General features: G+C 43.2%; 4 protein-coding genes across 7 annotated transcripts; 1 reads left to right on the plus strand and 3 right to left on the minus strand.

Annotated features, from left to right (window-relative positions):
• Window positions 1-9,426: 9,426 nt before the first annotated feature.
• On the minus strand, window positions 9,427-20,678 carry LOC139375869 (uncharacterized). 3 transcript variants are annotated; one of them, XM_071117813.1, is made up of 11 exons: window positions 20,515-20,634; window positions 19,203-20,136; window positions 18,808-19,030; window positions 18,624-18,729; window positions 17,653-17,800; window positions 16,126-16,173; window positions 15,810-15,887; window positions 15,352-15,489; window positions 12,943-13,026; window positions 12,695-12,745; window positions 9,427-12,558 (listed from the first exon to the last, which is right to left on the minus strand). In XM_071117813.1, exons 2-11 carry the CDS (start codon window positions 20,034-20,036, stop codon window positions 12,448-12,450), a joined length of 1,821 nt encoding a protein of 606 aa, XP_070973914.1. In that variant the 5' UTR covers window positions 20,037-20,136; window positions 20,515-20,634; the 3' UTR covers window positions 9,427-12,447. The 3 variants fall into 3 exon arrangements, with proteins under 3 accessions (XP_070973914.1, XP_070973912.1, XP_070973913.1); XM_071117811.1 differs by having other exon boundaries at window positions 19,203-20,678; XM_071117812.1 differs by having other exon boundaries at window positions 17,653-17,796; window positions 18,620-18,729; window positions 19,203-20,610.
• A 7,094-nt stretch (window positions 20,679-27,772) lies between these two features.
• On the plus strand, window positions 27,773-32,829 carry LOC139375870 (alpha-2-HS-glycoprotein 2). The gene is made up of 7 exons (XM_071117814.1): window positions 27,773-28,327; window positions 29,025-29,135; window positions 29,228-29,309; window positions 29,634-29,791; window positions 30,333-30,440; window positions 30,636-30,713; window positions 32,105-32,829. Exons 1-7 carry the CDS (start codon window positions 28,118-28,120, stop codon window positions 32,480-32,482), a joined length of 1,125 nt encoding a protein of 374 aa, XP_070973915.1. The 5' UTR covers window positions 27,773-28,117; the 3' UTR covers window positions 32,483-32,829.
• A 9,652-nt stretch (window positions 32,830-42,481) lies between these two features.
• Window positions 42,482-43,928, minus strand: LOC139377252 (adhesive plaque matrix protein-like). Its single transcript, XM_071120259.1, has 2 exons — window positions 42,654-43,928; window positions 42,482-42,564 (listed from the first exon to the last, which is right to left on the minus strand). The coding sequence occupies exons 1-2, from the start codon at window positions 43,869-43,871 to the stop codon at window positions 42,535-42,537; spliced, it is 1,248 nt and encodes a 415-aa protein (XP_070976360.1). The 5' UTR covers window positions 43,872-43,928; the 3' UTR covers window positions 42,482-42,534.
• A 6,642-nt stretch (window positions 43,929-50,570) lies between these two features.
• On the minus strand, window positions 50,571-60,522 carry LOC139375871 (profilin 2a). Of its 2 annotated transcripts, none has more exons than XM_071117815.1 (3): window positions 60,175-60,522; window positions 57,843-58,035; window positions 50,571-53,996 (listed from the first exon to the last, which is right to left on the minus strand). In XM_071117815.1, exons 1-3 carry the CDS (start codon window positions 60,301-60,303, stop codon window positions 53,899-53,901), a joined length of 420 nt encoding a protein of 139 aa, XP_070973916.1. In that variant the 5' UTR covers window positions 60,304-60,522; the 3' UTR covers window positions 50,571-53,898. The 2 variants fall into 2 exon arrangements, with proteins under 2 accessions (XP_070973916.1, XP_070973917.1); XM_071117816.1 differs by having other exon boundaries at window positions 52,088-54,320; window positions 60,175-60,509.
• Between the last annotated feature and the right edge of the window lie 6,566 nt (window positions 60,523-67,088).

Below are 67,088 nucleotides of genomic sequence, written 5' to 3' on the forward strand. Positions count from 1 at the left end.
AGATTTTAGATTCTTCAAAGTAGCCACCCTTTGCCTCGATGATACCTTTGCACCCTCTTGGCATTCTCTCAACCAGCTTCACTTGGAATGCTTTTCCAACAGTCTTGAAGGAGTTCCCACATATGCTGAACACTTGTTGGCTGTTTTTCCTTCACTCTGCGGTCCAACTCATCCCAAACCATTTCAATTGGGATGAGGTCGGGTGATTGTGGAGGCCAGGTCATCTTATGCAGCACTACATCACTCTCCTTTTCAGTCAAATAGCCCTTACACAGCCTGGAGGTGTGTTTTGGGTCATTGTCCTGTTGAAAAACAAATTATAGTTCCACTAAGTCAAACCAGATGGGATGGCGTATCGCTGCAGAATGCTGTGGTAACCATGCTGGTTAAGTGTGCCTTAAATTCTAAATAAATCACAAACAATGTCACCAGCAAAGCACCCCCACATCATCACACCTCTTCCTCCATGCTTCACGGTGGGAACCACACATATGGAGATCATCCGCTCACCTACTCGGAGTCTCACAAGACACAGCGGTTTGAACACAAAAAATAATATTTGGACTCATCAGGCCAAAGGACAGATTTCTACCGGTCTATTATCCATTGCTCGTGTTTCTTGGCCCAAGCAAGTCTCTTCCTCTTGTTGGTGTCCTTTCGTAGTGGTTTCTTTGCAGCAATTTGACCATGAAGGCTTGATTCACAGTCTCCTCAGAACAGTTGATGTTGAGATGTGTCTGTTACTTGAACTCTGTGAAGCATTTATTTGAGCTGCAATTTCTGAGGCTGGTAAGTAATGAACTTCCTGTGGCGGTCCTCATGAGAACCAGTTTCATAATAACACTTCATGGCTTTAGGGACTGCACTTGAAGAAACTTTAAAAGTTCTTGAAATTGTTCCGGATTGGCTGACCTTCATGTCTTAAAGTAATGATGGACTGTGGTTTCTCTGTTTATTTCAAATGTTCTTGCCATAATATGGACTTGGGTCTTTTACCGAATAGGGCTATCTTCTTTATACCACCCCAACCTTGTCACAACACAACTGATTGGCTCAAATGCATTAAGAAGGTAAACAATTCCACTAATTTAATTTTAACAAGGCACACATGTTAATTGAAATGCATTCCAGGGGACTACCTCAATCCAATTGAGATGGTTTGGGATGAGTTGGACCGCAGAGGGAAGGAAAAGCAGCCAACAAGTGCTCAGCATATGTGGAAACTCCTTCAAACACATTCCTCATGAAGCTGGTTGAGAAAATGCCAAGAGTCTGCAAAGCTGTCATCAAGGCAAAGGGTGGCTACTTTGAAGAATTTCAAATATAAAATATATTTAGATTTTTTTAACACTTTTCGGGTTACTACATGATTCCATATGTGTTATTTCATAGTTATGATGTCTTTACTATTATTCTACAATGTAGATAATAGTACAAATAAAGAAAAACCTTGGAATGAGTACATGTGTCCAAACTTTTGACTGGCATTGTATATATATATTTACAGAAAAATATATGGGCGATTGGAAATGATGCTGACAATTACATTGACTGAAGCTACAGTATATCTGCAATATTAAAGCTGATCTACCCCGTACATTTTTTGTTGTTGTTCTGCTCTGAAAGGAATGACCTGCAAATCGGACTTTCATACAAAACTCCCATCATGGTGGAAGGCTGTGCATTACAACCAGCTGGAATCAAACCCAAGATTCTGCCGTTGTAAGACCATGCTCTACCAACTGAGCCACACAGGATCACATACAGTATTGTGATACTGTTACATAACTATACTTCTCCTAAGGAACGCATCTGTCAGGAGTTAAAATGGGGCGGCATGGTAGCCTAGTGGTTAGAGCGTTGGACTAGTAACCGAAAAGTTGCAAGTTCATATCCCCGAGCTGACAAGGTACAAATCTGTTGTTCTGCCCCTGAACAGGCAGTTAACCCACTGTTCCTAGGCCATCATTGAAAATAAGAATTTGTTCTTAACTGAATTGCCTGGTAAAATCAAAATAGACATTTGATTTCTTCTAAAATAACTAAATGGAAAGTTGACCATTTTCATTTGTAAATTGACTCGTGTCAACAAGGAAATGTGCACATGAGTGGTCTGAGGCAGTCCACATTTCTGATAAGGGCTGCTGTTAGGTTTCTGGTTCCGGTGGCATTCTTTTAAACTAGTGGCCTTTTCGTGACTTTCTTATGCAAACAACTATGAATTAACAGACTTATTTACTAAAACTCAATGCTAAACATCAAATTAAGGTGTGGGACAAGAAATACCTACCAGGTCCATTACTCTCCTGCAGCTAGAATTTGTGCGTCCACAATTCAACTGTGTGAACATGACGGCTCTCAACACCAGACAACAGAAAGAGTTGGCTGCTACTATACAAGATATTAAATGAATCACTGGCAGAGTGGATACCTATTATTTATTTTACCTTTATTTAACTAGGCAAGTCAGTTAATTAAGAACAAATTCTTATTTAGAATGACGGCCTACCTCGGCCAAACCCTCCCCTAACCCGGACAACGCTGAGCCAATTGTGCACCGCCCTATGGGACTCCCGATCACAGCCGGTTGTGATACAGCCTGGGATCAAACCAGGGTCTGTAGTGACGCCTCTAGCACTTAGATGCAGTGCCTTAGACCGCTGCGTCACTGGAGAGCCTGTTTTAAACCAAAGTGGAATGTCTGGAGAAGACAGCCAATATGTCAGATGTGCGACTCCATGATCTGGAAACAGCGTAAACTAAGTTGGAAGAGATAATGAACTGAATCACTCCAAAATCAGTCCCGCTAATTGAATGTGAAGATCACAGGACTTGAAACTGGTGTGGAAGCGGAGAACCCAACCTCCTCCATGAGTAATATTTTCTATGAATTGTTCAGGCAGGAGAAGATTGGTCCCATGCCACTGATTAACCTTACGCACCACACTGGTCAACTCCGAAATGCCTTTCGCTGTATGATTGTACGGATCCACAGCTTTGAAGTCAAGCTGCGAATCGTTCGCTTTGCAGCGTAATCCAGGGGTCTGACCTATGCAGGGAAGAAGATCAGCATCTACCCAGACCTGAGTGATGAACTGCTAAAACAGAGGGAGAGAACCCAGGTGAACGAGTTGAGAATGAGGTGAGAACCCAGCTACGCAAGCTAAACCTAAGATGTGACTTCATCCACCCGGCAAAATGAATCTTGACCTTTCAGAACACAACACACAAGTTTTCCACTGCCAAGAAAGTTCAAAACTTCAAAACATTATTCAGGTATGCTATCCATGCACAATCATGCAGCCTAGACTATGGCTAGGATGCTGCCCTCAGCATAAGACAATGATGAGGACACCCCTCATGTTCGGGTACAAGGAGCAATAGTACTATTATTCCTGAGTATTGAACATGTTATAATTATATTGCCTATGGTTCAGGACATTTACACAGTGATTACACCATGCCAATGAATGAACAATGGACAATATTTGAATCCTACAGCTCCCTTTTTTTTTTACTGTTTAGACATATTGTCCTTTTGATTTCATTTTTTAATTACCCAGCCTTACTTGTCAAGCTTACTAACTTAATTGCAAAGGTCTGAATCGTTTACTTATGTTGTTTTAATGTATTATTTATTATTTATTTTTATTAAAGATATGCTACCTAAGAGATTTCATACGTAAGACTGTGTCGTGACTTGACTTTAACATTAATCTGAAAACTGCTATTTATCTAATTACCTAACTATGTTTAATTGTTACCTGATTAAATTAATAATGTAACAATTAACTTAATAGGATCTGGGGCACCACAAGAGCAGTTCTTTAAAGAGTCACCATCTCCCGAATTAAACGCTAAAAGGTATTTACCTATCACATCTATAAACAGTCAACGTTTTAATCATAACCTCGTACCGAAGACGTGGATGTCGATTAAGGCAGCCCACTGCACCTCTCTGATTCAGAGGGGTTGGGTTAAATGTGGAAGACACATTTCAGTTGAAGGCATTCAGTTGTACAACGGACTAGGTAGCCCCCTTTCCCATTCCTATCATATCATCACTCTGAACAGTAGTAACCTCCTTGCATCTGCAAAAACCCCAGCCTTACTTATGATTCAGTACTACACAAATTGGTTAAATTATTTATTTACTAGCTAATTAAATGGAACACAGGATAAACATACACACTTTGCATCGGTTATTGACTGGAAACGCAATTGCCATGCTGACTGCAGGAATGTCCAACACAGCTGTTGCCAGAGAATTGAATGTTCATTTCTCTACCATAAGCTGCCTCCAACGTGGTTTTAGAGAATTTGGCAGTACGTCCAACCGGCCTCAGACCGCAGACCACAGACCACATGTAACCACGCCAGCCCAGGACCTCTACATCCGGCTTCTTCATCTGTGGGATCGTCTGAGACCAGCCACCCGGACAACTGATGAAACTGAGGAGTATTTCTGTCTATAATAAAGCCCTTTTGTGGGGAAAAACTCATTCTGATTGGCTGGGCCTGGCTCCCAAGTGGGTGTGCCCTCCAAAGCCCCTGCCCAGTCATGGGAAATCCATAGATTAGGGCCTAATGAATTTTTGTGGACTGATTTCCTTATATGAACTGTAAATCAGTAAAATCATTGAAATTGTTGCATGTTTCTTTTATATTTTTGATGAATATAAATCTATTGAGAAGATAGACAGCAGAATGACTTAGGGCTATGACCTTTGACCCTCTGCAACTTTCTCACACATCATTATTCAAGATTCATTCAAAATATTCCATAATCATTGTGGTATTAACATAAATTTAAAAGTGTTTAGAAACATATTATATTCTTATTTACAATAAAATTGACTCCAAAACAACACAATTCATTATTTACCATTCATTTCTATTGGGCACAATATCATCTGAAGCACAACAAAAACTAACCGCAAATGCATCCAACATGTTTGTAGAGTCATAAGCGTAATGTAGTCATTGCGTGCTAGGAATATGGGACCAAATACTAAACTTTTGACTAATGTCAAGAGTCTGCAAAGCTGTCATCAAGGCAAAGGGTGGCTACTTTGAAGAATCTCAAATATAAAATACAGTGCCTTGCGAAAGTATTCGGCCCCCTTGAACTTTGCGACCTTTTGCCACATTTCAGGCTTCAAACATAAAGATATAAAACTGTATTTTTTTGTGAAGAATCAACAACAAGTGGGACACAATCATGAAGTGGAACGACATTTATTGGATATTTCAAACTTTTTTAACAAATCAAAAACTGAAAAATTGGGCGTGCAAAATTACGAGTGGTCTAAGGCAGTCTAAGGCAGTTGTAAAATTTGTTTGTACAGAAGAACACATTTCTAATAAGAAAAAATGTACAAAATCGAAAATATTTGTATATTTAATCTTGTGCTCTGGAGAAGCACCCGTCTGTGCATACTCACGGTTAGTGAATGAGACCCAATATCTGTCTGTCTTGTAATATTGCATGAATGAATATGAAAATGTATATTCATGTTATAACAAATATTATTAAACGCAGTGAATTAATAATTAATTAGTATTCAATTATTAATTGTATTTACTTAATGAAATAATATTTAATTAAATCCCCCTTCTGCACAGGTGTGAGGTAGACTTTGATGAGTGCGCATCGGGCCCCTGCGATAACGGAGGCTACTGCCACAACCTCCCCAATGGCTTCCACTGTGATTGTGAGAGCAACTTCTCAGGTGACCAATGCACAGTCGACTGTAGTGACTTCTACTTGTACCTGGCCCTGCTGCTGTGGCAATACATGTTCCAGCTCATTTCCTACATCCTCCTGCACCACGATGATGGCCAGGAGATCGATCAGGAACACCCGCAGATGGAAAACAACTAGGGGCCAACATGGACGACTAGGGCCCATTGGGAGCCAACATGGACGATTAGGGCCCATTGGGAGCAAACATGGATGACTAGGGCCCATTTGGAGCCAACATGGACAATTAGGGCCCATTGGGAGCAAACATGGATGACTAGGGCCCATTTGGAGCCAACATGGACGATTACGGCCCATTGGGAGCAAACATGGATGACTAGGGCCCATTTGGAGCCAACATGGACGATTACGGCCCATTGGGAGCAAACATGGATGACTAGGGCCCATTTGGAGCGAACAAAGGGTCAATGAAATTCTCTGAGAAAAAGCTGGCCCCATCTCCTAAAGTTCTAGGACGTCTAGGGTCAGTTTACCCTCCCAAAATCCTTACCTTAACCATTAGAGTGTAAATGGAAAAACTGACCTACACATAACAGTGTACATACGGGCATCCCACCGCTGTCTAAGCTAATGTGGACGACTAAGAGTGAAGGGACACAGTACATATTTCAGAACTATGTATTTTGACATTGTTAGTGTTAAACAAGTCAGCCAAGGAAGGTGTTGTAATAGAAGCGTTAACTTGAACCTGTTCTAAACAGAATGACCTGCAGCTCTTCCTGTTACAATAGCGTATAGTGCTTTTCAGACAGCCAGCAGAATATCGCAGAGTACACCACTTGTCCCTCTAGTCAAAGCGGCAAGTGCCTTTACACACGTGGACGAAAGTCCACAGTCTATGCGACAGCTGCTGGTGAACATGGCAATGAAATAAACAAACATTATCAATGTGCAAAGAAAATATTGTTATAACTCCATAAGCATGCATAAAACATGCAACAGAAATTAATAATACAAATATTTGTATATTTAAAAAAATATATTGTTAAACATAACCCTGTAAACTGATAGTATCCTGCTGTTGGCTACGTTTTCTACTGTGATTGGTCAACAACGACGGAATCTCTTGAAAAATAAGAGCAGAATCCTGTTTTCGCTGCCTCGGCTAAGCAGCTTCTGTGGGCACGAGCACCTCTGTACACCTGGTGAGGAACCATCACCAAGGTGAGGAACCATCAAATATTAAGTTGTAAAATACTGAACAATTGTGCGCCGCCCTATGGGACTCCCAATCACGGCCAGTTGTGATACAGTCTGGAATCTAACCAGGGTCTGTAGTGATGCCTCTAGCACTGAGATGCAGTGCCTTAGACCGCTGCTCCACTTGAGAGCCCAACGGCTTGATGCTCTGCATTGACCAGGAATGTCAAATGTCAAAATGGAAGAATTTTTGTTTTTTAAAGATTAGTAGAAATTAAATAACTAAATTATAGTTGTTGCATAGGTATTCAGTCCCCTGAACATGTTAGAAACCCATTTGACAGTGATTACATCTGCAAGTCTTCTTGGATAAGTCTCTAAGAGCTTAATACACTCGGATTGTGCAATATTATCCCATTATTCTTTTTATAATTCTTCAAACTCTGTCAAGATGTTAGCGATCATGGCTAGACAATCAGTTTCAATTCTTGCCATAGAGTTTCAAGAAGATTTAAGACAAAATTTTAACTTGGCCACTGAGGAAAATTCATTGTTTTCTTGGTAAGCAACTCCAGTGTAGATTTGGCCTTGTGTTGTAGGTCATTGTCCTGCTGAAAGGCAAATTTCTCTCCCAGTGTCTGGTGTAAAGCAGATTGGAGCAGATTTTCCTCTAAGATTTTGCCTGTGCTTATCTCCATCGCGTTTCTTTTTATCCTGAAATCACCCCAGTATTTGTCGAGCATACCCAATGTCGAGCATACCCAATGTCGAGCATACCCATAACATGATTTAGCCACCACCATGCTTGCAAATAAGGAGGCAGGTACTCAGTTATGTGTTGGATTTGCCCCAAACATAAGTCGTTGTTTGCAATTAGGCCAAAAAGGGAATTCCTTCGCTGGGTTTTTTGTTGTTGCAGTTTTATGTTAGTGCCTTGTTGCATACAAGATGCATGTTGTGAAATATTTTTACTTTTCCCTCTGTCATTATTGTGGAGTCACTACAACACTGTTGATCCGTCCTCAGTTTTCTCCCATCACAGCCATTGAACTCTGTAACTGTTTTTAAAATCCCCAATGGCCTCATGGTGACATACAGTTGAAGTCAAATGTTTACATACTTAGGTTAGGATATCTACTTTGTGCATGACACAAGTCATTTTTCCAACAATTGTTTACAGAGAGATTACTTCCCTTATAATTCAATGTATCACAATTCCAGTGGGTCAGAAGTTTAAATACACTAAGTTGACTGTGCCTTTAAGCAGCTTGGAAAATTCCAGAAAATTATGTCATGGCTTTAGAAGCTTCTGATAGGCTAATTGACATCATTTGAGTCAATTGGAGGTGTACCTGTGGATGTATTTCAAGGCCTACCTTCAAACTCAGTGCCTCTGCTTGACATCATGGGAAAATCAAAAGAAATCAGCCAAGACCAGCCAAGAAAAAAATTGTAGACCTTCGCAAGTCTGGTTCATCCTTGGGAGCAATTTCCAAACGCCTGAAGTTACCACGTTCATCTGTACAAACAATAGTAAGCAAGCATAAACACCATGGGACCGTCCAGCCGTCATACTGCTCAGGAAGGAGACGCATTCTGCAGGAGGGACTGGTGCAGTTCACAAAATAGATGGTATCATGAGGTAGGAAAATTATGTGGATATATTGAAGCAACATCTCAAGACATCAGTTAAAGTTAAAGCTTGGTTGCAAATGGGTCTTCCAAATGGACAATGACCCCAAGCATACTTCCAAAGTTGTGGCAAAATGGCTTAAGGACAACAAAGTCAAGGTATTGGAGTGGCCATCACACAGCCCTGACCTCAATCCTATAGAACATTTGTGGGCAGAACTGAAAAAGCGTGTGCGAACAAGGAGGCCTACAAACCTGACTTAGTTACACCAGCTCTGTCAGGAGGAATTGGTCATAATTCACCCAACTTATTGTGGGAAGTTTGTGGAAGGCAACCTGAAACGTTTGACACAAGTTAAACAATTTAAAGGCAATGCTGCCAAATATTAATTGAGTGTATGTAAACTTCTGACCCACTGGGAATGTGATGAAAGAAGTAAAAGCTGAAATAAAAAATTCTCTCTACTATTATTCTGACATTTCATTCTTATAAAAAATGGTGATTCTAACTGACCTAAAACAGGGAATTTTGACTGTCAGTAATTGTGAAAAACTGAGTTTAAATGCATTTGACAAAGGTTTATGTAAACTTCCGACGTCAACTGTACCTAAGTAGTTTCCTTCCTGTCTTACAGCTCAGATCAGCAGGACGACTACTATCTTTTATGTGTCTGGGTGGTTTAATACATAATCCACAAAATGATTCTTAACTTGACTATGCTTAAATATATATTCAATGTCTGATGTGTTATTGTTACCCATCACTGCCCTTCTTTATGAGGCTTTAGAAAAAGCTCCCTGGTCTTTGTAGCTGAATCTGTGCTTGAAATTCAACACTTGAATGAAGGGACCTTAAAGATGTATGTAAACTCAGCAAAAAAAGCAACGTCCAGCGAACTTAATTAACATGTGTAAATATTTGTTGAACATAAGATTCAACAACTGAGACATAAACAAGTTCCAACTGAACAAGTTCCACAGACATGTGAATAACAGAAATTGAATAATGTGTCCCTGAACAAAGGAGGGGGGTCAAAATCAAAAGTAACGGTCAGCATCTTCTGTGGCCACCAGCTGCATTAAGTACTGCAGTGCATCTCCTCCTCATGGACTGCACCAGATTTGCCAGTTCTAGCTGTGAGATGTTACCCCACTCTTCCACCAAGGCACCTGCAAGTTCCCGGACATTTCTGGGGGTAATGGCCCTAGCCATCACCCACCGATCCAGCAGGTCCCAGACGTGCTCAATGGGATTGAGATCCGGGCTCTTTGCTGGTCATGGCAGAACACTGACATTCCTGTGTTGCAGGAAATCACGCACAGAACGAGCAGTATGGCTGGTGGCATTGTCATGCTGGAGGGTCATGTCAGAATGAGCCTGCAGGAAGGGTACCACATGAGGGAGGAGGATGTCTTCCCTGTAACACATAATGTTGAGATTGCCTGCAATGACCACAAGCCCAGTCCGATGATGCTGTGACACACCGCCCCAGACCATGACCAACCCTCCACTTCCAAATCGATCCCCCTCCAGAGTACAGGCCTTGGTGTAACGCTCATTCCTTTGACGATAAACGCGAATCCCTGGTGAGACAAAACCGTGACTCGTCAGTGAAGAGCACTTTTTGCCAGTCCTGTCTGGTCCAGCGACGGTGGGTTTGTGCCCATAGGCGACGTTGTTGCCGGTGATGTCTGGTGAGGACCTGCCTTACAACAGGCCTACAAGCCCTCAGTCCAGCTTCTCTCAGCCTATTGCGGACAGTCTGATCACTGATGGAGGGATTTTTGCATTCCTGGTGTAACTCGGGCAGTTGTTGTTACCATCCTGTACCTGTCCCGCAGGTGTGATGTTCGGATGTACCGATCCTGTGCAGGTGTTACACGTGGTCTGCCACTGCGAGGATGATCAGCTGTCTGTCCTGTCTCTCTGTAGCGCTGTCTTAGGTATTGGTACCTACATTGCAATTTATTGCCCTGGCCACATCTGCAGTCCTCATGTCTCCTTGCAGCATGCCTAAGGCACGTTCACGCAGATGAGCAGGGACCCTGGACATCTTTCTTTTGGTGTTTTTCAGAGTCAGTAGAAAGGCCTTTAGTGTCCTAAGTTTTCATAACTGTGACCTTAATTGCCTACCATCTGTAAGCTGTTAGTGTCTTAACGACCGTTCCACAGGTGCATGGGAAACAGTGTTTCAACCCTTTACAATAAGGATCTGAGAAGTTATTAGGATTTTTTAATTATCTTTGAAAGACAGTTTCCTGAAAAAGGGACGTTCCTTTTTTTGTTGTTGCCGAGTTCATGTAGGTAGGTAGGTATGAATGTATGGGGGACACAAGGGTTAGTCATTCAAAAATCATGTCAACCCCTATAATTTCACACAGTGAGTCCATGTAACTTACAGTTCTGTGAAAAAGTATTTGCCCCGTTCCTGATTTATTTTTTTTGCACATTTGTCACACTTAAATGTTTCAGATCAGAAATGTTTTGAATCTCAAAATATAAAATATATTTTGATTTGTTTAACACTTTTTTGGTAACATGTTTCTATATGTGTTATTTCATAGTTTTGATGTCTTCACTATTATTCTACAATGTAGAACGTAGTAAAAATAAAGAACAATCCTGTATTGACTACATGTGTCCAAACGTATGTATATATAGCCATAATTCATAATCTCAACATGCATATCAAATCTGTTATGTGAAAATATGTACAATACATTAGGTGAAATAATGCACAGAGTGGCTCTAAATCAAATGGATTTTATGTTACTTTAACATTACTAAGTACATATACTTTACAATAACTTTGTTCAATATTTTTAGGGGGCAGGTAGCCTAGTGGTTAGAGCCAGTAACCGAAAGGTTGCTAGATCCAATCCCCGAACTGACAAGGTAAAAATCTGTCGTTCTGCCCCTGAACAAGGCAGTTGTTCCCCGGTAGGCCGTCAATTGTAAATAAGAATTTGTTCTTAACGGACTTGCCTGGTTAAATAAAAATAAATTCCAGATTGTCTTTGAAAGTAAGGAGACAAACACAAAAAACATGACGTATCCTTCTGGGCCTGTATTCTCAAAGCAGTCCTACCTTAACACGCTTTATGAATATGGGCCCTGATTTACCTTTTAACGGCTCAAAACCGGATCCAAGTTAACCTCCTGCTGACCTGTTACAGAACTGAGCCTCCGGGAGATAGAGGCATGACATAATAGGAAAACTTAAGTCTTAAAAGTAAATTGCAAATCTAAGGGACAACAGTTTACATTTAAATGAATGCAATTTATCCGATGCAACAAACTGAAATTTGACCCATACAGAAACGTCTAAAACACAAAACTATAACAAAAGTGTGAACAAAAACTACATTGACTATATTTCGTATGTTCAATACATTCAAAGGTAAGTTGCTATTCGGTCTGCCGCCTTCAACAAGTCTAAACGTTGTAAGCTCATGTAGAATAATGCAATAACCATTGAAAAACAGTGGACACGTGTATATAGAGTTGCCTCAGACTTTGTTGAGTCAAGTTCATACCAGTTCTTTATAAAATAAAAATCTAGGAGACCAACTAGTCTGCTGTCATTACAGACTGATCACAACATATTTTGTTACACCCTGATACGCCATTGGCTAAAATAAATGCCAGCTAGTCAGTCTGCTACCATGCGGCTTGAAACGACAGGTCGTCAGAATATGGGGTGGAGATGCTTCTCCACTAATTAAATATATCAGCTAACACAATGACAGGGTCCAGACAAACCCCCCCCCTTTCTATGGCTCAAGGATTCTTGGCAATATCTACTTCTTTTTTTTTTTACCATTGCAAAACATTTTTCTACAGTGTGCCCTAATTAGTATGACGCATGTGAGGTGAGTGAGGATGGTGAAAAGGTGAAAGGTCAATTTTGTCAGTCCTGGAGCTTGCATTCACAGAGCTCTCTGTAGATTCTCTTTCGCACAGTCGGCATGTCCCCTTGGGAGAATTGCAGCGGTTTCCCCAAGGCAAGGCACCTGCAGTACTGAGACAAAGGTACACGAATGGGTGAGTGAGACAGGAAGTAACACTTCATTAAGATTACACTGACACAGAGGTACATGACGATAAAAGCAGACACTTCAAATAATCAAGGATTTAAAAAATATATATGCTGGTACCTCTAACACAAAAACTCCACAGTCGTTTTCATTTGTCTGTTGTGGTATTCTCTGCGAAAAATCAATTTGGAGTTAGACATCCAAAACAGTGATTATCATGGGCTACATTTCAAATGGCATTTTTGGCAGGATTTCTGAAGGCAATCCCTTAAAGACCAGTCTTTTTGTTCTATTGTGTTAAAAAAAAATGATCAGGCAAACATTAAAACTCAATTTCAAAGATCCACACACAGCTCAATGTATCATACCTCGTTGATATACATCTTCCAGCCATTTTGAAATGCAGTTTGCTTTCTCTCCTTCGCTTCAGTATGTATGTACCCTAAAACATTCTATAGAATGGAAAGAGGGGAGAAAAAATAAATGTTGAATTCGTCTACATTAAATCAGGTGAAATAGCATTTTACTGATTGGAAATTGTATTTGTTTATGTAAAGTCAGTGTGAAATCTTACGTAGCAAGTAGCTATGATTAAACATGAATATATTAGGGATTTGACAAAATGTTTTTTTTTATTATTTGTTTTCCATTCAATTATAATAAAATTAATACAATTCCACGTGAATCAATTTTTTTGTGTTAAGATTCGATTCCGCCAGGAATCAACTGCTAAGATTGGTATTTCTGGAACTTGGAACGGAGGAGACCGATTAGTTGCTGTCCTGCCAAGAACACAAACACAGAGGGGAGGGGCACAGTATAGGCAGATTGGCCACCAGGCAGACAGAGGAAGAACCGTGTACTAGACCTATCTCTCTCGCAATTTGTCTTGCAACTTCAGTAAAGCAGGGCCCATCATCAATAAATAGGCTGGCATATTCCACACGCAACAGACCGAAGACTGAACACACACTGGCATCACTGGCAAAGAGAAAGAGCAGGCGAGACAGCACAAGTGAGAGAGGGGGCGGGGCAGGCAGGCCGTGCGAGAGAGGAGGGGGCAGGCAGGCCAGTGCGAGAGAGGAAGGGGCAGGCAGGCCAACGCGAGGGAGAGAGAGGAGGGGGCAGGCAGGCCAGCGCGAGGGAGAGAGAGGAGGGGGCAGGCAGGCAGGCCAACGCGAGGGAGAGAGAGGAAGGGGCAGGCCAACGCGAGGGAGAGAGAGGAAGGGGCAGGCAGGCCAATGCGAGGGAGAGAGAGGAAGGGGCAGGCAGGCCAACGCGAGGGAGAGAGAGGAAGGGGCAGGCAGGCCAACGCGAGGGAGAGAGAGGAAGGGGCAGACAGGCCAACGCGAGGGAGAGAGAGGAAGGGGCAGACAGGCCAGTGCGAGGGAGAGAGAGGAAGGGGCAGACAGGCCAACGCGAGGGAGAGAGAGGAAGGGGCAGGCAGGCCAACGCGAGGGAGAGAGAGGAAGGGGCAGGCAGGCCAACGCGAGGGAGAGAGAGGAAGGGGCAGGCAGGCCAACGCGAGGGAGAGAGAGGAAGGGGCAGGCAGGCCAACGCGAGGGAGAGAGAGGAAGGGGCAGGCAGGCCAACGCGAGGGAGAGAGAGGAAGGGGCAGGCAGGCCAACGCGAGGGAGAGAGAGGAAGGGGCAGGCAGGCCAACGCGAGGGAGAGAGAGGAAGGGGCAGGCAGGCCAACGCGAGGGAGAGAGAGGAAGGGGCAGGCAGGCCAACGCGAGGGAGAGAGAGGAAGGGGCAGGCAGGCCAAAGCGAGGGCGAGAGAGGAAGGGGCAGGCAGGCCAACGCGAGGGAGAGAGAGGAAGGAGCAGGCAGGCCAACGCGAGGGAGAGAGAGGAAGGGGCAGAGGCAGGCCAACGCGAGGGAGAGAGAGGAAGGGGCAGAGGCAGGCCAACGCGAGGGAGAGAGAGGAAGGGGCAGAGGCAGGCCAACGCGAGGGAGAGAGAGGAAGGGGCAGGCAGGCCAACGCGAGGGAGAGAGAGGAAGGGGCAGGCAGGCCAACGCGAGGGAGAGAGAGGAAGGGGCAGGCAGGCCAACGCGAGGGAGAGAGAGGAAGGGGCAGGCAGGCCAACGCGAGGGAGAGAGAGGAAGGGGCAGGCAGGCCAACGCGAGGGAGAGAGAGGAAGGGGCAGAGGCAGGCCAACGCGAGGGAGAGAGAGGAAGGGGCAGACGGAGGCCAGTGCGCATATGTCTGTATCTCGTAATGTCTTGTCTCCCAAATTCACCAAAGTGGCCTAAAGTTTGCCTCTTCCTCTCTGGTTGTTATTTAAATTACACAACTTTCCCCAGGTCTTTATAGCCATAGAGTCCAGCTAGGCTACACACAGAAAATAATGTGTTTTGTGAAAAATGCAGTGATTTAAATTTTGTGGGTGAAAAAAATTAAACATGTTTTTCAGTTAAGGCTCTTACTTAGAGTTTAAGGATCCCAATTTTGTTTAAACATTCACACCACTGGAATGTATATTCTGTTATTGAATATGGACACATTCACTACTGGTTAAGTCATTCCACAATGTGCAGGGCAAGGGTATGGATGAAATGAAAGCATTCCATTCAGTCAAGTGAGATATTTAGCCACAGTAGCATATTATAGCAAAAATAAAATAAAAACATTTTCATGTTCATCCTACTAAAATATGCTCGAGTCTTCCTGCCACCAATGTGTTCAGACACACACAAGTCTGATTGAGATTTGATCTCAATGAAAATAACCTGTATAAACAAAAGTTAAATCAGTAAAAGTTATGTCAACGTTACCTCAGCAGCCTCCTTGAACACGATGCCCTGGGAGTCGTAGAGGTGGATCCTCTTGCTGGCGGTGTCGGCCATCACCAGGCACCAGTGGATCTCAAGGTGGATGGGTACCAGCAGCAGCGCCTTGGAGAAGAGATCCACCTGCAGGACACAGAAGAACAGAAGCCAGGGGCGTGTTCAGTAGGGTAGGAAACGGTTCGCACGGAGTGAAACAGCGGTTGTGCTCATTAGAATACAGAACGTAAAAATAAAATAAAAAGTCATGGAAAGCTAAAATGAACGACCCTGGTCCGTGTCGGGATCAATTCCATTTCCACCAATTAAAAGTTGATGTACATCACAATTAATCTCCTGAATTGAAACAGAACAGACCCCATCCCCAATGATCATCAGAAGCTTTAGAGTGACATCCATTCTGAAAGATCAAAACAAAGTTAGACAATCTGAAATTCAGCCTTTACCTTCCTGGTCCACCTCTTCACCCCTTCATATCCTTTGGTCATGAGCTGTCGGTGGAAGAAGCTGTTAAAGAAATGGACCTAGACAAGTAAAAAAAGAAGAAGCTCATTCAGGAACCAAGACCACATGAATCAAATAGAGGGACGACAATCAAAGTTGCTCCCATTTGTTATATAAGCCCAATTGCATCAGGACTCAGGCTAAAGTAGAATTTCTACCCCTCTGTGATCAGACTCATTATTATAATGTAACACATTATAATACATTATGAATATTTCTTGATAGAATGGAGGAAATATAACGGGAAATAAATCCTACCTTGTGTTGTGCAGACTCCATGATTAATTCTCCATACATATTCATGACCTTCAAGAGTAAACCACAAAAGAATTTCAAAACAGGGTCACATCACATTGAGCAAGTTAACTTTGGACCGATGAGGCACCAGACTACGCAGGGCCAAGAGGCTTTTCTGATCCTGACCACGTGAACTCCCGTTTTTCTTCATTGGGTCACGTGGTCAGAAGAAACTCCCAGCCCGTCATGAAAGTTTTCAGTCATGGACATACAGTGAGCTCCAAAAGTATTGGATCAGTGACACAGTTGTTGTTGTTTTGGCTCTGTACTCCAGCACTTTGAATTTTTAATTATACAATGACTACGAGGTTGAAGTGCAGACTGTGAACTTTAATTTGAGGGAATTATCAACTGTTTAGAAATTACAGCACTTTTAGTATAGTGCCCCTATTTTAGGGGAACGAAAGTATTGGGACAAATTCCTTTGTGTTTATTATAGTCAAAAGTTTAGTATTTGGTCCCATATTCCCAGCAATCAATGATTACAAGAAGCTTGTGACAAACATTTGTTGGATGCATTTGCTGTGTGTTTTTCCAGTTGTGTTTCAGATTATTTTGTGCCCATTAGAAATGAATGGTAAATGACAGTGTCATTTGAGTCACTTTTATTGTAAATAACAGAATATGCTTCTAAACAGTTCTACATTAATGTGGATGCTACCATGCTACCACTCCAAGCGGGCTGTCATGTGCCTTTTACTGAGGAGTGGCTTCAGTCTGGCCACGCTACCATAAAAGCCTGATTGGTGGAGTGCTACAGAGATGGTTGTCCTTCTGCAAGGTTCTCCCAACTCCACAGAGGAACTCTGGAACTCTGTCAGAGTGACCATCGGGTTTTTGGTCACCTACGTGACCAAGGCCCTTATTACTCCGATTGCTCAGTTTGGCCGGGCGGCCAGCTCGAGGAAGAGTCTTGATGGTTCCAAACTTTTCATTTCAGAATGATGGAGGCCACTGTGTTACTGGGGATCTTCAATGCTGCAGACATTTTTCGGTACCCCTCCCCAGATCTGTGCCGTGGCACAATCCTGTCTCTGAGCTCTACAGACAATTCCTTCGACCTCATGGCTTGTTTTTTGCTCTGACATGCACTGTCAACTGTGGGATCTTATATAGACATTTGTGTGCCTTTCCAAATCTTGTCCAATCAATTGAATTTACCACAGGTAGACTGCAATCAAGTTGTAGAAACATCTCAAGGATGATCAATAGAAACAATACGCACCTGAGCTCAATTTTCAAGTCTCATAGCAAAGGGTCTGAATAAAGTATTTCTGGTTTTTTTCTAAAATGTCAAATAACCTCTTTTCAGTTTGTCAAGATGGGGTATTGTGTGTAGATTCCTGAGGATTGTTATTTTATTGAATCCAGTTATGAATAAGGCTGTAACGTATCATTTTTTTTTTTGAAAAGTCAAGGGGTCTGAATACTTTCCAAAGGCACTGTATATCATGGTGAAATTGGTGGATTTGGGTAAAAGGCATCAACCTGGTCATTGAGCCAGTTCTGATCGTCCAGCGTAGACAAGTCTTCCAGTGTCAGAGTGTGCTTGTTGTAGACCACCCGGAAAGCGGGCATCCTTCTATGCGCTAGGACAGCCTGGTACTTCATTACTACTACAGAGATGAAATACTTCCTATGAAAGAGGGCAGAACAGAACACTGTTTTGTTATTTAGTAGAGAGCCTCATAATTCCTAGGGCCCTGAGTTTTTCCTTGACCATGTGACCTCAACAGGATAGGCTATACCTTGGGTCTAAAGTTGTCCAGGGCCAGAGATAGAAGATACAGCTAGGGCATAGAGCAGGGTTGCCCAACCCTCTTCCAGGAGTTCCACTGTCCTGTAAGTTTTCAGTCCAACCCTAACCTAAAATACTTGATTCAGCTTGGTGTGCAGCTAATAAACAGCTAATAAATAGAATCAGGTGTGGTAAATTACAGTTGGGCTGAAAACCTACAGGATGGTGAATCTCTAGGAAGAGGGTTGGACTGAAAACCTAGAGGACGGTAGATCTCTAGGAAGAGGGTTGGACTGAAAACCTACACGACAGTAGATCACTAGGAAGAGGGTTGGACTGAAAACCTACAGGACAGTAGCTTTCCAGGAAGAGGGTTGGACTGAAAACCTACACGACAGTAGATCTCTAGGAAGAGGGTTGGACTGAAAACCTACAGGAGAGTAGCTTTCCAGGAAGAGGGTTGGACTGAAAACCTACACGACAGTAGATCTCTAGGAAGAGGGTTGGACTGAAAACCTACAGGAGATTAGCTTTCCAGGAAGAGGGTTGGACTGAAAACCTACAGGACAGTAGCTTTCCAGGAAGAGGGTTGGGCAGCCGTGGCCTAGTATACCCAAGTCAGGCCACATGATCAGGAAAAACAGGGCATACTACACATATTGCATTGTGAAGTGAGGGAACCAAAACCATGTATTCTCTGTTGTATTTGTTATGTACTTGCCCCTTAGTAAGGTCAGTGTTCAGCTTCTTGTTAAGGTGCCTCAGTACATCGTTATTGCTCAATGGGATGAAACTTCCGTACTTCACATAGAAGCAGTCAAGGAACTCTACGGAGATAGAAAGAACATTAGACACTCAAGGCAGCACTTAAGGAAACATTTTAAGTTTAAGGAAAACAAATTTACCATGGATGAGCGTCGTTGTTGCTTCCCAGCTGACGTCCGTGGACGCCCGATGGCTCTGAGGTGGATACGGCACTGCTCGCTTTGTCACCAACGTGTCCTGTTTAGTGGCGGTGGCCGCATCCCTAGCTCTGACTGTGCTCTGGTCCTCCACCTTGACAGGGTTGCTACACAGCACTGATGTGCCCACAGACGGACACGCCTTCTGTTCCAAACTCCCCTTTTCCTAAATAAGTCAACTGTATTTAGCTATTTTGGATTTTATTGCTGTCAGTATGGGTCTCATGTATTGATTTATAAATGTGTTTGGATAGGCCTGAGCATATAAATGGATGACATGTACATGCTCATGGACTTTGTATTGACTGCTATGTTGGTGTAATGCAATTTGAACTTGCCTGGCTGTCCTCTGCACTGTCCAGGCCTTGACCATCACATGCAATGGCCGTAGTGACCACTTCTTTTCCCTTGCGTACCTTCTGCCATTTCTGACTTTCCTCCAATTCCCCAGTGTATGTATAAGACATCTGTGTGTTGAAAATAGACAGGCGCCTCCTGGTTTCCGCCAGTCTTTTAGCTCTGATCATGGAGAACCAGAGGAGACAGCTGGCTCTCCGCCACTTCCTGTGCCGCCACTTCCTCCACACCTGCCACCAGAACTGGATGTTACACCGGCGCCGCGACTGCCTCTTGAGTCGCATGGAGAGAGGAGAGACTCCTTTTCTGTTGTTCTTTATGCCTCTTTTCCGGCGTCGTCTATGGTTTGTGGATCTAATGGGGGCTGCGGTTGTGGTTAGGGATGGGTCGTGGACCTGTGCTACAGGGCTGCAGCAGAGGTAAGAGGCGTGTGTGACTGGCAAGGGCTGTCTATTGATGTGCACTGTGGAGGGAGGGCAAGGGGAGTGCATGGAGGGGGACTGACTCAGGGGCAGGTCAGAGCAGGTATGAGACACAGAGATCTGCTTTAGATCTGATCTCAGATTTGCTTGAGCGTTGTCTGTGGGAGCAATGCACTCTGAGTCAGGTTCAAGCCCATGGTTGCTAATAGCTACACGAGGGAGGAATGGAGCAGAGACAATGGAAGGCTCCAATTGAAGTTTGTGCTTTTCCCTGCTCTTGAGTGAGTGAGGGACTAATAGCTCTAGCCTTGTGTTTGATTGGACGGCTGAGAGCTTCCAGCGTTTGTGTGAATGACTCGAATAGGTCATGGTCTCCAGGGTATGGCTCCCCATTTGAGTGCCGTCAGTTGGGTCCGAGGAAGGAAAACAAGACACCTGCCCATTGCCTTCTATTTTGCCATTCTTTACCTTCTCAGCCGACCGGCTAGACGTACTATAGACACCACACGGTGAGAGAAACATGCCCTTAAGATGGTTAATTTAACTAATATATAACTCTGCTAGCTAGTTCATAGTAGCGTTACCTACTCTCTGGCAATGTACATACTGGCACGGAATTACAAATGTTTTGATTATTGGCTACTGTGAATCCTAACTACCGGTATGCTAGTTAGCTAATTTAAACCACGTTTGAAGCTAGCCCTCGTGTGTCGTGTCAGAGCAACAACACACGGAAAGGATTTGGGACCAAAGCGTGCAGCAAAAAAAAATCTCTAACCAAAATGTAGCACACACTATCAGACGTCAGCATGTTTGGTATGGTCTTCCCTGACTCAAATTAATTCAGAAATATGTAGCAACATGTATTTACCCAAATGAGCCGATACCTGGACCACATAATTTTCGTGTCTACTCTCTTTTCCTGGACGACCAGAAGCCTGTAGCAAAATACATCACGACTGATTGTGTCGATTTCATGCAAGCGGTCGCACGTTGAATACGTCACGGCACTGGCTTCCGTGGTCACTAGTTACCACAGCCACAAAGTAAAAATTTATTATATCGTACAAATTCATGAAAACAAACATTTGCTTTTTGGGCTTCATTCAAGGGTAGAGATAGGCATAAGGTTAGCAGAGTGGTAAAGTTTCAAGAAGATACATTTTAGAGATAGGCGGGATTAAACCATAATTATGACTTTGTAGCTGTGATAACTAGATACGACCGGTACCAATCGGAATTTATCAAGGAAAAAAGTGATCAGAATAATATGTTCAATAATAATAAATACATTAATTGATTCAATTTCAATAAATGAGGCTCAATCAAATACAGCCAGTGGGTTTTTGAAAAAAGTTAATACAATTATGAGAGATGCCAAGTTATGCTATTTTGCAAATTTTACATCCATACATGTCAATGTATGTGTTATTTTCGTGTGTGGTTGTCTCTCTCTCAATAAAATATTTTCAATTTAAGGGGATTTATTGGCATGGGAAACATATGTTTACATTGCCAAAGCAGGTAAAATAGATCATTTAAAAAAAAGTTAAATAAACATTAAAAAAGGAACAGTAAACATTACACCTACAAAAGTTCCAAAATAATAAAGACATTTCAAATGTCATATTATGTCTATATACAGTGTTGAAATGATGTGAAAATAGTTCAAGTACAAAAGTGAAAATAAATAAACATAAATATAGGTTGTATTTACAATGTTGTTTGTTCTTCACTGGTTGCCCTTTTCTTGTGGCAACAGGTCACAAATCTTGCTGCTGTGATTGCACACTGTGGTATTTCACCCAATAGATATGGGAGTTTATCAAAATTTGATTTGTTTTCGAATTCATTGTGGGAAATATGTGCCTCTAATATGGCCATATATTTGGCATGAGGTTAGGAAGTGCAGGTCAGTTTCCAACTCATTTTGTGGGCAGTGTGCACATAGTCTGTCTTCTCTTGAGAGCCAGGTCTGCCTTCTGCGGACTTTCTCAATAGCAAGGCTAAACTCACTGAGTCTGTAAATAGTCAAAGATTTCCTTCATTTTGGGTCAGTCACAGTGGTCAGGTATTCTGCCACTGTGTACTCTCTGTTTAGGGCCAAATAGCATTCTAGTTTGCTCCGTTTTTTTGTAAATTCCTTCCAATGTGTCGAGTAATTAGCTTTTTGTTTTCTCATGATTTAGTTGGGTGTAATTGTGTTGCTGTCCTGGGGCCCTTTGGGGTGTGTTTGTGTTTGTGAAAAGAGCCCCAGGACCTGTTTGCTTAGGGGCCTCTTCTCCAGGTTTATTTCTCTGTAAGGGATGGCTTTGTTATGGAAGGTTTGGGAATTGCTTCCTTTTAGGTGGTTGTAGAATATAACGTCTCTTTTCTCTATTTTGATCATTAGCGAGTATCGGCCTAATTCTGCTCTGCATGCATTATTTGGTGTAATGCAAATAGTCCGGCTAGCCATTTGATTACCTGTTCAGGAGTCTTATGGCTTGGGGGTAAAAACTGTTGAGAAGCCTTTTTGTCCTAAACTTGGCACTCCGCTTGCCATGCGGTAGTAGAGAGAACAGTCTATGACTAGGGTGGCTGGGGTCTTTGACAATTTTCAGGGCCTTCCTCTGACACCGCCTGGTGTAGAGGACCTGGATGGCAGGCAGCTTAGCCCCAGTGATGTACTGGGCCGTACGCACTACCCTCTGTAGTGCCTTGCGGTCAGAGACCGAACAATTGCAGTACCAGGCATTGATGCCTGTAGAACCTTTTGAGGATCTCAGGACCCATGCCAAATCTTTTTCGTTTCCTGAGGGGGAATAGGCTTTGTCGTGCCCTCTTCACGACTGTCTTGGTTTGTTTGGACCATTCTAGTTTGTTGTTGATGTGGACACCGAGGAACTTGAAGCTCTCAACCTGCTCCACTACAGCCCTGTTGATGAGAATGGGGCGTGCTCTGTCCTCCTTTTCCTGTAGTCCACAATCATCTCCTTAGTCTTGGTTACATTGAGGGATAGGTTGTTGTTCTGGCACCACACGGCCAGGTATTTGACCTCCTCCCTATAGCCTGTCTCTTTGTTGTCTGTGATCAGGCTGTTGTGTCGTCTGCAAACTTAATGATGGTGTTGGAGTCTTGCCTGGCCATGCAGTCATGGGTGAACAGGGAGTACAGGAGGGCACTGAGCACGCACCCCTGTGGAGCTCCAGTGTTGAGGATCAGCGTGGCAGATGTGTTGCTACCTACCCTCACCACCTGGGGACGGCCCGTCAGGAAGTCCAGGATCCAGTTGCAGAGGGAGTGTTTAGTCCCAGGATCCTTAGCTTAGTGATGAGCTTTGAGGGTACTATGGTGTTGAATGCTGAGCTGTAGTCAATGACTAGCCATCATCAACTCAGTGGGTTTTGTCCAACATGTCTCTGGACCTACTCACTGCCACAGTCATACTCTGGACCTAGTTTTGTCCCGTGGAATAAATGTTGTGGATCTTAATGTTTTTCGTCATAATCCTGGACTATCGGACCACCATTTTATTACGTTTGCAATTGCAAGAAATAATCTGCTCAGACCCAAACCAAGGATCATCAAAAGTCATGCTATAAATTCTCTGACAACCCAAAGATTCCTAGATGCCCTTCCAGACTCCCTCCGCCTACAAAAGGACATCAAAGTACAAAAATCAGTTAACCATCTAACTGAGGAACTCAATTTAACCTTGCGCAATACCCTAGATGCAGTCGCACCCCTAAAAACAAAAACATTTGTCATAAGATACTAGCTCCCTGGTATACAGAAAATACCCAAGCTCTGAAGCAAGCTTCCAGAAAATTGGAACGGAAATGGTGCCACACCAAACTGGAAGTCTTCCGACTAGCTTGGAAAGACAGTACTGTGCAGTATCGAAGAACCCTCACTGCTGCTCGATCATCCTATTTTTCCAACTTAATTGAGGAAAATAAGAACAATCCAACATTTCTTATTGATACTGTCGCAAAGCTAGCTAAAAAGCAGCATTCCTCAAGAAAGGATGGCTTTTACTTCAGCAGTGATAAATTCATTAACTTCTTTGAGGAAAAGATAATGATCATTAGAAAGCAAATTACGGACTCCCCTTTAAATCTGCGTATTCCTCCAAAGCTCAGTTGTCCTGAGTCTGCACAACTCTGCCAGGACCTAGGATCAAGGGAGACACTCAAGTGTTTTAGCACTATATCTCTTGACACAATGATGAAAATAATCATGGCCTCTTAACCTTCGGCTGGGAATTTCATTGATAGATCATTAGCCCATAGTTTAGGGATCCCCATCGTTCCCGTGGATGTGCCCTTCCCCGTTCACGCCTTAGATAGTCAACCATTAGGGTCAGGGTTGATTAGGGAGGTCACCACTCCTTTGAGGATGGTGATGCAGGGGGGGTCATACGGAGAGAATGAGTCTCTTTATTATTGACTCTCCTGCGTTTCCCGTGGTACTGGGCCTACCCTGGTTAACTTGTCATAACTCCACTGTTTCGTGGCCACAGAGGGCTCTCACACGGTTGTCGCGAGAGTCCTCTGGTAAGTGTTTAGGGGTTTCCGTTGGTGCCACTACGGTGGAGAGTCCAGACCAGGTCTCCACCGTGCGCATTCCCCCTGAATATGCCGATTTGGCTCTCGCCTTCTCTAAAAAGTATGCGACTCAATTACCCCCTCATCGACTGGGCGATTGTGCGATAGATCTCTGGTAGGCGCTGCACTTCCCAGGAGTCACGTGTCTCCGGGAGGGAGATGAGTGGAAGACGGCTTTTAGTACCACCTCTGGGCACAATGAGTACCTCGTCATGCCGTACGGGTTGATGAATGCTCCATCAGTCTTCCATGCCTTTGTAGACGAGATTTTCAGGGACCTGCATGGGCAGGGTGTAGTGGTGTATATTGATGACATTCTGATATACTCCGCAACATATGCCAAGCATGTGTCCTTGGTGCGCAAGGTGCTTGGTCGACTGTTGGAGCATGACCTGTATGCCAACGCTGAGAAATGCCTGTTCTTTCAACAGTCCGTCTCCTTCCTAGGGTATCGCATTTCCACCTCAGGGGTGGAGATGGAGAGTGACCGCATTGCAGCCGTGCGTAATTGGCCGACTCCCACCACGGTAAAGGAGGTGCAGCGGTTCATAAGGTTTGCCAACTACTACCGGAGGTTTATCCAAGGTTTTGGTCAGGTAGCAGCTCCCATTACCTCACTGCTAAAGGGGGGGCCCGGTGCGCTTGCAGTGGACAGCTGAGGCGGACAGAGCTTTTAGTTACCGGAGGGCTCTGTTACATCGGCTCCCATGCTGGCCCATCCGGATCCCTCTTCGGCGTTCATAGTGGAGGTGGGTGCGTCCGAGGCTGGAATAGCAGCTGTGCTCTCTCAGCGCTCGGGTACGCCACCGAAGCTCCGCCCCTGTGCTTTCTTCTTGGGGAGGCTCAGCCCGGCGGAGCGAAACTATGACGTGAGGGACCGGGAGCTGTTGGCTGTCGTCAAGGCTTTGAAGGCGTGGAGACATTGGCTTGAGGGGGCTAAACACCCTTTTCTCATCTGGACTGACCACCGCAATCTGGAGTACATCTGGGCGGCGAGGAGACTGAACCCTCGCCAGGCAAGGTGGGCCATGTTTTTCACACGTTTTGTTTTCACTCTTTCTTACAGACAAGGCTCCCAAAGCGTTAAGGCAGATGCATTGTCCCGGCTGTATGACACAGAGGAGCTGCCCATGGATCCCACTCCCATACTCCCGGCCTCCTGCCTGGTGGCGCCGGTAGTGTGGGAGCTGGACGCGGACATTAAGCGGGCATCACATGCAGAGCCCGCTTCCCCTCAGGGTCCAGCTGGGCATCTGTACGTTCCGTCTGCTGTCCGCGACCGGCTGATCTATTGGGCCCACACGTCACCCTCCTCTGGTCATCCTGGGATCGGTCGGACGGTGGGCTGTCTTAGTGGGAAGTACTGGAGGCCCACTTTAGCTAAGGACGTGAGGATTTATGTTTCCTCCTGCTCAGTGTGCGCCCAGTGCAAGGCTCCTAGACACCCGCCCAGAGGTAAGTTACAACCCTTACCCGTTCCACAACGGCCGTGGTCGCACCTGTCGGTGGATTTCCTAACCGATCATCCACCTTCACAGGGTAACACCACGATCCAGATCGTTGTGGATCGTTTTTCTAAGTCCTGTCGTCTCCTCCCTTTGCCCAGTCTCCCTAAGGCCCTACAAACGTCGGAGGCCCTGTTTACACACGTTGGGGTGCCTGAGGATATAGTGTCCGATCGGGGTCCCAAGTTCACGTCGAGGGTCTGGAAGGAGTTCATGGAACATCTGGGGGTTTCGGTCAGCCTTACCTCAGGTTTTCACCCCAAGAGTAACGGGCAGGTGGGTAGGCCGGGGGAGTGGGCGGCGTTCGTGCCCTGGGCAGAGATAGCCCAGAACTCACTTCGCCACTCCTCCACTAACCTTTCTCCCTTTCAGTGTGTATTGGGGTATCAGCCGGTTCTGGTTCCTTGGCATCATTCAGACCGAGGCTCCTGCGGTGGACGACTGGTTCCGGTGCACGGAATAAACATGGGACGCCGCAGACTGTCACCGCAGTGAGGCCCCGGTGTTCGCAGTGAGGCCCCGGTGTTCGCAGTGAGGCCCGGTGTTCGCAGTGAGGCCCAGGTGTTCGCAGTGAGGCCCCGGTGTTCGCAGTGAGGCCCTGTGCCTTTTGGTGTTTGTCCCATTATGTGAATTCTTGGTTGGTGAGCAGAACCCAGGCCTCACAACCATAAAGGGCAATGGGTTCCATAACTGATTCAAGTATTTTTAGCCAGATCCTAATTGGTATGTCGAATTTCATGTTCCTTTTGATGGCATAGAATGCCCTTCTCGCCTTGTCTCTCAGCTCGTTCATAGCTTTGTGGAAGTTACCTGTAGTGCTGATGTTTAGGCTGAGGTATGTATATTTTTTGTGTGCTCTAGGGCAAAGGTGTCTAGATGGAATTTGTATTCGTGGTCCTGGTAACTGGACCTTTTTTAGGAACACTGTTGTTTTTGTCTTACTGAGTTGTACTGTCAGGGCCCAGCTCTCTCTGTATGTGTCTGTGGCCAAGTTTGAGAGGATCAAAACAACAATGTATCATGGGTAAATTTTGACTGACTGACTGCACTCGTTTTGATGCTCTTGAACACGGCCGATATCTGGTGCGTGTTCTCGTTCCCCTGGTGCGACGTTGCATTTCATCAACCAAGGGTTGCCATCAACTGACAGATTGCTATAACATATTATGTGGTTAGCTGATACTTAAAGTACCTATCCAGGCGTTGTAAGATCTGGCCCTTTGTCTGCCTACCAGTTGCGCCTGTTGTGAGTGGGGCAGGGATCCATGAATGCTGTAGTAGGCCAATCATCTCCTATCAGCAGCATACTTGCAAATCACTTGTCTCTGGTTTAGTGGCAGAGCCTATATAATCCACCAGGTGTCATTGCATCATTGTTGTTGTGGCTCTCCCATCTACGTAATAGTAGTAGCCTACATTGCTAGCCTGATCTTAGATCGACTTATGCTGTTTTACTTACCATTGGCAAGACACAAGACTGCACAGACAGAGCTAGGGCCATGCTACACAGAGACATCTGGAACCAGACTATAGGCCTTTTGCTCCCTTTCAGGGAAATACAGGGTGATGCCTCATAATCATTATATGAAATTTACACTGGTCCCTTATCAATCACAATGTATATTACTGTAAGGGTTGCGGAACTGGTGGCAGTGAAGTCAGACGCAGGAGAGCAGAGAAAGGTAATAGCCGGAGCAGTTTAATGACAAAATCCACGGCAATACAAAAATAACCTACATGGGTACAAAACCCGACGCGCACCAGTAACATAGTGGACAAGCACTTACAAGCAAACAATTCCACACAAGGACATGGGGGGAACAGAGGGTTAAATACACAACAATTACTGATGGAAATGGAAACCAGGTGTGTAAGAAATCAAGACAAAACAAATGGAAAAATAAAAAGTGGATTGACGATGGCTAGAAGACCGGTGACGCCGACCACCAAAACACAGCCCGAACAAGGAGAGGAAACGACTTTGGTGGAAGTCGTGACAATTACATTGTCTTGTAAAGCTACTGAATGTTCTGAACACACAGGCTACGAAAGATCTAGAGAAGACCTGGACTACAGTTTTGCTACAGTATTACTTTTCATGGCATCTACCTGCTGACACCAATGCACCTGATCACCCCAGACTTTGTCAGTCTAGCATTTATCTTGGCAATATTCCATATGGGGTTCAGGCTGAGGATTCTTGCACAATCCACACGGTACACAGAAGTCCGGGGTGGACATGTGTTTACCTTGGCTCTGTGGTGAAGTTTAAAGTACAGGCTATATACCAGGGCATATGGACTCAGTCGTTCTTGTAGTGTACCCCTGTCAATACCTGCTACAATACTTCCATCCTCTCGCCCTGTCCTAACCCTCCTGATGATGAGTCGCCTGGGTATAGCCTTGGTTTTGGGGCTGCTGACGGGGGCACGGGCCCAGTTGTTGCTGCATAATGTGACCCGTCCGCCCTGCGACTCGCCCGACGTGAAAGCTGCAGCCCTGGTGGCCCAGGATTACCTCAACGGCCAGCACACGCACGGCTACAAGTACGCCCTGAACCAGATCGATAACATCAAGATCCAAACCAAGGTGAGCCAGAGCTGGAGCATGGATAATAGAATAATCCACAGAGTCACATATAGATACATCTCTATATGCCTCATCTCTAGATTGGCATAGATGTATGATACAGTCTAGTGTGACTTCACACCAGGCAACATTCATTATTACAGATTGTAATGGAAATACCGGCATCACGTAGATTGGACTGCTGTACTCGCAGAATGAGGCGGAATTATTGTTATGTTGTTTAAGTACGAACAAAAAAAATTTAAGTATGAAAATGTATGCACTCACTACTGTAAGTCTCTGTGGATAAGAGCATCTGATAAATTACTATCATGTAAAATGTAAATGTAAAGACAAGATACATTTTCAAGTTTATCTTAACTACCCAGGTCCTACCAGTCTACAGTTTTGCAGATGTTTGAGACAGATAGCATAGACATATTTCAGTTTTGTTTAACCTAGTGTTCTAAAGGAGAAATACACTTTTGATACAAAGCCCCTTTTTTCATGTGTTAACCTCTACGGTTAGCCCTGGAGCTGTATTCACAGTGCTGATCTAGGATCAGTTTCACCTTTTAGAGCTTAATGAATGAGATTACATGGACGACTAGGTCTGATCCTAGATCAGCACTCCCACTCAGAGACACTTTATATTTCGAATAAGAGCGCAGATATAATATATTCCCGTTCAGTCATGCTCTGCAGTGTTGTTCAATAGCCTGATGGATCAGAGATCTATCTGATGGAAGTGGACCTGCTGGAGACCACATGTCACGTTCTGGACCCTACACCTGTCGCCAACTGCACCGTCAGGCCGAAAGTAGTCACAGTGAGGCCAATTCTCCACTTTATTAAATACATTTTATATTCTATGTAGTCAATTCCAATGGATCATTGGTAATGTTGTTTGTTGTTTTTTAGGCAGTGGAGGGAGATTGTGATGTGGTACTGAGAAAGGTTGGAGGAGTTATGTCTGTCACAGCTTTCAAGTGTAAAACTGAAGGTATGTAATCTTTATGTCACATTTTTTTTCAATCTAATCCATTGAACTATATAATTTCACAATCCCGTTCCCCAGGCAAATAAAGTATAATCAACACATTCTGTGAACAAAGTCTGACAGCTACTGACTGGAGAGGTACCACAGAAGCGGGAAGGTGAGATCCCACTGGGCACACACTGGTTGAATCAACGTTGTTCCCATGTCATTTCAATGAAATTACATTGAACCCACGTGGGAATAGATGTTGAATTGACGTCTGTGCCCAGTGGAATATATTCACGCACACACTAATACACTGCTCTCTCTATCTGGTACCATGTCAAGAATCAACGGAGGACCTCTGTGTGGGCTGTGCCTCACTCCTTCCCCTTAACGACACTGCAGGCCTGGCCATGGTCTCTGCTTCGCTGGTCACCTTCAACAACAGGACAGGCAAAGAGTCATTGTTTGCAATCATGGAAGTCGGACGCATGTCAACTCAGGTAAAACATATTTTTCTGATCATATGATCATCATGTGGGCAAGTGCAATCTTCTAAAAAGAGTATGGTAATGTTTTTTATGTCCAAATGAGTTAAACATTTTAAGGGCCAGTTTCCTGCACACAGATCTAGACTTTTTTCTGTGTCCAGGAAACTAGCCCTAAATGCAAAAAGTGAATAAGGGCTCCATTAGACAGGTTGATTTTGATGTGGGGCTCCCGAGTGGTGCAGTGGTCTAAGGCACTCCATCTCAGTGCTAGAGGCGTCACTACAGACACCCTGGTTCGAATCCAGTCTGTATCACAACTGACCGTGATTGGGAGTCCCATTGGGCGGTACACAATTGTCCAAGCGTCGTCCAGATTTGGCCGGTGTAGGCTGTCATTGTAAATAAGAATTTGTTCTTAACTGACTTGCCTTGGTAAATAAAGATAAAATAAAATAAAACATCTCCTCTGTTTGAGCATATACAGTACCTCCCATATACTAACTGTGACACAACTATAGTGGAAAGCCCTTATGTACTTCAGTTCTGTTTGCAGGTTGTGTCTGGTGGTGCTAGATACTTGGCAGAATACGTCATAGTAGAAACTAACTGCACTGCTGATGACAGTGATGACAACTGTGTGCCGCTGACCAATGCTATGGCAGTAAGTATACATTATATCATGGAAGGAGGAATGCCCAAACCTGCATTCAAATGGCCATACTAGCATACTACTTAGAATGTATGCCCAACACATCGTTTCATTCTAGGTGGTATGATAGTGTGGTTATTGAAACATACTCAGTGTCTTGGTATTTAATCAGTAACCACCATGTGACACGTTTCTTTTCTCTTTCAGCAACGTGGCTTTTGCCAAGTGGCTGGTGTGAGTTCTTTACACTCAATCCAGTGCAATATATTTGCTGCATCTTCAATGGTGAGAGAAAAGACATGCATTAATTCCCACCTGTGAATAAGTAGGTGACTTGTTATCACTGAGTTATTAATGTGTCTTCTATACTATAAAGGCTATATCTTATTTGAACCGAACAATGTGAATGAATTAATGAAATGAATGAACGGATTAAATTTTATTTACTAGTCAAATCACCAATTGGTAACCCATCCCTTATGGGATGAACTGACACATAAACAAACATTACAATAATTCACTGTGGTAATTAAATGATAATTCTTCTTCCGGTGTTCTCTGCATTGTACATCGCATAAAGAGTGAAAAAAAGGTAAAAATCAATACATAGTAGTGAATAAGGTTATCCAAACAATAATTATATCCCTAGAGCAGTAAAATAATAGACATATTTACATACATACATACACCCTGTATATACACATACACATAAATGCAGTGCATCAAAGCTGGGACCGAGAGACTGAAAAACAGCTTCTATCTCAAGGCTATCAGACTGTTAAACAGCCACCACTAACACTGAGTGGCTGCTGCCAACACACTGACACTGACTCAACTCCAGCCACTTTAATAATGGGAATTGATGGGAAATGATGTAAATATATCACTAGCCACTTTAAACAATGCTACCTTATATAATGTTACTTACCCTACATTATTCATCTCATAGGCATACGTATATACTGTACTCTATATCATCGACTGTATCCTTATGTAATACATGTATCACTAGCCACTTTAACTATGCCACTTTGTTTACATACTCATCTCATATGTATATACTGTACTCGATACAATCTACTGTATCTGCCTATGCTGCTCTGTACCATCACTCATTCATATATCCTTATGTACATATTCTTTATCCCCTCACACTGTGTACAAGACAGTAGTTTTGGAATTGTTAGTTAGATTACTTGTTGGTTATTACTGCATTGTCGGAACTAGAAGCACAAGCATTTCGCTACACTCGCATTAACATCTGCTAACCATGTGTATGTGACAAATAAAATTTGATTTGATTTGATTTGATAAATACATAATATATACAGATACATAAATTAATAAAAAAATAGAAGGTATTGGAATCCAGTCTGGCACAAAGAGAAGATTCCTATGGGAGACAAGCCTCTACACAATATTTAATACACGCGTGCCATCTACCACATCGAATATAAATATTTTTAGAATTTAATTAAAGGTAGCCATTTTTATTTTATTCAAGGCGTTAGCTAAATATTCCGCAAATGGAAATACCCACTGGACAAAAAAACATTTCAGTTTCTCTCTCATCACTCAGTCACATAATGCCAGGGTACATCAATAAATGCCACATGAAAACAAACCATTGCACTGACACAGTACTTTGACGACCTGTCTCTCGTTCTAATGTACAGATGCCTATCGTGGACACCAATGGCACAGTCCCGGTGCCTGCGCCAGTGGTCCACGTCCACGCTGGTAACCTCCCCAAGGTCCACGGCCTGAGGCACCACAAACTCACCGCCCTCCACGACCCCGACCTCAGCGGCCTTTTGTCTGCCGAGTCTGGCGAGTCTGGCGAGTCCGAGGAGTCCATAGTGCCTGTGGTCCCCGTGGTGGTGGTCCCTGTGGGTACCGAAGCGGCCCCTGTGTTCGTAGTCGATCCAGTTGTAGGCACGGACGCACCTGTTGTATTTGGGGTGGTGAAGAGGGAAGCCCCAGACAGCCCAGCTATTGTGTCTGCACCTCTTGTCCCTGTGCCAGTGTGTCCAGGGAAGAAGATTTTTTTCTGAGAAGCGTTCAGATTTTACAAAGCACAGACTCTTTAATGTCGCAGTCATCAAACTGCATGCGTTGGGCCCACTGCATGATCAGAGAATACCACATAAGGGCTTGAGTCTGCTTTTCATTTTGCTTTTACAAGACCTTCATCATTAATTGGTTAGGCAGAGATTTACTATATCTTTACTAGCTATTTGTTCAGGGGCGGGGGGGGGGTTGTCATGGCTCTAAACATGTGGGTGTTACAAGTAAGGGTTAAAATGTAGGTAATAAGGGTTAATTTACTACGCTCAATGTGCAATGACTGTATGTACTCTGAACTGCTCTGTATCTAGGGGTAATAAAGAATGACATTTTACTTACTTTCTCATGTGTCTTTCACAGCTAAACGAGACCCCAGCAGAAATTGGCTTTTTATTTATCTGACTCTGATGTCCAGCCCTTACATTTAGCCTTGCAATTAAGTGTTTAACAATTTTTTTTTCAGGACAACCAGGGCTACAAGTAGAACACACAACTATTTGACATAAACTGTTGTAAAAATATATATATTTATATTATGCCCATGCAAAAACCTGATCAGAATGAATTCAAATTAATGCTGTAAGTACAGAAATTGTTTTTTCAGTGGGAAATGAATATCCAACTAGTCAGTAACAACTGTTTGGAGTTCAGAGTTTATGACTGCAACTATGTGAGTTTATTACAGTATTATAGACACTATGTCCTGGGATTTCCTATGATCTTCTGTCTAGAAGAACCTTCTAACGACTCTTGTGTAGCTTGTGAGCGTCATATCTTTTAATACTTGAAAGCTCAAACCATTCGGATTCTACAGATGTTTTTGTATGAAAGACCTTGCCCTGGGCCGTTTCGGGATCCTCCCTTGTCTCACAAACATGGCTTTAGCTCCGCCCCGGTTAAACAAACTAATGTTTGGTACCAAAGGATGCAAAGGGAGTGGACGAATCCAAATGGTATAACTCAGAAGTCTGTAGCTCAAACACATAAAAGGGGTTAGAAGGGGTTAGAAGTCCTAAATCACACCGGCGTGACGATAGGACTCACTGTGTTAATGTGCATGAAGGTTGTTAGTCACTCTGGTGATATAATTCATAAGGTATTCAAAATCAATGACTATTTTCAGAAGCACTGGTATCATCCATCCTCTAAGAATTAAACTATTAATTCATCTATTATTATTATGAAACTACTCATTGATCCATGCTGTCCAGATTGGGCCGCCTTATGACACATGGCACTGACTCTGGCCTATGGCAGGGGTTCTCCAGTACTATTTGTGCAGGTCCGGTCACACACATTTCCTAGGTGGCAAAGGTCCAGATGGATATTGTTACTGTATTTATCGGCATAGTAACAACCCCCCTACTTCACAACCCATGTGACCCAAAACTGTTCAAACGGTTAACACCCCTCTTGTTAGTGGAGAGAACATTTAGCAATTTAATTTTACACAGTTTGGCCATTGGGGCGGAGAGAACGTTTTGCCGTTTTAAAGCTCATGTCCTGCAATTCTACAAAATTTTCCATTTCTTATGTGTGTTTATACGATACCAGGAGTCAAGGCCCGACTGAGTTCTGCGTGTTGAGTATGGCTGTTCTATGCTACAAAAAAGTACTGGTACTATACATTTCTAATCAAAATGATAGTATCCTAATAAATCCCTGAACGATCATGTACATCTAAACATAAAAAATATGTGGCTAGAAAATATGGACATAACTGTGGACAATTTAGAAAAGGATTTAAGTGACACATTTGAATCCAGAAAACACAATTTGGTTTGAAAGTTTATTAACAAGTCTGTGATAACAACACAGCTTTCATTCAAAAATGTTCAATGGTACTTTGCTTGTGTAAACAATGTCTTACGAAACCCCTTTTTCTAATACTCCAATTCAAAGAACTACCCATTTTGATTGGTCAAAGAAGGCAAGTGTGCATTCGGGGTTACTGAGGACCTCTTTAGACTCAGAACCTACACACACACACACACTCGGCATTGGTGGGCTTTCTTGTTTTCACATATCTATTTTACTGTGCAAAACAGTAAGGCCTTCTTGATGATCGAAGACAACATAAATATGCAGACATTCCAAGTAAATTATCAACATGGAAATATAAAATGAACTGAAAGCATAAATCACTTGTTTTGACCTTTCAGAATACTTTGCCAATCCTGGCAAAGAGCAATGATCAAGGTTGAAGAGGTGCCATTTTTTGCTGATGCTGTTGGCAACCTGATATCCATGCCATGTCTGTGGACCCGATGACACCATCATCCTAACAACAACTGGCAGCTGCCTACAGGCAGTCCTAGAGGAACTGAGAAAAACAATCCAGGACTTTATAAGAGTCTTAAAGCTGGGGAAGATACCAGATTGACAAAGTGTATCTCGATGCATGGAAAACAATTTAATATGTAAGAATTTCCAACCTATTTTAATTTCACCTATCTAGTCATTTCAGATCAGGGCTAGAAGTGGAACCAGAATGACACTTCACAGTAATATTTTATCTAATAATATGCAGTGTGTATCATAAGTATTCAGCCCCCTTTGACATGAAATAACTGTGCAGCGATGCTCCCTATCCAACCTGACAGAGCTCGAGGAGATCTCAAATCAAATTTAACTTGTGACATGCCCTGAATTCAATAGGTGTTGACCTTACAGTGAAATTCTTACTTAAAAGCCCTTGACCAACAATGCCGTTTTAAGAAAAAAAATACCAAAAAATAATACAAATTAAAAAATAAATAAATAAAAGTAACAAATAATTCAAGAGCAGCAGTAAAATAACAATAGTGAGGCTATATACAGGGCGTACCGGTACATAGTCAATGTGCGGGAGCAACGGTTAGTCAAGGTAATTTAGGTAATATGTACATGTAGGTAGAGTTATTAAAGTTACTATGCATAGATAATAAACAGAGAAGAAGCAGCGTAAAAGAGAGGGGGGCAACGCAAATAGTCTAGGTAGCCAATTGATTAGATGTTCAGGAGTCTTATGGCTTGGGGGTAGAAGCTGTTTAGAAGCCTCTTGGACCTAGACTTTGGCGCTCCGGTACCGCTTGCCGTGCGGTAGCAGAGAGAACAGTCTATGACTAGGGTGGCTGGAGTCTTTGACAATTTTAGGGCCTTCCTCTGACACCGCCTGGTGTAGAGGTCCTGTATTGCAGGAAGCTTGGCCCCAGTGATGTACTGGGCAGTACGCTCTACCCTCTGTAGTGCCTTGCGGACGGAGGCCGAGCAGTTGCCATACCAGGCAGTGATGCAACCAGTCAGGATGTTCTCGATGGTGCAGCTGTAGAACTGTAGAAGGATCTGAGGATCCATGCCAAATCTTTTTCAGTCAGACGACTGTCTGGTATGCTTGGACCATGTTGGTTTGTTGGTGATGTGGACACCAAGAAACTTGAAGCTCTCAACCTGCTCCACTACAGCCCTGTCGATGAGAATGGGGGCGTGCTCAGTCCTCCTTTTCCTGTAGTCCACAATCATCTCCTTTGTCTTGATCACGTTGAGAGAGAGGTTGTTGTCCTGGCACCACACGGCCAGGTCTCTGACCTCCTCCCTATAGGATGTCTGGTCGTATTCTGTGATCAGGCCTACCACTGTCGTGTCATCAGCAAACTTAATGATGGTGTTGGAGTTGTGCCTGTTGGAGTTGTGCCTGCAGTCATGAGTGAACAGGGAGTACAGGAGGGGACTGAGCACGCATCCCTGAGTGGCCCCTGTGTTGAGGATTAGCGTGGTGGATGTGTTGTTACCTACCCTTACCACCTGGGGGTGGCCCGTCAGGAAGTCCAGGATCCAGTTGCAGAGGGAGGTGTTTAGTCCCAGGGTCCTTAGCTTAGTGATGAGCTTTGAGGGCACTATGGTGTTGAACTCTCTCACATAGGTGTTCCTTTTGTCCAGGTGTGAAAGTGCAGTGTGGCGTGCAATAGAGATTGCATAATCTGCGGATCTGTTGGGGCGGTATGCAAATTGAGTGGGTCTGGGTTTCTGGGATAATGGTGTTGATGTGAGCCATGACCAGCCTTTCAAAGCACTTCATGGCTACAGACGTGAGTGCTACAGGTCGGTAGTTATTTAGGCAGGTTACCTTAGTGTTCTTGGGCACAGGGACTATGGTGGACTGCCTGAAACATGTTGGTATTACAGACTCAGACAGGGATAGGTTGAAAATGTCAGTGAAGACACTTGCCAGTTGGTCAGCGCATGCTTGGATTACACGTCCTGGTAGTCTGTCTAGCCCTGTGGCCTTGTGAATGTTGACCTGTTTAAAGTGCTTATACCAGAGTTAAATAAATGTAAAATTATCAGAATTGTTTTACTAAATACTCACATGGATTACTGTGAGCATGATCACAGTCATCCGGAACAGCTGATTCTCTCATGCATGCTTCAGTTTTACTTGCCTCGAAGTAAGCATAGCTCGCAGCTGTGCTTCCCTTTGTAGTCTGTAATAGTTTTCAAGCACTGCCACATCCGACGCCGGTGTAGTACGATTCAATCTTAGTCCTGTATTGACACTTTGCCTGTTTGATGCTTCGTCGGAGGGCATAGCGGGATTTCTTATAAACTTCTGGGTTAAAGTCCCGCTCCTTGAAAGCGGCAGCACTACCCTTTATGCTCGGTGCGGATGTTGCCTGTAATCCATGGCTTCTGGTTGGGGTATGTACTGTGGGGACGATGTTATCGATGCACTTATTGATGAAGCCAATGACTGATGTGATGTACTCCTCAATGCCATCGGAAGAATCTCGGAACATATTCCAGTCTGTGCTAGCAAAACAGTCTTGTAGCTTGGCATCTGCTTCATCTGACCACTTTCTTATTGACCGAGTCACTGGTACTTCCTGCTTAAGTTTTTGTTTGTAAGCAGGAATCAGGAGGATAATATTATGGACAGATTTGCCAAATGGAGGGCGAGGGAGAGCTTTGTACGCGTCTCTTTCTGTGGAGTAAAGGTGGTCTTGAGTTTTTGGTTGCACATTTAACATGCTGGTAGAAATGAGGTATAACGGATTTAGGTTTTCCTGCATTAAAGTCCCCGGCCACTAGGAGCGCCCCCTCGGGGTGAGCGTTTTACTGTTTACTAATGGCCGTATACAGCTCAATGAGTGTGGTCTTAGTGCCAGCATCAGTTTGTGGTGCCAACATATGCAGAGAAGAATGGGAGAAACTCCCCAAATACAGGTGTGCCAAGCTAGTAGCATCATACCCAAGAAGACTTGAGGCTGTAATCGCTGCCAAAGGTGCTTCAACAAAGTACTGAGTAAAGGGGCTGAATACTTATGTAAATGTGATATTTAAGTTCATATTTAATCCATTTGCAAAAATGTCTAAAAACCTGTTTTTGCTTTGTTATTATGGGGTATTGTGTGTAGATTGATGAGGGGGAAAAAATGTTTTAATCAATTTTAGAATAAGGGTGTAATGTAACAAAAAGTGGAAAAAGTCAAGGGGTCTGAATACTTTCTGAATGCAGTGTATATATTAGAATATGAATATCATACAGTGGACAGGTAAGCCTACAGGTCTATACATACAGTGGACAGCTAAGCCTACAGGTCTATCCATACAGTGGACAGCTAAGCCTACAGGCCTATCCATACAGTGGACAGCTAAGCCTACAGGTCTATCCATACAGTGGACAGCTAAGCCTACAGGTCTATCCATACAGTGGACAGCTAAGCCTACAGGCCTATCCATACAGTGGACAGCTAAGCCTACAGGCCTATCCATACAGTGGACAGCTAAGCCTACAGGCCTATCCATACAGTGGACAGCTAAGCCTACAGGTCTATCCATACAGTGGACAGCTAAGCCTACAGGCCTATCCATACAGTGGACAGCTAAGCCTACAGGTGTATCCATACAGCAGACAGCTAAGCCTACAGGCCTATCCATACAGTGGACAGCTAAGCCTACAGGCCTATCCATACAGTGGACAGCTACGCCTACAGGCCTATCCATACAGTGGACAGCTAAGCCTACAGGCCTATCCATACAGTGGACAGCTAAGCTTACAGGTCTATCCATACAGTGGACAGCTAAGTCTACAGGTCTATCCATACAGTGATAAGCCTACAGGTCTATCCATACAGTGGACAGCTAAGCCTACAGGCCTATCCATACAGTGCCATGATACATTTAGTATCAAATTTATCAACCCATGGAGGTCTGGATTTGGAGTCACACTCAAAATTAAAGTGGAAAACCACACTACAGGCTGATCCAACTTTACCACACTACAGAATGATCCAACTTTGATGTAATGTCCTTAAAACAAGTCAAAATTAGGCTCAGTAGTGTGTGTGGCCTCCACGTGCCTGTATGACCTCCCTACAACGCCTGGGCACGCTCCTGATGAGGTGGCGGATGGTCTCCTGAGGGATCTCCTCCCAGACCTCGCCATCTCCTGGACAGTCTGTGGTGCAATGTTGTTGGTGGATGGAGCGAGACATGATGTCCCAGATGCGCTCAATTGGATTCAGGTCTGGGGAACGGGCGGGCCAGTCCATAGCATCAATGCCTTCCTCTTGCAGGAACTGCTGACACACTCCAGCCACATGAAGTCTAGCATTGTCTTGCATTAGGAGGAACCCAGGGCCAACCGCACCAGCATATGGTCTCACAAGGGGTCTGAAGATCTCATCTCGGTACCTAATGGCAGTCAGGCTACCTCTGGCGAGCACATGGAGGGCTGTGAGGCTCCCCAAAGAAATGCCACCCCACACCATGACTGACCCACCGCCAAACCGGTCATGCTGGAGGATGTTGCAGGCAGCAGAACGTTCTCCACGGCGTCTCCAGACTGTCACATCTGTCACGTGTGCTCAATGTGAACCTGCTTTCATCTGTGAAGAGCACAGGGCGCCAGTGGCGAATTTGCCAATCTTGGTGTTCTTTGGCAAATGCCAAACGTCCTGCACGGTGTTCGGCTGTAAGCACAACCCACCCTCATGGAGTCTGTTTCTGACCGCTTGAGCAGACACATGCACATTTGTGGCCTGCTGGAGGTCATTTTGCAGGGCTCTGGCAGTGCTTCTCCTGCTCCTCCTTGCACAAAGGCGGAGGTAGCGGTCCTGCTGCTGGGTTGTTGCCCTCCTACGGCCTCCTCCACGTCTCCTGATGTACTGGCCTGTCTCCTGGTAGCGCCTCCATGCTCTGGACACTACGCTGACAGACACAGCAAACCTTCTTGCCACAGCTCGCATTGATGTGCCATCCTGGATGAGCTGCACTACCTGAGCCACTTGTGTGGGTTGTAGACTCCGTCTCATGCTACCACTAGAGTGAAAGCACCGCCAGCATTCAAAAGTGACCAAAACATCAGCCAGGAAGCATAGGAACTGAGAAGTGGTCTGTGGCCACCACCTGCAGAACCACTCCTTTATTGGGGGTGTCTTGCTAATTGCCTATAATTTCCACCTGTTGTCTATTCCATTTGCACAACAGCATGTGAAAATTGTCAATCAGTATTGCTTCCTAAGTGGACAGTTTGATTTCACAGAAGTGTGATTGACTTGGAGTTACATTGTGTTGTTTAAGTGTTCCCTTTATTTTTTGGAGCAGTGTATATATATATATATATATATATATATATCATTTTAATTCCAAAAAAAGTTACAATTAAAGTATGTATATCCCAAAAAAACTAAAAAACAAGTCCTATATTGACATAACCATGAAGGCCACTCAGCAAGGAAGAAGCCACGGCTCCAAAACGACCATAAAAAAGCCAGACCACGGTTTGCAACTGCACATGGGGACAAAGCTTGTACTTTTTGGAGAAATGTCCTCTGGTCTGATTAAACACAAATAGAACTGTTCGGCCATAATGACCATCGTTATGTTTGGAGGAAAATGGGGGAGGCTTGCAAGCCAAAGAACACCATCCCAACCGTGAAGCATCATGTTGTGGGGGTGCTTTGCCGCAGGAGAGACTGGTGCACTTCACAAAAAGATGGCATCATTAGATAGGAAAATGACGTGGATATATTGAAGCAACATCTCAAGACATCAGTCAGGAAGTTAAAGCTTGGTCGCAAATGGGTCTTCCAAATGGACAACCCCAAGCATACTTCCAAAGTCGTGGCAAAATGGTTTAAGGACAAAAGTCCAGGTATTGGAGTGGCCATCATAAAGCCCTGACCTAAATCCTATAGAACATTTGTGGGCAAAACTGAAAAAGCGTGTGCGAGCAAGAAGGCCTACAAACCTGACTCAGTTACACCAGCTCTGTCAGGAGGAATTTGCCAAAATTCACCCAACTTATTGTGAGAAGCTTGTGGAAGGCTACCTAAAACTTTTGACCCAAGTTAAATTTAAAGGCAATGCTACCAAATACTAATTGAGTGTATGTGAACTTCTGATCCACTGGGAATGTGATGAAAGTAATAATCTGCATACTATCCAAAGGCACTAAGTATCAAAAGTATCAAAAATCCTTATATTAAGCAAGCCAGACGGCACAATCTTGTTTGTTTTAATTTACGGGTAGCTAGTGGCACACCCCAAAAACTCAGACAATTTACAAATGAAGCATGTGTTTAGATAATCCGCCTGATCAGGTAAGGATGACCTCTTGATAAGTGTGAATTGGACCAGTTTCCTGTCTTGCTAAGCATTCGAAATGAGTAATTTTGGGTGTCAGGGAAACAATGAAGTTAAATTGTGTTCTTTAGGAATGTCAAATATACTAATAAAGTACAGATACCCCCCCAAAATACTAAAGTACTTTACACTAATTGTATATATTGATGTATAAAAATAGGAATCAGAAATAAGTCCCTGACTTTAGCAATCAATCCTAAGTGCACCGGCCAATTGATGAATGGAAAGAGACATTACAAGACATTAAGTTTAATGACAGAGATTGTCAAGCCATGCCTTCAATTAGCGTGAGCGTAGCGTGAGATGTATTTTGTTTGTTGAGATGGACAGTGTTTTGAAAACCCAAACCATGATTTTGAAGTGCCCAAAGTCTATGTTTTGTTAATTGCTTGTGTGGTGCATTGGCACAGAAACCTGTTTTTAGCCAACGACTGTCATGCGTGGATACAGTTTATTTAAGTGTGATGCCAGGAATCAAACCCACTGTCCCGGCAACACCATGCTCTACCAGCTGAGCTACAGGGGGAATCAGTTACACCTGTTAGACACCATCTAACCCCGACCAACTACTAAGTTGTAAGTTGCTTTGGATAAGGGACTCAAAAGCCATGCTGCCTCTTTTTAGGATTGTACTTTCTAGCACTGTTCAGAGAATATGGTATACAACCAGGTCAACAGTATTTGTTGGCTGAGGTCGTATTGTAACCCAATAGTGAACAAGCCACAACAACCCCATACAACTCCTTGTGAACAACTAATTCAATTGTTGCAGTGTTAAACCAACAATAAAAAAATCCCTCAGTATTTCTTAACACTGCAGAAATGATTTGTAGTTCTCTAGACATGCGCAAATCAGTGATTACAATGAGGATAATGGGTGACAATGTTTTGCCACCAAATGCATGTGCAGTCTGAGTGGGATGCTAGCAAAATGCAGTAGACTTCAAAGTGGCAGGATAGAAGTTGACGCACTGTGAGTAATGGTTCACATTCAATAGCAAATAAACTCCGTTGAGATCAGTAGCATGCAACCAGTTGAACCCAGTCACATGAAAAGCTTAGCTATTTTTCAATTTGAGCACTAGATGGGAGGCTTTCACCATATTTGAGTGGAAGAACATTGCTGAAACACTGGCAGTAATCTGAAATAGCTTCCGGAGCCATGGTCTGATATTGTTACTAAACTAGGATCAGTTTTAGAATTTAAGTTTGTGGGTGACATTGACTGGGAAAAAAGTAAGTGGTGTGGAAATTGTGCCTTCTGGTTTACAAGACAAGTGTTAATCACACCTGGCTAAAACATTTCTTAAAACACCTCAATTTAACATGCAATTAAGGGAAACAATGTGGCGCAATTGTCAGTTAATTACTTTATTGGGAAAACATGACCGCTTCTGGGTCGGCATCAGCACCATTAACTGAAGGATGAGAAGGGTCGAGCATCCTGAAAAAGACAAATGCATGTTAAGTCCACTGTTCAATTAAAGACTTAAAACGTTTCTCCGTAGTTGACTGAAGGACAAAATGACTTACCCGGCCGCTAACTAAATGGTAAGAACCTCCTGCGGACTGGGCCGGGTAAGAACCTCCTGCGGACTGGGCCGGGTAAGAACCTCCTGCGGACTGGGCCGGGTAAGAACCTCCTGCGGACTGGGCCGGGTAAGAACCTCCTGCGGACTGGGCCGGGTAAGAACCTCCTGCGGACTGGGCCGGGTAAGAACCTCCTGCGGACTGGGCCGGGTAAGAACCTCCTGCGGACTGGGCCGGGTAAGAACCTCCTGCGGACTGGGCCGGGTAAGAACCTCCTGCGGACTGGGCCGGGTAAGAACCTCCTGCGGACTGGGCCGGGTAAGAACCTCCTGCGGACTGGGCCGGGTAAGAACCTCCTGCGGACTGGGCCGGGTAAGAACCTCCTGCGGACTGGGCCGGGTAAGAACCTCCTGCGGACTGGGCCGGGTAAGAACCTCCTGCGGACTGGGCCGGGTAAGAACCTCCTGCGGACTGGGCCGGGTAAGAACCTCCTGCGGACTGGGCCGGGTAAGAGACATGGAACCCTTCGTTAGGCCCTAGTGGCACAATGGGCTTCCAATAGTGTTCAAATGACTCTGGAAATTCAGGTCTGGAGGGTTTACCAGAAGGCTTGGCTGCAGATTTCTGGGGGTAGGATGGTTTGGCACCAGCATAATATATTGGCAATGAGCCGTAATGGGTAGGCATTTGATGGCCTGAGGGGTTTCGTTGCTGAAGGCTAGAGATACCCTTTGAATTAATGGGAAGGGAGCCACCCAGTTCCTTGACTGGTCTTGGAGGCTGAAGCGGATGTTTTGGAGGACTCAGTTGTTCAAGTGTGCTATGCATCTGCATTGCAGATTCAGACAGTTGGGTTTGGTGGTGTGGTTGCAGCAGAGGCTTGGATGCGTAGAACATGTCAGGGTCATACCACATTGGAGGTCTGAAAGGATAATGTGGCCACTTTGAAGGTTGGGGTTTTAAGGGCTTGTTGAGGTCACTAGACAGCGATTGAGGTTCAGATGGTTTACTTGGATCACTGGCAGGTCGCTCAAGTTCCAAGGGCTTGTTAGAATAAACAGGTGCTTGGCCATGTGGCTGTACTGGACCTTGTGGGTTGTATGGCAGAGGATATGCATGCATAAGCCGCTGTGGGTTATGGGGCAGATATGGCTGAATTGGTTGTTGCTGTGCCATAGGTTTGTTGGAGTCACTGGCAGGTGCTTCAAAATATGGGCGCATTGGCTGCTGTGGGTTGTAAGGCTGAAAATGTGATTGCTTTGGACGTTGGGGTTCTGAGGGCTTGTTGGCATCACTAGGTGCTTGGGCATACGAAGCCGAAAACCTCATTCCATGCTGACTCCAGTAGTCGTGGAAACCAGTCAAGGTCATTTTAGTGGGGGCAACGGTCTGAACCGTTATAGGTTGTGGGGTTGTAGTGGCTTGGGTAGGTCCAGAAACTGAAGCATAATTGAACAGGTCAGATGTATGTTTGAAAGGGTAAGCAGGAATGATACCACTATCCTTGGATGTTACAGGGCCAAAATGGTTGTGGTGGTGTTGATGGAAAGATATGGGCATGGGGCAGCAGGTCAAGAAACCAGTAGGGCAGACTGCAGGACAATACCCAGGATGTGGTGGATAAGAGTCACCTGGCTGAGGTGAACTAGGAGACACAGTTGGAGGTGCTTGAGTAGTTCTTGGATGACTAGGTTGTTGAGGAGCAGGTATCCATGTGTGGACTACAAGTGGCGTTTGTTCTGGTGTTTGAGTTGCAGGCCTAAGTGGGATTGTAATGGGCTTAGCTGGCTCAGGGTAGAACTGTTGGTAGTGATGTGGGTAGTAGGGATTCAGTGGAGCTGTTGGCTTTTCAGTAGCAGGGGGAAGCATGGCAGGTGTAGGCTTTGGAGTCACAGGATACGTAGCAGGCTTAAATGGTTGAGGGTCAAAGGAATCCCAAGGAATTTGGGGGTCTTTAGGGGGAGAGCCAGTTACAGGCTTGGGATGTGGTGGATAGAGAGGATGTGGGTAGTAAGGATGCTGCACATGGCCCTGAGGAGCTTTGGTAGCAGGAGTAGACACTTGAGGGGGAGGAGTTACAGGCTTAGCAGGCAGAGGGTAGAATGAAAAGTAATACTGAGGGTTCCCAGGAGGCAGAGTATCAGGTTTTGGGTAATAAGGACGCAGTGGAGCTGTTGGCTTTTCAGTAGCAGGGGGAAGCATGGCAGGTGTAGGCTTTGGAGTCACAGGATACGTAGCAGGCTTAAATGGTTGAGGGTCAAAGGAATCCCAAGGAATTTGGTAGTCTTCAGGGGGAGAACCAGTTATAGGTTTGGGATGTCGGTAGTCAGGATGTTGTTCATGGCCCTGAGGAACTTTGGTAGCAGGGGGAGGAGTTGCAGGCAGAGGGTAGAATGAAAAGTAATACTGAGTGTTCACAGGAGGATGCGTAGCAGATTCTGTGTAGTAAGGATGCAGTGGAGATGTTGGCTTTTCAGTAGCAGGCCTTTGAGTCACAGGAGGATGAGTTACAGGCTTGGCTGGCTGAGGGTCATAAGGATATCGGTCGTAAGGATAGTACACCTTGTCATTTGGAGCTTCTGTTGCAGGGGGAAGTTCGCCTGGCATACGAGTAACTGACTCAGCTGGCCGAGGGTAGAAGGACTCTGAATACCAAGGAGGCTGGGGGTCATTAGGTAGAGCGCTAGTTACAGGCTTGGCTGGTCGAGGGTAGAAGGACTCGGAATACCAAGGAGGCTGGGGGTCATTAGGTAGAGCGCTAGTTACAGGCTTGGCTGGTCGAGGGTAGAAGGACTCGGAATACCAAGGAGGCTGGGGGTCATTAGGTGGAGAGCTAGTTACAGGCTTGGGATGTCGGTAGTCAGGATGTTGTTCATGGCCCTGAGGAACTTTGGTAGCAGGGGGAGGAGTTGCAGGCAGAGGGTAGAAGGAAAAGTAATACTGAGGGTTACCAGGAGGCAGAGTAGCAGGTTTTGGCTTCTCAGCAGGCTTTGTGTAGTAAGGATGCAGTGGAGCCTGGGGTTTAGGGGGTGAAGTAGGCTGAGGAGGAAACATTGGACTTGGTTGAAGCGCAATGGTGGGAGGAACCGGAAACACAGGGGTTTGGGGGTAATTGGGGCGAGGGAAAGACTGGTCAACAGGACTAGGACAGGACACTTTAACCTCCCCCTCGCCAGCAAGTTCAAGGGTGAACATCCCATCCTGCAATAAAGAAATTAACATTTGAATCAAATCATTGACCCATGTCCTTCAAAACCAGCAAGGACAATATTAACACAACTGACAATTCAGACCTTAGGTTCCACACAGGGTTCATAATGAGCAGAAATGGTCACAGCTTCTAGATGAGCTACCACACTGTAGCCACAATGGGGCGAAACGCTCATCAACGGCTGCCAGTGTCCTTTGACTGGAAGAGTGGAATAGAGTCGAAATTAAAGCATACAGTCACAAATGTACTTATCCAACTTGCACGTGTTCCTCTTGAGAGAATGCACAAGGATTGAGACTTATGTAAATGACTTACACTTGACCTTGAGATCCTTGGCAGGGGTGCCCCCTTCAATTTTCACCACCATGCCCTCAGGGTAGCAGGAAACAGTAGGAGGGTTGGGCTTAAAGGGTTTTTTGGCAGGGCAGGACATTTTAATTGGCAATCCCCACCAACGCAAAGGCAGAACATAATTACCATCCTGCAAGATTAAATTTGAAGTTAATCTTGGAAAGTGTTAAAATTCACAATAAAACAGGAACAATTTGAATGACTTCCAACCTCCAGTGTGACATAACAGCCATTATAGATTGCAATGAAAATCCAATCCTGGTGAGTGGTGCTGATGGAATGACCACAGTTTGTGGGCAACTGTGACAGAGGCAGGGGAGACTGATTTCCTGCAAAACATTGTAATAGCAAGAGAAAGGAAATTTGTTACCCAGTAAACACAACAAATGACATCTAACTTGTACAGCTTTCAAATGACTTAAATACCAGGATGACAGCTGGATACTTGCCTCGGTCCACAGAAAAGAGAGAGCCTGGTGTAGAGCCTGTGTCATGGACCTTTAGTTTCATGGAGTCGCCAACACACTCAACACTTGGTTCCATCTGCAAGAGACTTTCCACCACTGGACTACTTGGCCTAATTGTGCCATAAACATGTCCTCCCAGCTGCTTAGGTTCCCAACCTTTAAAGTAGAAGACAACTTAGGTTTTTAACTCCACCAATGGTAGTCCATTCTTAACATAGTAGTATTGCCCTACAACCTAAAGCCATTCACAGGACTAAGAGTCCCTAACAGCATTGTTCGGACCAAATAATTCCATTTACACTGGAAGGTGCAACTAATTGTTGTTAAGTCAAACATTCCTACAAATGGAAACAAAATTAGCATAATAAAAAGCAAGTTAGAGAATACATACCCATGTCAGACTGGTAGTCAGCATCATCCAGTGAACCATTGGAGGATCGGACTTTGGAGACAGTATGTTCATCAGTAGAAAAACTCTCATTTCTTGGTTTGACATTACGTCCAAGTATAAGCCTTCCAAATCGCACAGCACCTGTAGACTGCTCCTCTTTACCATTGTTAAGATCCCCCTTCAAATGGGGTCCCAGGACAATGGAGGATTTTGACGATCTTGTTTGTGTTACTGCAGCGCACTGACCAAAGGAGGTCAACACTACCACAACTAGCCCTAAACATATTAAAGAGAGACGCTCCCCTTTTGCCTTCCATGCCATCGGACTAAAATCGCGTTTCACAAACACACAAGACCACCACATCAGCGTGCTGAAAGAGTTTCCTTCACTCACTGCCGCCAGAGGCTGAATATGATTACCGACCAATTAGACTTCAGACCTCCCACTCACAGGTGTCTCTAATCAAATGACCCACGTCACCTTCACGAGGGTGCGACATTCAGAACGATGCAGACAGAAATGTCTTGTTCTGAGCTGACATGATTCCGTATTCTACATGAGAGACATATGTATATTCTACATTACTGCCTACATTTCTATCTGAACATTGCGTCCAAATTGAACGCACCTGTGAGCAGCTGTGATCAATTAGTCGTATTTGGTTGATTGACGTGTACGCTTAGAATATGTTCCATCTATAACCAGGTTTCCATCCAACCTTTTCATGCGATTAAAGTGCATGTTGCCGGCCTGATGGGAACAGCAATTTTTTCGGTAAACTTTCCAAATGTCGACAAAACAAAAATACGCTAGACATGATGGGATCTTTTTGTCTGTACATTTAATTATGCGAGATATTGCGGTGGAAAATACTTTATGGAAAAATATTGTATATAATGTAATGAAACAGCAGGGAGCAGGTCTCGAACCCTCGACGTTCTAGCCCGAGGTCCGGCGCACTATCGACTGTGCCGCAGAAGCATGCTCAAGCGGCAAAGTCGATTTCCACGCTTATAAACCCAGGGTCGTTACAATAATAACCAAGATATCAAAGTAAATTTGGGGTCGTGATGATACGTTGTATGGTCCTCCCACTACGACTCTGGAAAGCATGCAGTGTATTCGGCTGCAGATTAAATAACATGATGAAATTAACAGGATGGTGAATGTGCACGGTGATGAGGTTGATGCTTCTTTCCAGCTAAGGGTGATGACATAGTGCACATTTTGCCACAACATATCGCGTTTACTTCAATACGACAGTTATTATATCAATATTTGCGCATTAACGCGGTTTCACCGCCAATTCCTGCATATTGAATTTTACCCAAAAGTTATCACCTTGTCTAGCGTATTTTGTTTTGTCGCCATTTGAAAATGTTTACAGACAAATTTTACATCAGGCCTGTCGTGATATTTTTTTTTTATCTGACATGTACTTTACTTACATAAAAAGTTTGGATGGACACGTGGTTATGTCTCATCTCTGTAACTCTTTTTAAAACGTCATCAAATCTTGTTCTTCTCCGTTTCCCCAGATCATGTAGTGTGTGAGGAGGAATTCAAGTATGCCATGTTGGCCCTGAACTGCATCTGTCCAGCAACCTCCTCCCTCATTCCTACTGGTCCACACTTCACAAGGCTGGTAAATTACACAACCACTCTGCACCCTCATATCTAGTCCACTCTTCAATGGTCTACACTCCATAGGATCTGAAAAGTACAGTAGGCAACCCACCTACCACTAAGTCTCTACCCACCTACCACCAAGTTTCTACCCACCAAACCACCAAGTTTCTACCCACCATCTGTTTATGGTCACCTTTTGAAGACAATGGCCCCAAATCGACCCCTAGACCCTGGTCGAGATCCCCTGCTCAGTCGTTGGCCACAATATTGACTTTTCCATCAGGCACCAGATTGCTATAATTTACAGTGCATTCAGAAAGTATTCAGACCCCTTGACTTTTTCCACATTGTTACATTACAGCCTTTTTCTAAAATGGATTAAATGTTTTTTTCCCCTCATCAATCTACACACAATACCCATAAGGACAAAGCATGAAGTGTTTTTGGTGCAAATTTAGGAAAAATATAAAAATCACATGTACGTAAGCATTCAGACCCTATACTCAGTACTTTGTTGAAGCACCTTTGGCAGCAATTACACCCTCACATCTTCCTGGGTATGACGCTACAAGCTTGGCACACCTGTATTTGGGGAGTGTCTAACATTGTTCTCTACAGATCCTCTCAAGCTTTGTCAGGTTGGATGGGGAGCGTCGCTGCACAGTTATTTTCAGGTCTCTCCAGAGATGTTCGATAGTCCCGAAGCTACTCCTGCGTTCTCTTGGCTGTTTGCTTAGGGTCGTTGTCCTGTTGGAAGGTGAACCTTCGCCCCAGTCTGAGGTCCTGAGCGGTATGGAGCAGGTATTCATCAAGGATCTCTGTACATTTCTCTGTTCATCTTTGCCTCGATCCTGACTAGTCTCCCAGTCCCTGCTGCTGAAAAACATCCCCACAGCATGATGCTGCCACCACCCTGTTTCACTGTAAGGATAGTGCCAGGCTTAATCCAGACGTGACACTTGGCATTCAGGCCAAAGAGTTCAATCTTGGTTTCATCAGACCAGAGAATCTTGTTTCTCATGGTCTGAGAGTCTTTAGGTGCCTTTTGGCAAACTCCAAGCGGGCTGTCATATGCCTTTTACTGAGGAGTGGCTTCTGTCTGGCTACTCTACAATAAAGGCCTGATTGGTAGAGTGCTGCAGAGATGGTTGTCCTTCTGGAAGGTTCTCCCATCTCCACAGAGGAACTCTGGAGCTCTGTCAGAGTGACCATCGGGTTCTTGTCCATCTCCCTGATCGAGGCCCTTCTCCCCTGATTGCTCAGTTTGTCCGAGCGGCCAGCTCTAGGAAGAGTCTTGGTGGTTCCAAACTTCTTCCATTTAAGAATGATGGAGGCCACTGTGTTCTTGGGGACCTTCATTGCTGCAGAAAATATTTTGGTACCCTTCCCCAGATCTGTGCCTCGATACAATCCTGTCTCGGAGGTCTACAGACAATTCCTTTGACATTCACTGTCAACTGTTGGACCTTATATAGACAGGTTTGCGCCTTTCTAAATCATGTCCAATCCATTGAATTTACCACAGGTGGACTCCAATAAAGTTGTAGAAACATCTCAAGGATGATCAATGGAAACAGGATGCCCCTGAGCTCAATTTTGAGTCTCATAGCAAAGGGTCTGAATACTTATGTAAATAAGGTATTTATTTTATAATAATACAATTTTAAAAATTGCCACAATTTTTTTTTAAAAACTGTTTTTGCTTTGTCATTATGGGGTTTTGTGTGCAGATTGATAAGGGAAGTGTTTTATTTAATCAATTTTAGAATAAGGCTGTAACGTAACAATGTGAAAAGTCAATGGGTCCTGAACATTTTCTGAAGGCACTGTAAAAAAAAGCTCAACAGAAAGTGTATTTTCATTTGTTAAATTGAATTAGACCCAAGTTTATTTCTACAAAATAAAAAGTTAACAGAATATTTAGACAAGTTAGCTGGCTACCTCCATAATCCTGCCTTGTAGTATACCTCTGGCATTCATCTGCAATGTCTAGACAGAGAAATGCACCCACTATATGCACTGAGATTGACAGGTGTAAGCAGCGATCATGTTCCCCTGCTCAAACGTTGCATGCATAAACCAATGGTTGCTGCCACGTTATCGACTGTGCCATCAGGCACGAGATTGCCCATATAGTGTATATTGTACTTTCAAGACAACTGGGAACTCTGGAAAAAAATCAAGTGGATTCTTCTCAGTCGTATGTGGTAAATACAACCTACCCACTTTTTTTTAATGAAAGCAGCATTATACGATAAAATCCTCTCACGCTGTGTTTACACAGGCAACCCAATTATTGTCAAAAGAGCTGATCGGATTGGTCAAAACGACCAATAAGTGGTAAAATATCAGAATTTGACTGCCAATGTAAACACAGCATCTAGTTTGGGAAACAGTGGTCGAGTGCACAGAAGGCTGCTGAGGGGAGAACGCCTCATAATAATGGCCGGGACAGAGCTAATTTCCACAGCGCCAGGGTCCACTGGCAATGAGCTTCACACCACTCCAGCAGACGCATGGCATTGTGCATGGTAGTCTTACGCTTGTGTGCGGCAGCTCGGCCACGGAAACCCATTTCAAGAAGCTCCCGACTAACAGCTCTTGTGCTGACATTGCTTCCAGAGGCAGTTTGGAACTCGGTAGTGAGTGTTGCAACCGAGGACGATCCCGTTCTTTTAGCTTGTGGCCTACAACTTCGCAGCTATTGCTACGAGACGTTTCCACTTCATAATAACAAAACTTACAGTTGAGCGTGGCAGCTCTAGCAGAGCAGAAATTTAATGAACTGACTTGTTGGAAAGGTGGCGCCCTAGGACAGTGCCACGTTAAATCACTAAGCTCTTCAGTAAGGCCATTCTACTGCCAGTGTTGGTCTATGGAGATTGCATGACTGTGTGATCAATTTTATACACCTGTCGGCAAAGGGTGTGGCTGAAATAGCTGAATAAACTAATTTGAAGGGCTGTCCACATACTTTTGTATATAGTGTATGTGATTAGTTGTACGTAAAATACCTATCCAGGAATTGTAAGATCGGTAAGGAGTCAGCAAAGCCTGAGCAGAGGAACGCTCACATTATGTTCTAGCAATGTGGTGCTCGACCCCAGTCTGATGCATGCAATGTCTGAGCAGGAAACCGCTAACTATGGCTGCGTTTACACAGGCAGCCTAATTCTGATCTTTTGCCCAATTATTGGTAAATATCAATTAGCGGAGAAAGATCAGAATTGGGCTGCCTGTCTAAATATGGCATATATTGTAGGGTGTCCAACACGGTTTCCCACATCTCCTACTGTAATGTTGCAGCATTTTTACCATAAAGATCAGTTTAATCAAATAACTCAACTACAGAATTGAAATCAGTTAATAAACCAAGAACACACAGGGTTACAGTTCTGGTTGGAATAGCTTTTATTTGATCCATCTGTAAACAAAAGGTGATGAATAAATTTATAGCATTTTTCCCAAATTTTGAAAATGCACATTTCATAATTTTGAATCCAAATGCATAAGGGAAAAATGTATTTTTTGGTCTGTACATAGTCCACAAAGCCTGGAGTGTATCGGTTGATGCCAAAATATCCCGAAGGAAAATGCCATTAAAGTTAGTCCTTGCAGGGGCAGCAGTTTAAAAAAAAGAATAATAATCGAACTCAAAGTAGCAACAGACCAGATCTGTGTTATGGCACAGGATACACAGTTTTTACAAGACAACTTAGTGTTCTTATTCCAACCAACACCATTTTTCAAATTTAGTGTACACACTATCACTATTTTTTTTCATATATTTTTTTTAAAATTTACTTTTAAGTACCGTGCTATGACAGTTTCTAATACATGATGATAAGTAGAGCACTAGGCAATAAATTCAGAGCTTGGGTTTACAGTCAAATGCATTCAGTGAGAATTCTCTGGTTACCACAGGTGTCAAATGAGACTGCAATTATCTGTTAACAACAAATTATCAGCAAATCAATTCGTGTTTTAAAGTCATCATAAGAAGCAGTGTGTTTTACAGTCATCTGAAGTATAGTCTAATGATTACAGTCAAACAGAGGACAACAATCATCCTTCACAATGACTTGAAGCCATTCTGAAAAATCCCCTAACTGTGACATAACAATTGGTCCTATGGAAAATATAACTTGCCAACTTGACAAAACATGGTTATGTAGGGAGTCTGGACGATACGCTGCACAAATCGGCAGCGTGAAATACAGGAGCTGGCAGATGGAATGTCCATGGAGACTTCAAGATGCCGTGGGGGGGGGGGGGGGGGGGGGTTCATGGGAGGAATTTCTATCAACAAAAAACCTCAGCAATACTGATTTGATCTGCCATTACAATATTCCAACACCACAATGACGTGTAAGACCACATTCAAGTTACAACAGCAAAAGCATTTGATGGAAGACAATGCAGAAGAAAAAAAAGTGGTCTGACTCAGGGGTTTTAAGGTGTATGTATAGAGGATTATTCTGGATTTATGTAGTATCCAATGACAAAGCAAAAAATTGAAGCCTGAATAAAAATAACATTTTGCGGGAATATAAAAGTTTTGGGAAGGGCAAGGAGAGTTCAACTCTGTATGGTTAAAGACAGGGTTAGGGTCAATTCCATTTCAATTCAGGATTTACACTGAAATTCGGGTTAACTTTCTGAATTGTCTGGAAAGAAAATGGTATTAACCTCAACCCTGCTAAAAGATATGCATGCAACTTTCAAATCCTGACATGGAAGCCACCCGGAGAAAAGGAAAACAATACCAGCCGGTTATCTCTTCAGTATGCTCATAAGGTATTGTCCCACCCAAAACTATCTGCACCGTTGAATGACAGCCATTCACAGTGTGATTCCTCATCATTTGTTTTTACAAGCCAAGTCCAAATTTGGTATACACTTTATTACATTATCATTCAATTCTTTGCACATGTGTTTTGGTAAATATAAACATCCACAATTTGTTATTGTAGTGTCAGAAATAGAGTTGAGAACATACTGTAGTGTTAATACTCTGAGAAAGAACAGGGAGATGGGAGCAAAAAAAAAAAAAAATTGAATTAACATGAAAAAAATATAAAAGGGTGTACATGAAAATGGAACTGGGAGAGAAATGCATCTGCTAACTAATCCGGGAAGTACTGTCAACACAATGAGGGGGAGCCAGAGGGAACTGCTAGGTGGGTAGACAGGCTGCCTTAAAATCCAGACTTCCTCAGGTACTCAGTCATAGTAAATGCTTTCTTGTTGAGCTGTCCGCCATGGACCCCTTCTTTTCCCATGACTAAAACCAATGCTGGAGCACACAAGGAAACAAAAGGAAAAATGACAAATTGACAAGAAAGTATTTTTCCCCGCTAAAAGTGGGGATAAAGGTGACATAGGACCTTACCGCCACCATTACTCTCCATTGCTATTAAAGTTTCCACGACATTTGACTGCTTGCAGGAGAAATCTTAACAGCAATATTTTATTTTCTCTTCTTTTTGTCCCTCAATTTTAACTAAGCAAGCTTGGTGACACTAGAACCCTGAATCCCTCAAGTATTTTGCCATTGAGTATGCCTTCTTATTCAATCCACCTCCATGGACCCCTTCTTTGCCCATTACAAGAACCAAGACTGAAAGAGAAGAAAGGAGAGGGGAAGTTTAGAGCGGTCAAAAGGAAAGACAGTCAAGTGAGGGAAAGAAGGTTAGTGAGCCTATGGAAGTGTTTCCCCTATATTCATTTTGCAGAGGTGGCCCGCCGCTGAATTGTTGCTACCGCCGCATTTAAAAAAAAATTAATTAAAAAAAATATATATATATTTTTTTTAATTAATAAAAAATATATATATATTTTGTAATTAATTTAAAAGAAATACATATATATATATATATATATATGTTTTAATTAATTAAAAAATATTTTTTTAAATTAATAAAAAAATTATATTTTTTTAAAATTAATTACAAAATATATATATATTTAATTAATTTAAAAATATATATATATTATTTAATTAATTTTTAAAAAAGTATTTTTTTTAAATTAATTTTAAAAAAAGTATGTTTTTTAATTAATAAAAAAAAATATATATATATTTTTTTATTAATTAAAAAATATATATATATATATATATATATTTCTGCCGACACAATGTCTGGAGGTTTATGAGAACAGCTACCACCGCTGAAGAAAAGAAAACTAGGGGAAACACTGTACAGTTGGCATAACAGAAGTTAAAGGTATGGCTTGCGTGTGTTACAGGTGAGGGTAAAAAAAAAAAATTTTTTTTTTAAATCGATAGTTCCATATCGGGACATTTTTTGATCGTATGGTTGACAACTTCACAATATTATTTTTGCACTAATTGGCTGTACCTGCATGAAAAAAAAAACATGAACTTTTCCCATCATATTTTGTTCTCCATCTTCTTTTGAAATAGAGAGTCAATTTGTTTTCTGCACTTTTATTAACCTGACTGATCACAACTTCTCATGTCTCTCTTGTCCCTCTGCAACAGACATATGGTGAGCAATATGTTTGGAACGTCAAATCGCAATTACAATATAAAGTCGCAATACATAGAGAATTGTGACAATCGCAATAAATGTATCGGTGAGGTCCCTGGCAATTTCCAGCCCTAGTTGCAGGGAAGAGCATGCTTGGAGGGAAATACCCCCAAAACCTTTGTAGGTGTCTTGACCACTGACAACACAGCTAACTACTGTTGTAGAATATATTTTTACGAGGATATCACTTTGAATATTGCTACGCTATCAATCATCAATGTCATTGCCTGGATTCAAGCATATGGACAATGTACAGAATTGTATACAGACCTGACCATAACTTCCAAGAACATGGCTTGAGAATGTATTTATCTTTCTATAAACTGAAGCTTTACATTAAACCAAGTAGAGCTCATCCTTCACAAGTCACCGGACTACTTGCAAACAAGTTCAATGCACAAATGTTTCGGATAAATGTTTCAAACAGATAAATAATGTAACTGAACAGTAGCTGTTCCAACTGTACAGAAACCAGGAATAAGCCAAATGACCTCTAAAAGGCACAGCAAAAACAAATAAAAAGCCCTCTACCTTTTAGGAGTGAATGCAATATGATGCTCAGGCACCTGCATGCATCTCTGGTTTATTAGGCCACCTTTTGCAGTGTCATAACCACTCTACAGAGCACTTCACTCACTACATGCATATAGGACCTTCCCTCTGAGGAGTGGGGGTCCCGTGTGGCTCAGATGGTAGCGCTTGCAGCGCCCGGGTTTTTGGGTTCGATCCCCGTGGGGGGGGGACCAGCACAAAAAAGTATGCACTCACTACTGTAAGTTACTCTGGATAAGAGCGTCTGCTAAATGACTAGAACGTCAAAAGATTTGAATGTGGCCAACATAAGGTAATGGGTGGGGGATGTGTAAGCTATGTTTTTAAAGCCACTTCTACACTGGAATCTAACTCAGGGTTATTACAGGGCTCTACAGTTACTTGCATATACATATTTTGCTGTGCAACCTGGAATTTTAAAATTTAGGAGCACCAGTTTGCCAAGAAAAATGACGAATTCTAGCTTTATCACCTTTTTCACTGTGCTCCTAAAATTCTTTGTGCGGTTCAAAATAGGCACACACGTGCTCATTGTAAAAATATGCCAGCGTAGTGCCCTGTATTAGTGGTGGAATATTTGACATTGCCTTGAAAATGGAAGTCCATGGACTGCTAGTTAATCAAAATGTAGGCTACAGAACCGTTTTGCCTGCCCCAAAATGTTGAGACGTTGTAGGCTACTGTCCAGGGAGATGATATAGAGGGCTAGAAATAATGTTAAACAGACAGCATGCATCTAAATTGTTAGTGAGGTTGACAACCACCCAATAGTTAAGAGGCAAGAAAAAGCTGAAAAAAGGTAAAGACCCACAAAGTTGTTGATTAGACTCAAATGACAGACGTCAGTAAGGACCACAAAGGCAGATGGACTTAAGAGTAGGCAAACCTTGAATTCTTGTTTCTTCACTTCTGCCATTTCAATGCACTAATTTGAATGAGACCGCTTGTGAATTAGGCTTCATTTCTCTCATACAAAGCATGGCTCTTCATAAGTAACATCTATGTACTTTATCTCAATGGACATCTTGCCGACCAGTGATGAAATTCAACAAGTTCTCTTCGATTTAAAAAAACAACAATTTTAACTCCCCTTTTCTCCCCAATTTCCTGGTATCCAATTGGTAGTTACAGTCTTGTCTCATCGCTGCAACTCCCGTACGGACTTGGGAGAGGCGAAGGTCGTGAGTCCCCCAAAACAACCCAACGAAGCTGTACTGATTCTTTACACAATGCCCGCTTAACCCGGAAGCCACACGCACCAATGTGTCAGAGGAAACACCATACACCTGGCGACCTTGTCAGCGTGCACTGCACCGGCCCACCACAGGAGTCGCTAGTGCGCGATGGGACAAGGACATCCCTGCCGGCCAAACCCTCCCCTAATCTGGACGATGCTGGGCCAATTGTGCGCGCCGCCCCATGGGTCTCCCGGTCATGGCCGGCTGCGACAGAGCCTGGACTCAAAACCGGAATCTCTAGTGGCACAGCTAGTACTGCGATGCAGTGCCTTAGACCACTGCACCACTCGGGAGGCCCAAGTTCTCTTCGATTTCTATCCCAAAGTCACAGCGATGTCCTAGCTTAAATTGTACCATTGACTATATTGATAAATCAAAATGCACATGTTGATATTTCCCTTTGCAATTGACATGCTCAGAACACTGATATATGTTGTGCTGTATTCTGTTTCATAGTAAAAAAGCTGCATGATGTACTAATATGAGAACAGAGCACTAGAACGAATCATCACCACCAATCCACAAGATGCCTGCATTGACTAGAAGGCAACACTTGAGTATGTTAGGCTGCGTTAGAAAGGCAGCCCTATTCTGATCTTTTTCATTAATTGGTCTTTTGACCAATTAGATCAGCTCTGATCTGAAAAGATCCGATGTGATTGGTCAAAAGATCAAACAGTGGGAAAAAGATCAGAATTCGGCTGTCTGTCTAAACGCAAACTTGTAGGATAGATCTGGGGCTATAACGTCGCAATCACTGAAATGTTTTGTTTACCACTAAAAGTAGTCACCCTTTACCTTTTCCGGCTTTGCCTACAGTGACGTTGTATGTTGGCTCTCCTCCTTGACTCTTTGTCCTGATGTCCATTGTCCAGTCCCCTTCAATATGGAGGCTGTCTCTGATGACCGAGCACTTCTTCGAACCCAAGGTCATGCCGTTGGTGAAGAAGCTAGCCCTGTCCTTTCCAATGAGAACATCAATTTCTTGAGGCTGAAACACAGTTAAAGTGAACTCACAAAGTTAATGCAGATTAAAAAAAGTGGACATGTAACATTTAGAAATGGCAGCACTACTAAAAGCATCTGGAATGGGGTGCACATCTGGATTTATGTCATATTTTGTCAAGCGGGTATGTATGGTATGGCAAGAGGGATGGTATCTACCAAAAATATATATTATATATATTTTTTTAATACACTGGGAATAATGAATAAGTAGTACAGCACTTAGTCTAAATTCAAAATGCATTAGTGGAGCTGGCTAGCTACACTTGTCTACAAACTAATCTAACCAACTAGCTACACTGTACAAAAACAAAACGCAACATGTAAAGTGTTGGTCCCATGTTTCATGAGCTGAAATAAACAGAAATTTATCACAAAAAGCACAAAAATATCACAAATTGTACAATTTGTTCACGTCCCTGTTAGTGAAGATTTTCCTTTGCCACGATAATCAATCCACCTGAGGAGGCATATCAAGACGCTGAATAAACAGTAGCACCTTGTGCTGGGACAATAAGGCCACTAAAATGTGCCGTTTTTTCACAACAGAATTCCACAGATTCAGGGAGCGTGCAATTGGCATGCTGACTGCAGGAATGACCACCAGAGCTGTTGCCCAAGAATTGAATGAGACCAGATCCTGAGGCCCACTCATCCACCTCATGTTCAGCATGATAATGCATGGGCCCACATCACAAGGATCTGTACAAAATTCCTGGAAGCTGAAAATTTCCCAGTTTATCCATGGTCTGCATACTCAGACATTGAGCATGTTTGGGATGCTCTTGATCGCGGTGAACGACAACGTGTTCCAGTTTCTGCCATATCCCGCAACTTTGCACAGCCATCAAAAAGAGGAGCGGGAAAACATTCCACCCGCCACAATCAACAGCCTGATCAACTCGATTACAAAGGAGATGTGTTGCGCTGCATGAGGCAAATGGTGGCCACACCAAATTCTGATTAGATTTTTTTTTTGCCACGCCCTTGCCTTTTTTTTAAGGTGTCTGTGACCAACATACATACAGCATCTGTATTCCCAGTCTTGTGAAATCCATAGATTAGGGACTATTGGGTTTATTTCAATTGACTGATGTCCTTATATGAACTGTAACTCAGTAAAATCTTAGAAATTGTTCAGTTTACATTTTTGATCAGTATAGTTGGTAAGCTCACCCATTGTGGATGGCATGGGAGAGCCGCCATCTTGGGAAGCAACAAGGCAAGTTAGGTCCTGACTTGAGCAAAACGCTTAAGCCCTCTTTCTTCAACTAGTTAATATAAACTACCTTGCACATTTACTTAGTTAACTAACTATAACAATATGTCGAAATGTATCAATTGTCTTGGTTCTCCAAATGGAAACATTGGGTAACAAGCCGTAATAACTAGCTAGCACACCCATATAGAATAAACAGATTAGGCCGTTAGCTAGTGACGCTTTGGCAAGTGTAGGTAGCTAGCCACATTAGCTAGTTGGCTAACTTACCTATGTTATCTGACGTTAACTTTAGACCACGACACTCATTCATTGGATCTAACGTTAACGGGCTCCCGAGTGGCACTGCTACGCAGTACTAGAAGCGTCACTACAGAACCTGGTTCGAATCCTGGCTGTATCACAACCGGCCGTGATTGGGAGTCCTATAGGGCGGCGCACAATTGGCCCAGCGTCGTCTGGGTTTGGCCGGTGTAGGCCGTCATTGTAAATAATAATTTGTTCTTAACTGACTTGCCTAGTTATATAAAAGGTGATATTTATAAAAAATAAAATGTAAAAAAAGGTTGTCTAGCAAGCATGCCAGCTAGGTAGGCTAATTCTGGGCAGCTAGCTAACCGTACCTAGCTAGCTAACATTGTTAGCAGCCAGGATAAGTCCACAACAGTTTTAGCCTTATATTATTGGCCAAGTCGCATTGTACATATGACGTTAGCAATAGCAAGCTAACATGCTAACGTATCTAGCTTTAGCTAACGTTACTAGCTTGCTGGTCAAACGGAATGGACGGTGGAGCTAGCTAGCAAGCTAACTCGTTAGCTAAACTAGGTTCGGCGAAGTTGTGATTATCCCTGCCAGCATTCATTCTGATTCACATTTGTTATTGGTTTCAATTTCATTTCTTACCGTTATGTTGTTAAAAGTACCACCGGCATGTGCTGCCCAAACGTATTTGGCGTCCGTATACCCAACAATGGCGGAATCCTGACAGCTGCCATCCGCCATCAGGTTATCCACGTAGCTTTGCCAAGACATGTTGAAATATACAGCTCCCTATGAACTCCAAAGTGTAGTTTATGGGATAAGACAGTTACAGCCGATTTTGCGCTGCTTACGGATCAATTGAGTGTCTCTAATTGTACCCCCCACTTCGACGTTCACACACGTCTTGGCTCGGGCAGTAAAGAAAGCCAATGTAATCAGGCAGTGCATGGGTGTAGTCTGCGTCAGATCACTCCGCACAATGGACTCACTGGCGCTTTAGCACAAGGGGCGGAAGAATAAAAACGGACATGTCCTGCACTTCAGAGTTCTCTGGAGTGACTTCAAGTTTTAGTACTGCATCTATCTATTTCTCTCGAAACTTTATTGTTGGCAGTTATATTTAGAAATTAATAGACAGGGTGAGTGTCTAGAGCATGTTGCTGTAGTAATGTAACACCCTTCCTGATTTGTGGACCTCTGTATATTATTTCAGACAATATTGTAAGAGTACCACAGTTTGACTCATAATACCCATAAAACCTAGCGGTCAAACAGGTAAATGGGTCCAATCAATTTTCCACCATTCATTTTTCCCATAGAGGATTTTAAGGCCTGTGTTTCGTGTAGGCTTACCTTAGCTTACATGTAAAACTTGTCAATAATCAACTGACTGGCTTTCTTGATGTCTATAGTATTCTCTCTGGCATGCAATCTGGTTTCTGCTCAGGTTATGGCTGTGTCACTGCAACCTTAAAGGTCCTCAGGTCCAAGGCTCGATCCTAGGCCCCACACTCTTCTCAATTTATATCAACAACATAGCTCAGGCTGTAGGAAGCTTTCTTATCCATTTATATGCAGATGATAGTCTTATACTCAGCTGGCCCCTCCCTGGATGTTGTGTTAAATGTACATATACATACAGTGCCTTGCGAAAGTATTCGACCCCCTTGAACTTTGCAACCTTTTGCCACATTTCAGGCTTCAAACATAAAGATATAAAACTGTATTTTTTTTGTGAAGAATCAACAACAAGTGGGACACAATCATGAAGTGGAACGACATTTATTGGATATTTCAAACTTTTTTAACAAATCAAAAACGGAAAAATTGGGCGTGCAAAATTATTCAGCCCCCTTAAGTTAATACTTTGTAGCGCCACCTTTTGCTGCGATTACAGCTGTAAGTCGCTTGGGGTATGTCTCTATCAGTTTTGCACATCGAGAGACTGACATTTTTTCCCATTCCTCCTTGCAAAACAGCTCGAGCTCAGTGAGGTTGGATGGAGAGCATTTGTGAACAGCAGTTTTCAGTTCTTTCCACAGATTCTCGATTGGATTCAGGTCTGGACTTTGACTTGGCCATTCTAACACCTGGATATGTTTATTTTTGAACCATTCCATTGTAGATTTTGCTTTATGTTTTGGATCATTGTCTTGTTGGAAGACAAATCTCCATCCCAGTCTCAGGTATTTTGCAGACTCCATCAGGTTTTCTTCCAGAATGGTCCTGTATTTGGCTCCATCCATCTTCCCATCAATTTTAACCATCTTCCCTGTCCCTGCTGAAGAAAAGCAGGCCCAAACCATGATGCTGCCACCACCATGTTTGACAGTGGGGATGGTGTGTTCAGCTGTGTTGCTTTTACGCCAAACATAACGTTTTGCATTGTTGCCAAAAAGTTCAATTTTGGTTTCATCTGACCAGAGCACCTTCTTCCACATGTTTGGTGTGTCTCCCAGGTGGCTTGTGGCAAACTTTAAACAACACTTTTTATGGATATCTTTAAGAAATGGCTTTCTTCTTGCCACTCTTCCATAAAGGCCAGATTTGTGCAATATACGACTGATTGTTGTCCTATGGACAGAGTCTCCCACCTCAGCTGTAGATCTCTGCAGTTCATCCAGAGTGATCATGGGCCTCTTGGCTGCATCTCTGATCAGTCTTCTCCTTGTATGAGCTGAAAGTTTAGAGGGACGGCCAGGTCTTGGTAGATTTGCAGTGGTCTGATACTCCTTCCATTTCAATATTATCGCTTGCACAGTGCTCCTTGGGATGTTTAAAGCTTGGGAAATCTTTTTGTATCCAAATCCGGCTTTAAACTTCTTCACAACAGTATCTCAGACCTGCCTGGTGTGTTCCTTGTTCTTCATGATGCTCTCTGCGCTTTTAACGGACCTCTGAGACTATCACAGTGCAGGTGCATTTATACAGAGACTTGATTACACACAGGTGGATTGTATTTATCATCATTAGTCATTTAGGTCAACATTGGATCATTCAGAGATCCTCACTGAACTTCTGGAGAGAGTTTGCTGCACTGAAAGTAAAGGGGCTGAATAATTTTGCACGCCCAATTTTTCAGTTTTTGATTTGTTAAAAAAGTTTGAAATATCCAATAAATTTCGTTCCACTTCATGATTGTGTCCCACTTGTTGTTGATTCCTCACAAAAAAATACAGTTTTATATCTTTATGTTTGAAGCCTGAAATGTGGCAAAAGGTCGCAAAGTTCAAGGGGGCCGAATACTTTCGCAAGGCACTGTATATACATATACACATATATACATACATATACATATATATACACATATACATATGGCATATACACATGTATATATATGTACATATGTATATATATGTATATATATGTATATATGTATGTATATGTATATATGTATGTATATATATATATATATACATATACATAGATATATATATATACATATGTATGTATATATGTGTATATGTATATACAGTGCCTTGCGAAAGTATTCGGCCCCCTTGAATTTTGTTCCTTCTATGGCTCCATGTCTGGCTCCTGACCTTTTAATTAAAAGTGTTTATATTCATACATATATACACATATACATATAAATATATATATATATATATATATACACACATACATGTATATAAACACTCTAAATTAAAAGGTCAGGAGCCAGACATGGAGCCATAGAAGGAACAAAATGAATTATTCGGGCTATATTATTTAGAATGTTTCAAGGCTATAGCCTACAAAGAAATACAATGTGAAGCATTTGCGAGTAGTGTGACACACTAGGCTGGAAAGGAGTCAGGGACATTAAGCGCTCTGTATTTAAACAACATTTTGTTGTATTAAATCAATAAAGCAGCATACAACTGCTGGCTTGTTTTTGAAGCTAAGCAGGGTTGGTCCTGGTCAGTCCCTGGATGGGAGACCAGATGCTGCTGGAAGTGGTGTTGGAGGGCCAGTAGGAGGCACAATTTCCTCTGGTTTAAAAAAATATATATCCCAATTCCCCAGGGCAGTGATTGGGGACACTGCCCTGTGTAGGGTGCTGTCTTTCAGATGGGACGGGTGTCCTGACTTTCTGAGGTCATTAAAGATCCCATGGCACTTATCGTAAGAGTAGGGGTGTTAACCCTGGTGTCCTGGCTAAATTCCCAATCTGGCCCTTGAACCATCATGGTCACCTAATAATCCCCAGTTTACAATTGGCTCATTCATCCCCCTCCTCTCCCCTGTAACTATTCCCCAGGTTGTTGCTGCAAATGACCTGGTAAAATAATGGATCAATTAAAAAATTATAGTCTGGATACGTGTTTTTTCTGGCAGGTAGCCGAGAGTTTTCAAGCGTTAGGCAATTAACCGAAAGGTTGCTGGATCGAATCCCCGAGCTGACAAGGTAAAAATCTGTCATTCTGTCCCTGAGCATGGCAGTTAACCCACTGTTCCCCGGTAGGCCTTCATTGTAAATCAGAATTTGTTCTTAACTGACTTGTCTAATTAAATAAAGGTAAAATAAATACAAACATTCCACAATGATTCTTTAGTTGTGGACATCACCGCACTCCCTCTCTTGGTCTTCATTTTTGTACGTCCTTCTTGATTTTGCACCTGTGTGTTTTATCATTTTTTTATGAAAATATTTATGTGAGCTCCGTGTCAGTAGCTAAAGCAAGGGGCTATAGCCTTAGACTACAAATGCATGCTGGACCGGGCATGGCCTTAGCTGGTGAAGTGAGCGCTATTGGAGCGAAATTGTCGCAGACGCCAAAGGCTGCTTTTGGGAATCTCACTCAGTCAAATTGGGCCCGCTCCGCTCACATATTCTGGTCACCACACATCAGTATCATCACAGCTGATAGGTGAAGGCCTGAGGGGTACATGTGATGTGATGGGTATCATTTAGAAACACCATAAGCATTGAGATACAGTAGGAAATATTAAAATTAATTTTAAAAAATGTTGCAACTGATTGGTTGTATACTAAAAAGCAAGACACCATTTCGAAGCTAATGTTATTGATGCAGATGTAACATCTAAAACTTCTACTTCAACATTATAAGGAAAATTAACTTTGCATACAATGAAAGACATTGACCCTCAAGGTTGAAAACCCTACATTTTTGGTTCTCTATGCTCAGTTTTCTAGAGCATGGCACTTGTAATGCCAGGGTTGTGGGTTCGATTCCTGGGTCCACTGATATGTAAAATGGATGCACGCAGGACTTTAAGTCATTTTGGATTTAAAAAAAACTGCTAAATGGCATATATTATTATATATTATATATTATTATACATTTATATTTGTCACGACTCCTACCGAAGGTGGCTCCCCTTCCCGTTCGGGTGGCGCTCGGTGGTCGTCGTCACTAGCTGCTACTAGCTGCCACTGATTATTTCCTCCCCCTCCTTGTCTGTTTATTGGTTACACCTGTTGTTAATTTGGTTATTAGTTGGGTTTTATTAGCCAGCCGGCCCGCCTGCTCTTTGTGCGGGATTGTTCTATGTGTACTTGTCGTGCACGCATGTATGTCACGGCTGTTTCGTGTACGTGAGCTGTTTTTTGGATACCGTTTAGTTCCCCTGTGGTTTGGGGTATTTGTGTTCAAATCAAATCAAATCAAATGTATTTATATAGCCCTTCGTACATCAGCTGATATCTCAAAGTGCTGTACAGAAACCCAGCCTGGCGTCTGCTTTTTCACCTGGTCGGTGTATTAACCCCTTCTATCTGTGATATTACTGTGTGAAAACGAATGCAATCAAATATACTGGAAAACCTATTTTGTCTGTAATATGTTTAAATATATGCAAAGTTTTACCTAAAAAGGGCAAGCCCCTATGAACTCAAACCTGACAACCGAATTTCAAGGACATGTTATAACAACATTCCCTTTGTGCTGCTAACACTATTTTAATTTAAGTATCTTTGGTAATATCTTCAAATTGGCCTGTGCGCAATCTATGGTGTAATGTCCGGGGTGTAGTGGAGGAAGGAGTCAGACGCAGGAGACAGAGACTTCAGAGTAGCAAGACAATTTCCCAGGACATAGACATATCTGATATTGGCAGAAAGCTTAAATTCTTGTTAATCTAACCACACTGTCCAATTTACAGTAGCTATTACAGTGAAATAATACCATGCTATTGTTTGAGGAGAGTGCACATGTAACAGTTTTGCTTCCGTCCCTTCCCTCGGCCCTACCTGGGCTAGAACCTCTGCACACATGGGACAACAGTCACCCTCGAAGCAGCGTTATTTTATTTCATTTTTATCTTTATTTAACTAGGCAAGTCAGTTAAGAACGAAATCTTATTTACAATGACGGCCTAGGAACAGGGGCAGAACGACAGATTTGTACCTCGTCAGCTCGGGGGTTTGAACTTGCAACCTTCTGGTTACTAGTCCAACGCTCTAACCACTAGGCTACCCTGCCGTTATACCTATCGCTCCACAAAAGCAGCGGCCCTTGCAGAGCAAGTGGAACAACTACTGCAAGGTCTCAGAGTGAGTGATGTCACCGATTGAAACGCTATTAGCATGCACCCCGCTAACTAGCTAGCCATTTCACACCGTTTACACACAGTTATGAACTTGAAAAGTTAATAATAAACCAATTAGGCACATTTGGGCAGTCTTGATACAACATTTTGAACATAAATGCAATGGTTAATTGGATGAGTCTAAAACTTTGCACATACATTGCTGCCATCTAGTGGCCAAAATCAAAATTGCGTCTGGGCTGGAATAATACATTATGGCTTTTCTCTTGCATTTCAACGATGATGATACCAAAAAATAAAAAACGCATGTTTTTTGCTTTGTATTGTCTTTTACCAGATCTAATGTGTTATATTCTCCTAAATTAATTTCACATTTCCACAAACTTCAAAGTGTTTCCTTTCAAATAGTATCAAGAATATGCATATCCTTGATTCAGGTCCTGAGCTACAGGCAGTTAGATTTGGGTATGTAATTTTAGGTGAAAATTGGGAAAAAAGGGGCGGATCCTTAAGAGGTATTTAAATATACATTTTCTAAAATGCATATTCCCATCGAAATGCAATGATTATGTTCTTCTAGTGACAAAGAACACTGTCTATGTCACAGCCTGATGCAACGGCAGAACTATGTCAGACATGTTACGCAGACTATGCAGGGTTACGCAGTGTTTCCTTTTTCAAATATAAGAAACCGGTGCATAAATATAAGTAATATAATTTTAAAATCCCCTTCAAAATTTAAACTAGAGATATATAATTTTTGCATGGGCTGTGTCTCAATCCACCACATCCTCCAATGGCGGCCTTCCACATCTGTGGTGGAAGGTGGCCGAGCTACCTGTTTGTCAGACCATGAGACATCCCAAAAATGGGGACTCTCACAAAATGGCTGTAGCATCAAAACGGTTTGGTCTACAAACTAATTTGACCGATCCACAAATGACTCCTCTGGAGGCAACCCCTACTTGTTTAAAAAATGAATGGAAGTGCGGATGGAGTTTTGTGCCTACACGACAAAAGGGGTTAAATATGTGTCAGAATATATATATACAGTACCAGTC

Source organism: Oncorhynchus clarkii, chromosome 20 (genome assembly GCF_045791955.1).
Source record: "Oncorhynchus clarkii lewisi isolate Uvic-CL-2024 chromosome 20, UVic_Ocla_1.0, whole genome shotgun sequence".
Taxonomy (NCBI): Eukaryota; Metazoa; Chordata; class Actinopteri; order Salmoniformes; family Salmonidae; genus Oncorhynchus; species Oncorhynchus clarkii.

Excerpts from the sequence above, each read along its gene's own strand:
- LOC139375870 (XM_071117814.1), top strand. The coding sequence starts at position 28,118 with ATGATGAGTCGCCTGGGTATAGCCTTGGTTTTGGGGCTGCTGACGGGG. Across the intron at positions 29,792-30,332 it reads TCGGACGCATGTCAACTCAG|GTTGTGTCTGGTGGTGCTAG; the intron begins GTAAAACATATT and ends TTCTGTTTGCAG. Across the intron at positions 30,714-32,104 it reads TATTTGCTGCATCTTCAATG|ATGCCTATCGTGGACACCAA; the intron begins GTGAGAGAAAAG and ends TCTAATGTACAG.
- LOC139375871 (XM_071117815.1), bottom strand. The coding sequence starts at position 60,303 with ATGTCTTGGCAAAGCTACGTGGATAACCTGATGGCGGATGGCAGCTGT. Across the intron at positions 58,036-60,174 it reads GTACTTTTAACAACATAACG|CCTCAAGAAATTGATGTTCT; the intron begins GTAAGAAATGAA and ends ACTGTGTTTCAG. Across the intron at positions 53,997-57,842 it reads TGTAGGCAAAGCCGGAAAAG|CATTGGTTTTAGTCATGGGA; the intron begins GTAAAGGGTGAC and ends TGTGTGCTCCAG.
- LOC139375869 (XM_071117811.1), bottom strand. The coding sequence starts at position 20,165 with ATGTTTCTCTCACCGTGTGGTGTCTATAGTACGTCTAGCCGGTCGGCT. Across the intron at positions 16,174-17,652 it reads AGAACTGGCTCAATGACCAG|GTCATGAATATGTATGGAGA; the intron begins GTTGATGCCTTT and ends TTACTCTTGAAG. Across the intron at positions 15,888-16,125 it reads TGGAGTCTGCACAACACAAG|GTCCATTTCTTTAACAGCTT; the intron begins GTAGGATTTATT and ends TTACTTGTCTAG.
- LOC139377252 (XM_071120259.1), bottom strand. The coding sequence starts at position 43,871 with ATGCGCCCATATTTTGAAGCACCTGCCAGTGACTCCAACAAACCTATG. Across the intron at positions 42,565-42,653 it reads ACCATTTAGTTAGCGGCCGG|GATGCTCGACCCTTCTCATC; the intron begins GTAAGTCATTTT and ends TGTCTTTTTCAG.